The sequence below is a fragment of the Brachionichthys hirsutus genome, chromosome 17 (assembly GCF_040956055.1).
Source record: "Brachionichthys hirsutus isolate HB-005 chromosome 17, CSIRO-AGI_Bhir_v1, whole genome shotgun sequence".
Classification (NCBI taxonomy): Eukaryota; Metazoa; Chordata; class Actinopteri; order Lophiiformes; family Brachionichthyidae; genus Brachionichthys; species Brachionichthys hirsutus.
This window is the reverse complement of record NC_090913.1, coordinates 5,518,194-5,589,008: the sequence shown is the minus strand read 5'-3', so window position 1 is coordinate 5,589,008 and position 70,815 is coordinate 5,518,194. Positions and strand designations below refer to the sequence as shown.

Here is a 70,815-nt window from a genome sequence, read left to right as displayed (position 1 = left end):
TAAAAGCATATTTTGCAGAAGTAACCTTTCAGAAGTCAGGGATTCCCCTGACTTCGAATTATTTTTATTTTTATTCCTATTGCTATTCTTGATGACAGCATAGAAAAAAAATATTTTCTGACAACCTTTAAATTATTCACAGAAATTGTGTAAATTGACAAAATTAAATGGGGGGGGGGGGGGACTGAAAAGTCTGTAAACGGACCAAAATTCCAGAGAACTTTAAAACTGGATGACAAGTTTCAGTCCAGGAGGAGCTAGATTGAAACATTTACCAGCAGGTCACATATCCTACCTATAACCACCTGGTAAATGTAAGTCCATCTCACTCTCCTTTCAGTTTCCTTATTATTTAAATAATGATGATCTCAGCATTTGTTGGTATAAGAGACCCTTTTCACATTACATATTGTAAACAGAATTTACAGACTCTTAACATGGAAATATCTAAAGCTGAAAAAGCATATGCAAGTTCCAAAATCATTACCAATTGTGCTCACATGAACAAATCCACTGCTCCTTGTCAAATCATTGTGCTCATCATATCTATTCTTGCATGGGCCTTTCAGGAAGCATGGCAGGGGGCAGCAGCAGCAGCAGCAGCAGCAGTGGCGTCAGTGGGTGTGTGGGCAGTGGTAAAGAAGACAACGGTCCGATGATGTTGGACAACCCGGCAGCCTTCCCCCATGAAGAGAACCTCGGTTTGGAGATCATCAGAGAGGAGTCCAATGCACCGCTTCTCCCACCACGGCCTCCCCCACCAGACAGCCACCCGCCACCGCCGCCACTTCCCCACAGCTTCTCCCGACCACGCCGTATTCCCCAAGAGACCAGCGAGAGCTTCTTCCCCCTGCTGACCAACGAGCACACTGACGAGCACGCACATTCACCCAACCACAGAGACTCGCTGTACACCAGCATGCCAGTGCTGACGGACCTCCCTGATGGGCAGATGAACGGTTTAACAGATGGGGAGGAAGACAGCTCTGGTGAGCTTCAGCCATGTAAGAGTGCCACTGCACCCGAGCTCGACGATGTCTATTATAAGAGCATGCCAAACTTGGGCTCTAGGAATCACCTTCACGAGCTGCAGAGCTACTATCACATGGGCCGCGGTGGCAGCGATGGGTACGTGGTGTCTGGGAGCAAGGAGGAGTCCGATTCCTCGCCCGAGGAGCCTCCAATAGACCCTTCTCACCTGGTTACCAGTCTATAGAGCCAATCAAAAGACTTCTGTTCCTCCTCACTTGCTCTCACTCCCAACCATCCAACGAAAGCGTTCTGGGTTGCTGACTGACTGACCGAGCCTGCCTGTCACCCTGGACTGATCTGATGCACTGTATTTGCGACATTAACTATGACTTGTGGAAAACACAGTTCAGAAACTGCCGGTCAAATCAGAGCAGGGACTGGAAGCTTTGTTCCAAGTGGTGGAAGGGGCAGACTGGAAGGGTGGAAATGGTAACAGAAGCTTTCAACCTGGAAAGGAGAGGACGGGGAGGGATTCTGTAATTTCTCCAGACATGTTACTTTCATTTGGAATCTTGGATTAACCGACCCCCACCCCCTCCCACCCCGCGAGTTCCACAATATGGACCTCTATCAGCATATTGCGTCCACCATCACAACTACAGGGGGCGAGCTAACCCCTATCCCTGGATAAAGGAGCTGCCCTGTCTGTTCATCTGTATGTCTGTCTCAAAAAAACATGTACTGGGATATATTTCCACTCTCCAAATGGTACAACAGGATATTACGAATCTGGCGTTCTCAACATAAACTGGCCTTGAAATGGAGGATGTGTAATATATGGCCTCATTTTCCAGTCATCCCAAAAACTATTTTATTGGGCTATTGAACTGTACCTATGTCACACTGTTGTTTTCAATTCCCTTCCTGCTCTTGTCTGCTAAACTGGATTTTTGTCTGGGCTGGTGTAACATTCCTGGAAGTTGTAGTGACTGCAGCTACTGTGTATTTTACCGAAAACAATGAAGGAACAGACTGAATTCAAAAAAACAAAAAAGAATGGGTTCCATTTCTTCTCCTCTCTTCTGTTATCAAAGGATTATAAAGAAATCACCAACTGTTTCTATGTATTGTACAGAATACAGGTACAGATACAAATGTTGCATTTGACCAAGTCTTTTATTTTTGCATTTTAAGTTGCAAACCTTTTTTTTTTTTGTGCAATTGTTCTGAAATGTGATATGTTCTGGTCACGTGTAGATTACAGAAAGGATCAAGGATCAATATTTCATGTCACTCTTTCATCAATACAAAAACAGTTAAGCACTCCTTAATTATTATAATATACCTTATGCACACACTTCTTTCTGGTCCTATTAGCAACACCGTTGTCACTTACATTTTGCAGAGCAGTTGTTAATATATACTTTTCCACTGTGTAGATTTGAACCAAAAGGGGAATAAGAAAGAGGCAAAGCTATGAAGCTGTGAGACGGTTGCTTTTGAAGGGTCTCATCTTAATTCTTCTTGAATGAACATTTGTTCCTTTATACACAAAGACCTAAACAAAACAAAAAAAGTTGCAGATACCAGATATTCAGAAGAGTAGTTGCAGAAATGGTTTATAATATGAATATTCCACGAAACAACATTGCCTTGCTGTGTTATTGTACAGATAAAAGTGGGGGAGAATAATGAATTTATTATCAAAGTCAAGAAAGAGAGAATTTTCATTAGAAAATATGAAATGACACAGTTACACCTCATGTGAAGAATGAAGATGTGGAAACTACACTCACCGCCTAATGTGGAAAGCCAATGTTTACTTAGTTAGGAGAAAAATTTCAAATGTATGAAGTGTAGCTTGCATATGTATCCCACCAGCCCCCCCCCCCCCCCCCCCCCCATGTCCCCAAGAGAGAAATTATTTATTCATCTGTTTATTGGTTGAAAGACAGCAAAAGAAGAGGAAAGAAATCTGGAGGCCGGAGTAAATAAAGAGACACTGGGTTTGTTTTATGGTTGTTTTTTAAATTATTATGATCATGATTATTATTATTATTGCAATATTATGGCTAATTATTTATTCTTTTTGTATGGTTTCTAAGTTGAATGATCTCATAACTAATATTTGTTGTAACAGTGAAAGTTGTTTGCCAACAAATAAATTACTGACATAGCGTTTTGGTTTTCTGCCTCTTGAATGTTGTCGGTTATTGATCTTCAAATATTCAGTATTTAGCCAGACTGCAATTTGTGGAAACGTCAGTTTTCCTGCATAATGTTCGGAAAGTCTACCATTTTCTGGGAATCTGATAAAAACTAATATCTGCAGAACAGATTCAGCATAAGAAGCTAACAATTACTGTAGCCTGTTGGACACGGAGTATGTTGCAGTGCTCTCGTGTATCAAAGATAACATTTGATATTTTACAATTTCTTCATGTGTGACCCAGCTGAATTCAGACCCATACTCCCACCGGAACCTTTTGAGACAACACACATAAACCTAACCTTCGGAGGTGTGTCACGGAGGCTGGAGCAACAGGCTTTACCCTATTAGAAAGCACATAGAGGAAATCATTTTTTCGACTTGTAGATAGAATTATAACTAATTAGACATGCTAAATTGAAACTTGTCCTGAAACACCGTATGGAGCAGCGGTTCCTTCGGATTCATGGTGACTATTAATCTTGGTCAGGGACTTTATGAAATATGCAAACACTGCATTGCCAATAATGTTAACTTTCACTGTATTTTGCTTTTTGTGTACCGGCAACCTGAGAAAAAGATATTACTACTCCCAAACTTTATATGCTTACATTTTCAGACTTGACATATAAATGAATTAAGTTAGAAAAAGAGACAATCTAAAGCCATAGGATAATCTTAAATCCTGCACTTCTCAGATTGTTAATATCAGCAGTTGACCTACAAGGAAACTTTTTTTTTTGTTGCTGAGTCTACATATCAAGTTATTCATGAAATGACTGTATATTCTTCCCACAAGCGTTTGCCGAGTAGAGGTGTTTCATCTTTTCTCTTCTGCTTTGATCATGGATTTGATTCAGGGAAGGGAATAATCCTAATGGGAGATGGATGAGATGGGAGATTCCTACTCTTGCTAACAATTAGAAAGGGTAGGAATACTTTAAATGGAGGGGGCAAATAGGAACAATGTTTTGAAGGAGAAAAAAAGGAAAAAACAAAAAGAAACGTTTTCATTAATGCAATTCTCTATTTAACTCTCTTTAAAAGTAACTGGCACCACATAACACTGACACCCCCCCTCTGTTCTCACTTCCCTTCCTCTCCTCTTTTCTGCCACACACTAGTAGCAGGCTGATTAGACGAGCTTTGGTCTATGTGGGTCACATCTCTGCTGGGGCGTTCTGATCAGTTCGTCCTGCCTGGCTGTGTCATTTTCCTGCTCTCAGTTTTCTTCCTTCAAGGGAAGGAATCCAGGATGTCTTACAAGGTGACATGTCTCTCAGCCTCAGCTCACAGACCAAAGGCAGAGAACTGCAAGGATGACTAACAGTATAAATTAAAGGGAATCAATCTGTTGTATGTGATTAATTAATGACGATCGCAAGCTGAGGGAATCTAAATGTGGCAACTGTAGTGCAGGGAAGCAAAAACCTAAATGGAGCAAGATGCGCCGAACAGCTTCCTGGAAAGCCATTCATATCTTAAAATAGTTCTTCCTATGGTACTGAGAAATAAAAAGTATGCATGGGTATTTAAACCAAAAGAGCCAGGCCACAAAATACAATTAGAAGACATGATCATAGATAGTTAAAAAATATTCAACTGAGGCGTACTAATCTGGACTAAGTCCTGAGTGTATGGACCAGATTTTATTCATAGTCCACTGTTGCTGCTGCTGTTTGTTTCTGGGGGGGTGGAGGGCTGTCCATTTGTTTGTTTCCGGCCCAAGTTGCTAACAGTCAGACACCAAAAACCAGTAGAATAGCCTAGTGATATACTTTAAAATGCAATGTGCATGTCGAGTTCTAGTCCTCCAGTTTGTGAATTTGACTAGCATCTACCGACCGTTATACTTTCAGGCATAATAGTCATGCTGGTTTTCAACTCTTGCCAGTGTTTCCAGATTTATTTTGGAACTCACCCTTGTCTCTCGTTTCAGACACTTTACTTCCTGCCCCTTTGTGTTTCCCTCCTGCGTGATTACCTGCTCTGCCCTGATTGGCATCACCTGTCCCTCATTACCCTTCTTCCCTTGTGTATTTTGTGTGAGCGCTCCCCTTTATCTGGCAGTTTTTCCACTGAGTACATGTTACTAGATTTCCCTTGTGTTCTCTGGGATTGAGAGCTGATTTTTGTACCTTTGGACTCTGCTTTTGGCTGACCCCTTAGGACACCATTTCTTGTGTTTTTGGACTGACGTTTTGTGCACCAAACCTTGTTCTAAAATAAAGATATAGTGTTTTTAGGAGTCCTGTTTCTGAATCCTCTTTTTTCTGGCTCCGGTCTAATACCTCGTGCACTAAGCAATTAGAATGTTATTTTTTTCCTGTAACACATTTTAACATTTTAACACACTATAGATGCAATAGAGGCCTATTTTAAAACATTTTCTTTAATCTCTAGGGACTATTATTAACGGATTGTTAATATTTGTCTCCCACAACTTCTCTGCTGGATGTAACTGGGTACTCTGAGGATATAAGGCAGAGCAGGAGGGGTGGGGCATAGTAAGAGATGAGATTGGGCCTGTCTGGTCTCAATATAGAAAATGAACCAATGGTCTGTGCTTTACAGGTGGCCATTAGCCAAATAAAATATGATGAATAAAAAATGAAAAATTAGATCAGGTCCACCCCCATGGTGTCAGTCGAACAGTTTTCCAGATTGCCAGTGCATCGCTGCCTATAATCTTTTATGATGTTTATAACCTGGTTTGCAAGTGGAATTCAGTGTTGGAAAAAATTGTGAATGTTTGGCATTGCAACAACCCCATTGAGATACCAACATTGAATTCTGGTCTTATTACGGTAATCAAGACAACTATTACATTTAAGATGAGGATTTTATTAAATGCAAAAAATAAGATCATCCATATATAGTGTGGCATTATAGAATTTCCATCTCATTGCTTTCATTTCCACTGTTAAGCATCAGATGGCACAGGTGACATTTCTATACATTCTTATTTTAAATCACAGCCAGCTGATTAGATGGAATTGAGTGGAACACATGACTTTACACATTAGAATTGGTTGGCTTTCTTTTGAAGCTATTGCATTAAATTAGATTGAATCAAGTGATTCATTGATTCATTTTCTCAACCGCTTCATCTGAAATCCGGGTCATGGGATCTCACTGGAGTCTATCCCAGCAGTCTACAGGCGAGAGGCAGGGTACACCCTGAACACGTTCATCGCAGGCCCACCCATAGACAATCCTTCACGCGCACACACACATGCACCTGCATGTGTGCACGAATGTCCCGCCTGCGGTAAAATTTAACAATTCACCTAAGTTGCCCATTTTTGGTGGTGGGAGAACCCGGAGAGATCCCACGCAGACACGGGAAGAACATGCAAACTCCTCACTGAAAGGCTCCAAGTTATATTCGATTCTGTGATCTTCTTGCTATGAGGCAAACAGCGCTATCCACTGCGTCACCAAACTTAGTTGATTAGAAGGAAAAGACAATTAGTCTTAGTTGCACTCATTTCTAAAAACATATCAACGTGCACAGGGGTCCGTTCACTGACCTGTGGGTGTGTGTGTGTGTGTGCATCACAATTTTCTTTTCCAGCTGAGCCACTGGCTTTTTGAGGTCACATACAACTCCATGCATGTTTAATTGTCTTTGCTGTGCCATGGTCTTTCTGCTGTTTCTGCTGTGAGTCAGACTCTCTATGCCTTTTCACAGAGCCTCAGCAATGGAGATACTATTTTAAGAACACATTAGGAGCCAAGAAAACACTGACGTGGAGCCTATCACCAGCATGGGTGAGAGAGGGCTAGTCACTAGTGCAGTGGAGCTCACACTTTTTCAGCATGTGACTTACTAAAATGATCAAGTTAAAATGATGTGCCAACTACAAAAATGCATCACATATATTTATTTATTGTTATTTATTGATTTAATTATTACATTTAAGCATAAATGCATTGATAATTCTTTTAATAACAATGTATGTTGACGTACCTTGCATAACCGCATGGGCCCATATTGCAAAACAAAATCAACTATGTACTTTTTTGTCATTACCCGAGTTTACTCTGATGACTTGCACTGAATGGAATGAGCTAGGGATGCATAGTCCGGACAGGAGCTGCAGACAGCCAGCCTCAAACTGGGGCGGACTGGCCATATGTCTCTGTGGGAAGTAGAGAGTTGATTCATAGGAAAAAAATGCAAAGAGAGAGAGAAGCGAAAGAAAACTAATCAGATCAACCTTGATGATAAAGAAATGTAAATTCAATCTTCAGAAACGAATCTCTCTTTTTTTTCTCTCTCCACAAACTGCTCCACTGTACCGGAGTTACCACTGGTTATGGAAAGGGAATACAAATATTTATTTATGTTTCTCTGATATTGCTCAGGGGGCCGGGCCAAATGTGGAGGCGGACCATAGTTTGGGGACCACAGATCTAACATACAGGTCATACAGGTCATCACATGCCCGCTGTTTGGCCTCTGCCACCTCTACCTTTGCCTTGCGTCTCATCTCCCTGTACTCTTGTTTACTCTCTTCTGTCCTCGCAATGTCCCACTTCTTCTTAGTTAACCTCTTTCCCTGTATACACTTCTGCAATTCTTGGTTCCACCACCAGGTCTCCTTATCTCCTTTCCTTCCAGAAGACACACCCAGTACAGTCACACCTGTCTCCCCGATTACCCTAGCTGCTATATTCCAGTCTTCTGGAAGCCTCTCTTGCTCAACCAAAGCCTGTCTCACCTCTTCCCTGAAAGCCACACAGCATTATTCATTCTTCAGCCTCCACCACCTTGTCCTCTGCTCTGCCTGAGTCCTCTTCATCTTCTTCACCACTAGTCATCTCACACACCACCAGCTTATGTTGTCTGGCTACACTCTCTCCTACCATGATCTTACAGTCACCAACCTCTTTTAAACTGCTCCGTCCACACGAGATGTCGTCCACCTGTTGCCTCCCATTTTACTCCTTTTATCAGGCGGTGAATGTGAAAATAATTTTTTGATTCATTCAATTCAGACAACATAATATCAGCTCGAAATAAACCTGATGCAAATGATGGACAATAGGCATTGAACATGAATGGGCACAGGATGATCTTGCACACCAATGTTTGATGACAATATATAGCTTTTAGTCACAGACGTTTCTTTATTTTGAAGAACTCCAAACACAAACCAGCTTGTATTTCATGCACATATTCAGGAGTATTTCTGTTCTGAAGTTGGCGTGAACGTGAATCCACATACAGGCAGAGCTTGGCAATTTTTACTTCTTTCCATCCTGCTGTCTTGACCAAGTCAATATTTCCTACCATTATTCAATTTGTGTGGGTGTCAGCGTCACTGGGATCAGAAGAGCTAAACAGAAAACAGTGATCACACATTAAGACAATGGGCGATAAATGTGATTGGTCTTGTTCATTTGCTTTGTTCGTGGCCTCGTCTCCTCACTGCTGCTGGTGCGACAGGATGACAAATTCACCTCGGGATATTTGGATCACCAGGCTCTTTCAATATCATCATCAGAAATCATCGTGGGTATGTATCGATTGTATCTTCGTTTAAAGATTATTATTATATTTTAGATTATATTACATTCTGTGACGTTTGATGCAAGAAAGCAGCCATGTTATCATTGCTTTGTTGATAATGTGCTGTTGATAATTCATATAATGATAAACAAAAGGGTAAACCAGATAATTAATTACATGTATATTTTCATATGTTTTTCTTTCACCTTTTTTTTTTGTCGTGTCAATAATTATGTGGACAAAAAAAAAGCAGCTGTCTTCAGAGCCTGGATGTTAGGAAAGTGTTTATCTGACTGTCAAGTTACATACAGAGCACGCACCAAGCACAGTGCAAGCACCATGACACCATTATGGGTGAAGTGTGTGAGTTGAATATCATGTGCAAACATTTGTAAGCACTTATCTCAACCCTGCATATACGTGCATTATTTGCAATGATCACAGCTATTTGCACAATCGTCGGGTGAGTGTGGTTGGTAAAGCAGACTATTTGACAATAACCAAAAGGTGCTTTGTGTGAGATGGCACTGTGTAAATGTTAGACATCATTGAACATTCAATTTGATTAAAATTCTGCTAGCATGACTACCTGCTGTAATGGATGTGTCTGACTGAAAGACTGTTAATTACTTTCCACAGCACAAACACTTAATATAACACAGGTACGTGAGGCACACATTTCCATACACCCACCCATAGACACATACGCCCACAGTGTAAACCTCGCACTGGATAGAAAGTGTTCTGATTACAAAACCTTGCTATGAGTATGGTGTGCAAAAAATCAGCCATTGGCTACTTTGATTAGCTATTAGGTCCCTTTTATACACCTTTGCAAGTAACCAGATACTCCCACACACACACCCACTTCTTCAGTGAATAGGCGAACACACTTGAGGGCTAACTCAAATCTAAATTTTAAATGTAATTTAAAGAACCATTCAAACGTATAAGGCACAATGCACCTCACACTATTTACCAACACACTCTTAATATGAATGCCAGTCGCCTGGGGTGGGGGAGATGAGCCTGACTATATTATATTGTTATATTGTGTATGAGTTATAGTTATATTGTGTATGATTTGTGAATGTTTTTTGGGTTTTTGCTTTTGCTAAACTTGAAACGTTGACATTTGCCGATGTTAAACTCTCATAGGCAGCGAATGGAACTAAAGGATGGCTCCTTGCTCTAGCGTCTAAGGACTCTTCATTATGTATCTGCTGCCTCTTTTCAAATCACTGATGCAAGAAGTGCACTCTCATTTGGGGGGGTGGGGAGGTGGGCAGGTGGAGTGTGAAGGAATGAGGATCCTTGTCCTGTCATATTCAAACAAAGGTTTCCACAGCAACTGCATGCACTATTAGTCCCATCACTCTCATGAGCGTGCGCACACGCACACACACACACACACTCATTACCCTCAGATCTGTGAGGGTATCACAACCTTTGATTGAGGATTGCTTTGTACAAATTCTACTTCTGTATGCCGAGGGACAATATGAGAGCTTTTGATCTCTCATCTATTTGACTGAGAGGAGACTTTCAAGGATGGACAAAAAAGCTGATTCATTGAAAAACAAAGTTGCAAGAATTAAAGATGACTTTCTAGATTGTGAAAAGTCCACATTTCAAGGTCCTTATTCAAGTAATATATTTCAATTCATGTGAATTTTCTTAACTCATTCACTGTCTGGACCAGGCATGGGCAAACCCAGGCCCGGGGGCCATATGCGGCCCGTTGGTCTCTTTAATCCGGCCCGCCAAATTATCCAAATTATATTATTAAATAAAATTGTATTATAATTAAACCTCAGTCATTTGACCTTTTTCCTGTAATGCTACCTGTAAAAGGCCAAATCCTTAATGCAATAGCTTTCATGTGTCATTTATATTAGCTCACACAAATACTCCATCCATCTGTGCTTGGTCCGGCCCCTCTGCCAAATTTTAGAACCTATTGTGGCCTGCGAGTCAAAAAGTTTGCCCAGCCCTGGTCTGGACCGATCTACCACGCAAGCTCACCCAAGCATTACTATTGCAGCTGTGTCAAGGATTGTGGCTTACATTGATAAACCAACGGACAATGATATTGTATGTGACTGCGCAGACAGCTGCATCAATTTTGTGAGCATACCTATCTATTTCAACAGGTTTGGGACAAGGTCACCACATTACCTCCTTCCACCAAGTGGAGATTCAAGGCTGGCCTGCATGCACGGCCACCAACTAATCGTCCCGTTCCAAAAGCAGGAAGCTTGTTGGGTGAAGTTGATGGATGGGTGTTTGTGCCTATTCTGCTTGAGATGATGGAAAAAATGTAGAGGGATGGGATCACAATAAATGATTTGCACTTTAAACTCTTTTCATCAATATTTTCTTTTACATAATGCAAAATGAAAACCTGTCTGTGGATATTCTGTGTGAAGTGAGAAGATTACATGATGCTTTGTACCAAACTGCAGAACCTTTTGTTAACCTTTCTGGCCATACAACATAAATCTTTTTTAAAAATAACTTTGATCAACTGTGGTTGCTGTGGAGACTGCACCTCGTTAATGTCCTTCGAAAGAGGCACCAAAAGCAAAACAAAAAGCAAGGAACAGAGAACCAAATGAAAGGAGGATGCTTTCTATTTTTGGATTTTATGAGATGAAAATTGTTTTCATTCCCCCCCGAAGTCGTTGGAGCTCTGACGTTGCTAAACAATATTTATGTGTTCAGGTTTGTGTGTTTGTGCAAAAAGGATTTGCATATTGAAAAACAGACATTGTGGTTCTGTACAAAAAGTGACCTCTGAGCTGTCATGCAGTAGCATGATGTACAGTACTGTATGTCAGCAAAGATGTAACAAACCCAGTTTGTTCAAGGGAAATTATAATGATAGTTTACAAAGGCTCTTGTTTGGAAAATAAAACCTAACCTTTGCAAAACTTTCTCTTTGACGAGAGCCTCTTCTTCTTCTCCTCAAACAGGGGTATCATAAGTATGCTCAGAGCAGAGTGTCTACCGGATACAAAATCATCATAATCCAGTGCTGTGTTTGAACGTGTGTGTGAATTTGCATGTGTGAGTGCACGCATTCACTTGCACAATAAGTGGCATTCGCTGTGTGTTATTTCCCCTGACAAATCCCCCAGGTTGACAGTTTTATTACGCTCTCTCTCTCTCTCACTGATCCTTCCTTGCTCTTTTGTTCCTGATACACCTGCTCAATTTACCACCTCCCACACATATTTATTTATTTATTTATTTATTTATTTATTTATTTATTTATTGAAAGGATAAAACCTAAAATATGCATGAACAAACACACGTACACAAATTGGTAAACACTCACCGATCGAGTAACTGAAAACTTCCAATGAGAGCAGTGGTAGAGCCAGAGAAAGAGTGAAAGAGTAGGATTCAGAAAAAAATTAATCAAGCATTAAAACAGTCTTTGTCTCTTCTGTGTATTTCTTTACTACCCTGTTCTGCCTTGTCTCCTGCCCCCCCCCCGCTGTTCCCTTCTCATATCTTGTATTCTTTATTCCTCAGCATCCTATTTTCAGCGCTTCTCATTGCCTGTATTTTCGCTCATCTTCCCACGAGTCAAGTTAGACTACAAACTGTCTTCCATGACAGAGATGTTCTTTTCCCCCTCCAAGTCCTGCCAAATTTAGCACATTTTCCCTACATTTCTCAAGATAATCGGACACACATGAACACAAGATAGTCTCACTGCAGCCAGATGTCATCCATTTTGCATCTGCCACTGTGGCCTGCTATTTTAAAATACATATACGTGTCTGTATGCACCCACTCCATTGCACATTCTAGCTTGAGCATTCGCTTCGTTGGTTGCCAAACAATTAGATTTGCTCTCTGAGCACAGACGGTTTCCCTTGCCAGAACAGTTTGTCCCAGTTTCCCACTGAGGAATTCTTCAGTTTGGAAATGTGCGCATATCTACGGGCATGCACAGGCATTTAAATGCCTGTGTGTGTGTGTGTGTGTGTGGATGGATTTACTGTATGTTGAGGTGTTGCTGCATTTCTCTGTGTGTGACTGATGTCATGTTTTGTTTCTCCAGGGGATCAGGCCGAGACGGCACGAGGCATCGCTTACTTTTAGATTGCCAAAATGTCAGATTTACGAAACTTTGGAGCTGCTTGCTGTTTTCACTTTTAAGGGCATCTCCGAGACTTGGAATTATGAAAGTCATAAAGTCCATACAAATCACATCCTTACCACAACTCTGTATCTCATGCAGCCTCACTTTATTGTCTTGTTCTTTTCCTAACATATCATCCAAACTTTCCCCAAACTTAACTCATTGCAAGGTAGGGATGTCCCGACCAGGTTTTTTTTACACTCGAGTCTGAGTCCAAATCATTTGAGTTTGAACCAATACAGATACCCAGTCCCGATCCAATCCGATACCTCTATAATACATCAAATAAAACAAAGATGATTGAAGAAACTTTTTATTTTATTCATCTTATTTCAACATTTAACTCTTAAACAGAGCACTTTTGTGGCATAGCTTGAATATTTAAGTAATAAATAAAATACTTTTTTCACTTTGGGCTTTGCTTAGTGCAACAGGAAATATGAAATACGAATATTTCAAATAAAATTAACAGCACCTTAATCGCAAGGTTTTTGTCCACTTCAAAATACTTCCACACCGCAGACAAAACCGCGTGACGAGCTTCAAGTTGCTTCCGTGATCACGAGATCGGACACGGATGTCCCTAATTATAGGCCTGATTTGGTTTTGCTTCAACCAGACAGGACTGCTATGACAAACACCTCCATCCAGTATTGGATATTAATATGATCACACTTCTTCACATCAGTAAGACAGTAGTGAAAGTTACTTCCATTTATTTCCAACCTTTCTTTTTTTAAACCTATTAAATAAAAACCTTTTTTTAAAAGATCTGGTTGAATGACAGCCATAAATAACTCATGTCTCAATTCATACAATCCTGTCAGTGTGAAAATCCCCAAACTTCTGCCCATGTCAAGATCTTTCCCCACTAGAGCGGGCATCAATCTCTAGTAGCACCTCCTCAGAAAGCAGGTTCATGTTAAACAGGCTGCATGATTCAGTAAGTTGATATACATTTCTGACAAGTAAAGCAGCTTTTTGTCAGAGAATATGTTCGGTAAGTCCACATCATGTGCCAAGTGAACAAGAAAAATCTAACAGATGGTTCACGCGACAGAGCAAACGTGAGAGGGGTCAGAGTAACTACAGAAAAAAAAAGAAAAAGAGTGCTATAAATGGACTGTGATTCCTCCTCAGTGAAAGGATATTCTTAAAAATGTTAAGATAAATATGAGCACTTAGCGATCCTACATTTTTAAAATAAATGTATCACTTCACCTTCTATATAAAAACAATTCATAATGGGAACGATCAACATGTTTCGACTAATTAACTCTGGCTGCAAAAATACAGAAGACTCAATCATTCTGTCTTCAAAACACTTCAACAAATAAGTCTTCTGGGATTTCTGGCAGCACTAATTCCTGGCACTCGCGGATTGTTCTGGCTGATTTGTCACAGGGAATCTGCCCACTGAATGGCAGTGGGTCTGCAGGCTATTCTGAATGTCGGCCTTTACACCTATTTTTTTTTTTATCAAGTGTACTTCTGTCTGAATTAATTAATTTGATGCTAAGTGAAGGATATGTAAGAAGTATTAGAAAAACGTCTTCATATCATGGAGTTAGATCAGTACAAAGGGGACTTGGCTTGGGCACTGGAGGGTGGGCAGTTAAAGAAGAGCTCAGACCACAGTATGGTGTGTGGACTGGTAGTTGCAGAGGTGCCAGTTTGCCCCCTTGGTAAAACTGAGGCGCCCTTGAGCAAGGCACCAAACCCCTAACTGCTGCCAGGAAACTGTCACATGGCTGTCCACTGGTTGTAGTATTCATGTTTTTAGTATTTCCTGATGTATTTACATTCTTTATATTTCCTTTAAGTAAAAATAAATTAAGAATGTATACATTAAGAGGATAAAAAAAATAAAAACACAACCTGCTATTGTTAAAGGTATAAGCTGTTATTTGTGATTTAATTTTACTTCATTGCCCAAAATCTATAGGTTCACCATGAATATTAGTTTTTAAACACATACAGCTGAGTAAAGTTGACTGTGTGACTATAAGAAGATACTTGCATTGGGTTCATGTTATATTTCTTATGATTTGGTCTCAGCTGATTAGAAAAAATATTAATTTTGTTCGAATGATGCAATACTGACCCAAAAGAGGGATCGGTATTAGATTATATATATATATTTAATTGCATTTATAATATGCAAAAACAGTGATACCACAAGCTATTTAATAATCTATGAGACTGCTTCTACTGCATGGAAATGATACACAGAGATGTATACATATAATAGCTGTGATGGCCACCCTCCCTCTTGCATCTGAAATAACATATTTGGACTAAAATGTGAAGGAAAATTTTTATTTTGACCAAATTATTTGACTGAGTGATTGGTGGGAGGAACATAGGAACTTTGAGCCAAGGTTGTTTTACTGAATTCTATTATGTTTCTGTTTGGATCATAAAAAAGTGACTTAGTTTTAGCAATGGATTCTGCATAATGTGCATGACATAGTAGCTGTGTCTTGTAAAATAGCGTAGCAGATTTTTACTTTCACAGAAATGTCTGTATCTGTAGATGTTTTCCTTTATGTTTCCTGACAAATAGAAACAGTCTGGGTTTCTCATTGGCAAAAAAAACCCAAACCAAAAAAAACCCGTATTCTAATGATCAAAATATGAACAATACTATGGCAATCTTTGTAATGGTTTTCAACTTTTAGCAATCCAAGACAACCCCTTGTCTTCATTTACAGCTGCAGGCGCCTCCAACGTGCTCAAGTGACAGCGCTTGCAGAAGGAGATGCTTCATTAAAACTATCCTAAACTTTGTGAACATCCTAGCTACTTCATAAAGACACTCAACACAGAGTTTCCCGCACCTGTGATGTACTTTCCAAAACCCTGAAATAGTTAGAATAGCTGAAGAAGCTGGAAGTGAGAGAATGGAAATGAAACAAAGTGACACAAATACACATCCATATAACAGACCTAATCAAAACTCAACCGATATTGTGAGGCTATGTACCCCACTCAGCTATAATACTATACTCAATATTGTAGGTGTCTGAATGTAACCATAAAGATAAACTCTCCTATCTCGTGGAGCCATAGTCGTACTCAGCTGAACCCAGCTGGCAGAGCGTAGCAGTGTCATTGGCATATTATACACACACAAACTGATGTGCTTTCATACACACATGCCCACAGAACACACTGATAAATTGCTCATGCAGACCGGGGGATAGGAAAGATGCAAGATGCTTTTATTCATCTCCCACACTGCAGCAGAAAGAAATCACTACCGCTACCCAACATCCATGCACCTGACCTTCAGTGTTATTAAGGATCCTTCTTTATCCCTGACAGCCTCACAGCTCTTCCCTGAAAAAAGCAATTCATCCATTTTCCAATAACTTACCACCCTGGGCAATTATGTCTGGTTTTCTACCACCTCCCTACTTTTCAATAAAGTGCTCATAAATTGTGTGTTGGGGGGGGCAAAGATGTGAATCAAGGAAGTGATTTTCAAAAGATTGCTGTGTGTAAGGAAATGAGTGTGTGCGTGTGTGTGTGTGTGTGTGAGTGTAGGTGTGTGTGTGTGTGTGTGTGTCTAAGAGGGTGAAAGAGATGGTTGTGTCAAAAGATTTGTGAAGATAGTGACAGTGATATTAAAAAGCAGGAATTAAAAGAGTAAAGTGGATGTTTGGTGGCAGCTCAGGTGGGTGCCAGAATTGGCTTTACCGGTACATGGATATCCATTTATCCCTATGAACCCCTAAATGTTAAAGGTCCCATATTATGAAAAACTCACTTTTCCTATGTTTCTACACTATTATGGTGATTTTGGGTCCTTATCAACCCAAAAACAGCTAAATAAACCATGCAGTCAATCCATTGTAGTTTGGGTTCGGTCTGTCATCACCTCCTGGACGGCCATTGGATAAATGCTGGGCTTTTTCCCGACCATCGAACGCTCGGCTTCTGTATGATTGGATGATCTGTGAAATAAGCCACTCAGAGATCTTGAAGTATAAATCACCAGACCATTTTCTAAGTTTTTCATTCCGTTGTTCTGAACTGACCCGGAGACTTTACCGATCCCCAGCGACTTTGTCCTTGTTAAAAACGACTAGCGTGGTGTAACATTTATTATGTAGGCCAGAAAGAAATGAGCTTCCCTGCTTGAATGACCAGCAGCCGCCACTGGCGCACTCCAAACTAAAACAAAAGGGAAAGTGATGGTCTTGAAAAAGGTCAAAGGTCAACTACAGGTGGCAAAACTGATGTGCTCCTGAATGAACTAAGGCTTAAGCATCATAATGCAACATTCGCACATGCGTTTTCTGATTCTCTTTGGCAATGATGATCAACATTGCTCCTGCTCTATGGATTTATTAATTGTTTGTTATTCCCTGAAGGAATAGATTAGAACGAATGGTGAGAGACTGTAGGCGGATAATTCTAGCCTGGATTCAGCACCACGGTTCATTGTTTTTGATTTCAGCCACATTTGTCGCATGGGTTAGAAACTTACTACTACTACTACTGTACTTTCGGCTTGTCCGGGAGGGGTTCGCCAGAGCAAATCAATGTTCTCCACTTCACCCTCCCCAACACCAGCCACTCTCATGTCCTCCTTCACTACGTCCATGTATCGGTAAGCGAATTCAAGACGCTTAATCAGGCTCATGAGTTGTTCATGTTGATGTTCTTTGCTCATGACTTTGTATCACATTCTCTTCTGTCCCAAAAATCCTTGTTAACATTCATGATATGCATGATGATTAGAAAAAGTGGGTCTTTCAATTCATGAAGAGGCGCTGACAGTTGATAAAAAAAAATTTAATCAATACATAACTATGAAAACAGTTGATAAGAATAAGAAAACCCCACTGAACATTTTTAGTTGTTTTTAAAACTTTATTTTGTGGACTGCTTTGCACTGTATGTGACTGTGGATATATAAACACACATTAAGAGAACAGAGAAGAAGAAGACAGGATAATTACATGTTTAAAGTAATACACACTTCCTGTTTTATCTGCACACATAAAAACATCAATAGAAATGTTGTATTTGAAGAGGTCGACAGTGGCGATTATCATGACGCACAGGCACTTAAACCCACATTGTGAGCCAACATTATGGGAGACGGCCTTTTCTGTGACATTTTGAAAGGGTAAGAGAGCATCACTCACAAACCCGCACACAGGTAGCTTTGACCCCAAAGCATCAGGTGTCGCTACCCCCCCCCCCCCTCCCCCATGCCAACAAAAGTTCAATACACAGATTAGCACCAGGAACGAGGATTAGTTTACTCCCGCAGGGTTTGTACACCACACACTCGAATAACCCACCTGTCCCATCGCGCTCCGATGCCACCCAGGCACCCACACAACACACTAACACTTACGCGTGCACGTTATAGTTGCACACACAGATGTGTTTTAAGAGCCATTATTTGGTATATTTCCATAAAGACTGATTTTAGGGAATGATGATAGGAGAATTAATATATTTGCTCAAGGTCATATATCTGACCGACTACATTAAGCGTGAAGTAGACTCGGGCAAGTATTGCGGCATGGTCATGCTGGACCTCCAGAAGGCCTTTGACACGGTCAACCATTCAATCCTATTGAATAAACTAGGGGCGATTGGTTTTGATAGCACATCAACAAACTGGATGAAATCGTACCTTGAGGGACGAGAACAAATGGTAGACATAAACGGAACCTTGTCCTCGTCCCTCCCGGTAAGCTGCGGGGTTCCTCAAGGCAGCATTCTGGGGCCGTTACTGTTCCTCCTATACATTAACGACATGAATGCTGCCTGTAACTGCAAATTGTTCCTGTTTGCTGATGACTCAGCACTCCTGATTTCGGGAGAGGACAAAGTGCAGGTTGAGGAGGCTCTCAGCTCTGAGCTCACCAGAATCCGTACTTGGCTTACCGATAACAAACTGTCACTACATCTTGGTAAAACCGAATCGATTCTTTTTGGGTCTAAACACTCTCTGCGTGAGATAAATGTTAATGATTTCAAGGTCACAGTCGATAATACAGTCATCTCCAGCAAAGAAGAGATTACCTATTTGGGCTGTGTTCTTGACAAATACCTGTCTGGCGATAGTATGGCAACTAAGGTGATCAAAAAAGTCAATCAGAGAACAAGATTTTTGGGCAGAATGTCTGCTTTTGTCAACAAAAGTGCTCTCCGGACGCTTGCTGCAGCCCTCGTTCAGCCCCTCTTTGACTATGCTAGCACCTCCTGGTATTCAAACATCAAAATGTCCCTGAAAACCAGGCTCCAAACCTCCCAAAACAAACTGATTCGGCTACTCCTCAATCTGGGGCCCATGACCCACCTTCTTCCTGGACATTTTGCTAGCCTAAAATGGCTCAGGGTAGAAGACAGGGTTAAACAACTCAAAATGGGATTGGCATTTAAAATAGTCAATGCAGCTCTGCCCTCAGTCCCCTCAATCCCTGCATACCTGACGGAACACCTCCACAGATTTAGTGACACCCACAGCCACAACACTAGAGGGAGCTCAAACAACAACCTGATTACCCCCTCCTATAGGACTAACATGGGTAAATCATCTTTCTACAATACAGCCACCCAAGGGTGGAACGGATTGACTCCCGCCCTCAAAACATGCACCTCTTTGGCCTCCTTCAAAAAGGCCCTAAAAATACACCTTTCAGGGGCACAGAAACGGAGATAGTCATCACGACTCTCTCCGGGTCAAACCCCCCCTCCTTTTTTTTTGTCCACCTATGTTGCACGTATTAATTGCTTTAGTAATTTATTGTAATTTATGTAAGTTATTTATTGTCATCTCGCATCAGTGGTGTAATTTATTTTAGATTAATTGTTAGTTTGCACTGGCGGTGTAATAACATTTTATTTTTGTCTTTCTAATGTTACGTTGCATCAATTGCGTAATTTAATATTGGATTTATTTTTATTTGTATTGTTATTTGTATTGTTTTTTGTGGATGATTTATGTACGAAGGACTTTCAACGGAAACAAGCCCGCAAGGGCTTTTTTGAAATGCTCCTCTTAGACAGGATGTTTGACGTTATTTGTACTGTAATACATGCTACTGTTTGACTGTACTTGTACTGTAATACATGCTACTGTGTGACTGTACTTGTACTGTAATACATGCTACTGTGTGACTGTACTTGTACTGTAATACATGCTACTGTGTGACTGTACTTGTACTCTAACATTCTATCTAATAAATATATTCATCATCATCATCAGGTAGAGTAACATAAATTGAGTCTCCACTACACTGTATACTGGATCAACTCAAATTGACTCCACTCATCTTTATTGGCCTTCCATCAGTCAATCGTAAGTGTAATTCTGGGATACAATCATGTTTACAAGTACTGTACACAATAAAAGAACAAACAGCATCTACAGCAAACTGTTCAATCCTTGAGTCTCTGTGCCATCTCTCCTAACAAGGCCTCAGCCACCTTGCATTGACTGAGCTGGTTCATAATCCTTTCGAGGAATCAGATATGACAGAGGGTTGCTTGGTTTGACCAGATTGCTTCTTACCATTCAGTCAAAAACAGATCGATTACTATGATGCAAGGGCTGAACAGAGGGAACACTTAAACAAGGCCACTAGACTGCTTGCCTGTTTTACAGCAGAACATCATGTCAGTCTCTAAATCTCTGTTAGGAAGGGTTTTGCACCAGGAACCTCTCTATTTATATTTAGCATGGTGATCTAGATGCCTCAGAGAGATTAGTGGATGAGCTCCCCCCTGTGAGACTCATGTCAAAACATCAGGTTTGGCTGTTTTTATTCTCTCTGTCTCTCTGAGACAATGAGTTTGTGCCACACAACTCAGGAGCAGAATATAATGTTGTGCTACTGCCATCCAGTGGTTACTGTAGATGTTCATGTTCAATGTTTAAATACCTTTTTTGCTTAAATTAACTTTATTAGTATAATATATTTGATGCTGCTATTTAGGCCACATACAATATAAAAATATGCAAACTTTGGCATGGCCATCCAGGAAACCTGGGTGATGCATATAAATCCTTCTCACCTCTATATTATAGTGCTGCCTTGCACACTCCCTCTCTTTAGTTGAGCCATACTAGACACTGATTAGTCTTCATTCCAAAGATCATCCTTTTGCGTGCAAAATTTACCTACACTTCTAGTGATTGCGTGGTCGAGCCATGTCTCTCTCTCTGCTATGTCTAAGCAGTGTAATTCATTCATAATGGATTAGGTTAACCCATATTTAATCATTTATATGAGTGTACTTCTTTTACTGGCCTGCTGAATCATTAATTATAAGTTTTGGAGATGCAAAGTTCCTCTGCGATTTGCATGATACAGGAATGATGCAGCTTTTATTGTTATTGTCTTCACAGTACAAGTACAGTGCAACAACGATACAAGTTCGATGAGTGAGCAATAAATCTCGCCGCCACACAACTCTCTTCTTCGAGAAGGTGCAGAAAGGCAAGGTTGGTTGAACTGGTTTCTTTGTTCTGGACTTGAACATGAAAAAATGTTTGCAGTAATGATCAAATTACTTCTTAATTTTTAATTACCGGTACTTTATTTTGTGTCTATAGGGGGGAACATTTTAAGTCTAATGTCTTACTTATTCCATATATTATTCTGATATTGACCTCCTCGGCGAAGGGAATAAAAAAAAACAAAATAAAAACCTCCCACGCTCATTCATGTGCATCCTCCAGTCCAATAGGTGGCGGCAATACACGAATAAAGAAAAAAGAAGAAGAAGAAAAACACACGAAGAAGAGCAAGAGGAGGAAAAGCAATAGATATTTGGCGAGTGAAGTTACCTCGTTGATGCTAGCTAACATTGTCGTTCAAGAAATTAAAGCGGCATTTCGCCGAGTAAAGTATATCTCCTCCATAGCGTGCGTGGATCGGTAGATAGATTTACGCTTATTCTTTCTGGACTCAGCCTGCCGCTGACAGCAGGAACAAAGTGTCAGGTAAAGCTCAGTAGAATAGCGGCGAATTAAATCAGCTTGATGCGCTGCGGGTAAACGACGAGCTGAATGTTGGGCCATGATTGCATTTATCGATAACGGCAGCATCTACGCTGATTGAATTGATGCTGTTCAACGTGCCTGTGTACGTTTCTCAGTCGCCCAGGTCGACGTAAATCCAGTTTCCTTGAATGCGGTACAGTGTTTTGCTACGTAACGTGTTAGCATGATCGCAATCAGCAACGACAGACCTCCTTCGAACAACAACAACACCCCATTGTACACGTGTCTGTTGTTTTCGTTTTGTAACGCGACTGGTAAAGGTATGGCTAATGCTGCTGCTCATTCAGATTGATTATTAGCGTTCAAAGCAGGACAGCTAACCGGTAGCCCCCGTCCCTGAGAGCCTTTCTGCACACTAACAAGTGCTTATTGTTTCTAGAACATGTGTCTGTTATCAACCCGACACATTAATGCTTGGTCTCAGAGATGATGAAACTTATCTGTATACTTGGGTATTTGTTGGCAGTGGTTACATTGATTCGTATTCTTTCCCGTATTAGTATGTAAAAACTTTCCCTTTTCCAATCTCATAATGGCGCCATCTCTTGGAGTTAAAATAATAATAATTCAGCAAAGTACTAAATGTAGAATAATTTTTTTGGGTCCTCTTTGGTTGTTGCTTATTCTCATTTGTTGTTTTCATTTCGTGCCCAGTCAGCCAGGATGGATCCGGCTCTACTGAAGGACAGGGAGCTGTTTAAGAAAAGAGCTCTCTCCACTCCGGCTGTGGAGAAAAGACAGTCAAACTCAGATTCTGGATCACACAAGAAAAAGAAACCGAAACTCGACAAGGAGCATTCCTCGTCATCCAAACACAGTGCTGGTAAGTAAAGACTCAAGATGTTGGGAAATATTGAAATTGGATGGTTTAGATGTTTCTGGAACTGTTTACTGGTGATGCTAGTGGCTAATAAAGGAAGGCAAATTCCTTTATTATGTATTAAACATGAACATTGTTTAATATGTTTTTTAGCAGCCTTTTGTACTGCTACAAAAAAGTCCTGTGCCGATCATCACTGCACAAAAGTCATTGAAAGGGATGCACCAGTCAGAATTTCCATCTAGAAAAATAAGAATAATAAATATATGTAACAGAAAAGAGAGATAATTTGTCTTGGCTGGATTTTATTGAATTATGTTTTCATCATTGATAATATTCAGCCTATTTTCAAAAGATAACACAGGTAGAAAGGGCACTTTAAAGAATATTACATTCCTCTAATACATTATTTCACATTTAGAACATTTTTGTACAGTAAATAACACAATGTCACAGCCTGATCTTTGTGAACTAAGTACTTTGAGTATGCATTAAGGGATTCATTAGGACACTTCAATGTGACCACCATCTTAATCAACACACACAGACACAGCTGCTTGTCTGATGAGTCGAGACGGATGAACAACACTTGCTCTTTTCCTCCTGGAGATTGACTGGCACGGGAAGGTGGACACAACTGTGGCTCAGTCGGTAGAGCGGGTCGTCCAGTAACCGAAAGGTCAGCGGCTCCTGGCTCTGACTGGTCCTCGGGTGGAAGTGTCCTCGTTGTGAAGCACCACGAATGTGTAAAGAGCGCTATATATAAGTGAATACCATTTACACCCCGGCGTCGGCACAGAAGAGCATAGAAAGTGCAGCGGTTTTGAATGCAAGTGAAAATCAGCTTAGTTGTGTCATTTCTGAGCGCTGCAGTCTCTGCTCGGCTCTACCCTGGTGCATTTGGAGTGTGTTGTCCTGTTGGTGAACACAAAGAACTCTCTCACATTATTCAGTGACCATTTATTAGGCATTTTGTGGTAAGGCATATGAAATCATACATTGTGCTCAAAAATGGCATACACAATTACATCAATGTCCAATAATCAGTTGTCACTCATCATGAGATTGTGTTAGACTTATGAACATATTGTTTATTATAGTTCATGAAAAAGACAGGCAATCATTGGCTTTATCAAAATGTACACTGATAAGCCAAGCGAAGTCCTTCTTACTTGGGCTCCATTTTCGGTCGACATTTTACTTGGTAGTAAGCAGTACAGCTGTCGTCACACTAGAATACTTATTATCTGAACTTGGGTATGATGTCGGCGTGCAACATATCAACCAGAACACAAATATTTCAAGTACTGCTATTGTTGAACTAAGCTGCCGACGAGGCTGTTTTTGACGTATTTTGTTGGTCTGGTTGTTAGAATGATCACAGAAAAACTGCCGGATGGATCTTGATGGAAAAGAAATCTTAAAATGTGTCTTGGTCTAACTTGGATCCCATTAAATTTTGAGAGGGATCTGGATACCAAAACAAATTAGATTTTCCAATTTCCTTATAATGGAGGCTTTAAAAAAAATCATATACTTATAAAATATGCATTCAATTCCCTCACCAAGAATCACAGTCATAAAGAATAGAATAGCATTTTGTTGTCATTTCGCACGATGATGCAATGAAATTAAGTAAAGGGGTCCGATATAAATTATTCATGCAAAATGTGTTCTGGATCTCATCCAGAAGAATTAATGTGTATTTAAATTTTTTAAATGCACAACAATAATTCCTTTTTAATTTTCATGGATGGTGTATAAAGATACCAAGAACAATTTAGAACCTTTTTGTGATGATCCAGATTACCGTGTGGATAGTGTAAATCTAATCATGAGGGGAATGAGCTGCTTGGCGGAGGTCTGTGCTTTTCTAGTTCTTTCATTCTTCATGTGCATTGTGTGTGTAACTAAAAGGAAACACTAACTCACTATTGGGGCCAAATTGCCCCTTACATTTTTTTTTACAATGCTCTTTTACTTTATCATGTGTCTTCCATCTGCATCCTCTTAATTGTGAGAATTTTAACAGTTAGAGTCATTTTAAAAGTCATTTTCTCCCAGCATCCAAAGTCAGTGCTTCGGTATTGCCACTTCAGCGAAGAAATCCAGATTCATGGTATTCATTTGAATCCTTGCAGCCTTTAAACCACCTCAGTGTGGGATTCAGACTGTTTGCTAACGTTGGCCATCAGCTTGCTGCAGCTTTCCATCCCCTCTGCCTGCAGCTGCTGATGTGTCTTCCCTTTGGCACAGCACCCGCAGTCCAGTAGCTCATAAAGCACGGCCAAGGCTGCCAGAGACAGGACAGTGAGGATGAAGAGCAGAAGGATGACGAAGCAGGCCACGTTCCAGCCATCATGGAAAGGGTAGACATCCTGGCCCTGCAAGGAGACCAGGGAAAGAGGGACAGCCTCTGGGTGCCATGGGTGGCTACTGGGGTGTGGAAGGGCGGTGATATTGGCCATGATTTCTGATCTGAAGCAATAATAAATAAATAAAAAAAAAGACTGTTAATGCCACTGACATTACTTGATTTTGTCTGTCAGAAGATTGAGACAAAAGAAATACTGGTAGTTATGTGCTCGCCTCAAGAAGGCGGATGGCTAGTTTATGGGAGCAGAGGGAAGAACGCAGCGAGGGCGGTATTTTCTTCTGAGCTAACGCAGCCTGATTCCCTGCTCACCTTTTAAGCATCCTCCAGTCAACTTCACTTAAACTCATGTTGCCATGGCAACAACCTCTTTATCTAATTTGCTTTGCCTGATTTGCCCCCCCTACCCCGATCCTTTCATTTGTCAGAGTAATCACACGCTGCTCGCTCAACCTAAATGAGCCCCACCCCAGCCGGTCCCGTAAAGGCGCCATGGGGCCAGATAGTGCTCTCAGGCTACATAGCGACCGCCTCTCACTGCACGCACGCACGCACACACACACACACACACACACACACACACACCAAAGAAATGATTCACTCCTCATGCCCCTGGCTGGCTCCTCACAGCTGTCAGGATGGCATTGATTTTTGTCAAACATGTACTTGTGCACTTTGTCACGCACAAACATCAATACAAATCATACGGAGAAATAAAAACACACAGATTGAATCTCAAGCTTGGCAATCAAACCAGGAGAGTGCAGACACCGATCCATGTTACGGAATCCATTGTGCCTGGACTCAGGCTTGACCCTATTATTACATTTGCCACCGTAAGATCTTCGCTCAGTTATGTTATGGCATAAATTACACTTTTACATACATAGCAGAGTTGCTAGATTTGATTATGCAGTGCAGAAGGAATTGACTGCTGTATGAAAATGCGTGATTAATTCTAAAATAGCATATTCTTTGCTACACGAGTCCAAGAACAGCTTAGAGACCCAAAATAAGGTTACGGTAGTTGCTGCCAGACAGACACGTTATTTTTATGACGCTGTTCTGAAAAATCTGCAGACTCACGTGTATATTTAGCGCAGTCTTTGGAAGATGCACGTCACCCGATGCACTGTCCTCTTTTTGGTCCTCCCCCCTATCGCTCCCGTTTTTCCTCTCTGGCTCGTCGACCTGCTTTCCTCTTCAGGGCTCTCCTGCACCCTCTGTCGTCACACATGCACTTGCTCCCTCCCTCCGCCACTCCTTGCAGAAGAGCTTCATGTCTCCATTAAATGGAACAGGCCCCTCTCCGTCATTGGTGCTTTTCTTTTTTTTTTTTTTGCCCTGCCTCTGCACCATTCATTCATTCCTGCCCACAGTGTCGTTCACAGCAACAGCCGCTCCCACCCACACCATGAATCATTCATGATTAACGGTTTTCAGCACGAGTAAAAAAATAAATAAAAAAATGTTTTTATGGGGATGTGAACAGAGAATAGGCTGGTATTGACATACAAACTGCAACCATTGTTGATTTGCATTTAATGTGTTGACTACATGAGAAATGTAGAATAATGCGCGAGGTCATGTCTGTCCTTGCGCATCAGTAGTATCAGCTGTTATAATGAATAATGTGATGTTTACACCTTTGGCCTTCTGCACATTCTCTTTTTCCCCAGAGTCTAGTAATGGCAACATTAACATCAAGGCAAGCTCCGGGTACAAGTTCGGCTGCTTGGCCAAAATCGTAAACTACATGAAGGTAAGCCCTCTGTATTCTTTGAATAAAAAAAAAAACATTCTACAACAATAGGGTAACTGTACTTATGTTTTAAATATTTGCTTCTAAAAAAGACCTGGTTTATGGAAGGTGTAGTTTACTCCCATTGACATGATTCCTCTTCTTTTATTTATTTTCAGGGCTTTAGTCAAAGAGGCCGATAACCGATGTTTGGAGCCGATATTCCTTTGTAGTAAAAGTGAAAATACTGGCTGCTTACGTTTCTAGAATCGAGATCTTCATATAGAGATATATGCTCTCCAGAGTTTCTTCACTTGTAAAACATTTTCTCCTCTCCACCGTGTGAATGAGCACTGTCCAGTGTCTGAGCACAGCTTTCACTGCATGTAACCAATCAGATGGTGCTGTAGGTGGGGCAATGCTGGAGACAGTAGCGACTACGGACGGAGAGGTGCGGCTGAATCAGAGCCAAAATAACCCAGTTTTAAATTTGCTCTCTTATCGGCCATCAGAAAATGCTGAATATCGATCGATCGCTAATTTTGACAGCAACAGCCATACAGATTGTTATTTTCTCTGGCTTTCTGTTATACATGCAGTTTTTAAAACTGTAAAACACCAACTGGGATGCAAGGAATTAAATCACTGGAGAAATTGGGAGCCTTGTTGACTTTTCATTCTGCTTATTTGTCTTTAACTCTCAGACAAGGCATCAGAACGGAGACACACACTTTCTGGCCCTCGAGGAGATTCTGGATGAGACCAAACTACTCGACATCAGCATGAAACAGAAACAGTGGCTGATGAATGAGGTGTGTCTACGTTTCTCAAGTCATTCGCTGTCTTTATATATTATCACCAGGACGACCTGTGTCCTTGCACGCCACTTCACTGACCTGAATCCATCCAGAGTTTTCTCTCTTTGGATTTTCTGAAATTCTCTCTTTGCTTTCAAATTGCCATCAATCAAACACATCTTCATCTGTAGCCTTTCAACTTTCTTTAACAGAACCCGACCACGTCTCAGTTCTCAGACACACTATTTGACATCTGAACCAGTACAGTATAAGCTTGGAATGCTTCTGTGATGAATAGTGCATCCAATCACCATCAAAGGTGAACATTAAGTCCTTGATGGGGACAAACTGCAGTTAAATCAAGCCTTTGACTGAGGAAATCAGCTACTTCCCCACTGTCCTAGTGGCCTAGCTCAGAAGTTGGATGTGGCCGTCCTGCGTTAAACATGATCTGCACATCGGGTCCATTAGATTTATTGCCAAATTCTCTGAATTGACCTTGAAGGTAGCTACAGGTAGCAAAATGTACCTTCAGTTCATGGCAGCAGAGCTGTGACGTGTTGTATTTAAACTATTTGCATGTGAATAGGACCGAAGACTTCACTTTCTGTCACTCAGGCGTTGGTCAACAATCCAAAAATTGACGTCCGCGATGGTTCGTATGGCTTCAAGCCCAAATTCAACCTGAAGGACAAGAAAGCCTTGCTGAGGCTTCTGGACAAGCATGACCAGCTGGGCCTCGGGGGAGTTCTGCTGGACGACGTTGAGGAAGGGCTCCCAAACTCTGCCAAAGCCATCAAAGTAAGATGCAAATAATTATGCTGAAGCTTTCGTATGTTTACACTAAAGCCTGATGTTATAGTTTGCGTCAGCACCTAATGGCTGACGCAGTTTAATGGAGATAAAGCTATGGTGAATGAACAATATTACCAGAGGCATTCTGTGCGTCCTCAGGCTTTGGGAGATCAGATCATCTTCGTGACAAGACCAGATAAGAAGAAGATCCTATTCTACAATGACAAGCATTGCCAGTTTACTGTAGATGAAGGTAAGTGCAAGTCGGTATTGTCTGTCTCATTAGAAACCTACAAATCGAATGTTAACTTTTCACCCTTAAACAGATAAAGATTACAAAGCCTGACTTTAACAGTTTTATAGTGCCTTATCACACAACTGTATTGCCATCTGTCATCCATCCTGGAGGCGGAGACAGGATTACATGAGTCAAATCACTTCTATGCCAATTTGAAGAGTGTAGGAAACGTCCACAGAACTCTTGTGTGCTGTGCTTAGCATCACGTTTGGAAACATGACAACTCGCCGTTAAATGTTGTTGAGGATTTCATGAGATTTCGGAGGAATACTGAATTTGCGTCTTTGCAGGTTGTCGTGTAAATTAAGATCAATACTATCATCCCTTCCTGGCTGTGACTTACATTCGGTTTGCTGACGTGCTCCGACCCTGATAAACAATTCAAATATGAGGTCTGAAGGACTCATCTTGCGCAGAACACATTAACAGTATACTTTATAGTAATGGGACATGATCCCCCCCCCCATTCCATCAATTAAGCTTTTTAAATGATAAACAAGCTTGCAGCTTGACAATGAAAATACTTTTATACCAGTTACAGATGTTTCAAAACATGTTTTTTTTACCACAAGTTATTGATGTTGAAGTTAACTATAAAAATCAATCCTGAAACCAGACGGAGGACGGGTCGCTGTGTTAATTCAACAATACGCTGACTGGTCAATGTCCCTTATTCAGCAGTCCAGTCCAGTCTGAGAGACAAAGTATTTCATAGAGAAACCTGTGTTCATATTCAATCACCTTTATTCCTTTGACTGAAACCAAACACAATGTATGTTTTAGACAATCGGATTAAAAACAGGAGGGTCAGTAAGATTATAAATCTCTGATTCACATGGCTCATTTTTTATTAACCCATCCATCCGTCTTGCTCAGGGGTCAGGTCATGGTGGCATCAGGCTCGCCTCCTTTTGGAAAAAGGAGTTGCCTAGGAGACGTCCCGACGAGATGTCGATGCACAAGAATCATGCCCATTTGTAGAGGAAGCGGGTTCTGTTGCTTTATTCGGCCCGCGATTTACAGCCACGTGTGAAGCTGCATGAGAGTCAGAGGTCGACACGCAAGCTTGCATCCTGAAGTTTAGTTCATGCTACCTATAGAGCAGGAGGGTAATCAATTTTAAATCAAAAATTGGCATTCCTGTAAATCTACACAATAACACTTGCCCAAAAAGCCGGTAACACATCTTTCTCAGCCGAAAGGATAAAGGACTTAATTTTGACTGTAACACAGTTTAGAATGAATCCATGTTCTCATCGCTTCAACCCTGCTGGTGGGGGAAAAACAGATCAATGAACATCTCCAGTTTCACGCGCTTCCACTGCCCTGACGGCACACTTGTGATTTTTCATATGAGGGAGCTGAGTGAATCTTTTCCCACAAGCCTTGCAGCTGAAGGGCTTCTCCCCCGTGTGGATTCGCATGTGCTGCCTCAGGTTCTCGTTGAATCGAAACGCCTTGCTGCAGACCGCGCACGTGAACGGCTTCTCCCCCGTGTGGACTCTCATGTGCAACACGACGTGGGACCTAAACGTGAACGTCTTTTCGCAAACCGAGCAGCTGAAACATTTCTGTTCTGAATGGAGCCTCATGTGATCCGTTAAGGTTTTCTTCCGGAGGTACTGTTTTCCACAAACGGAGCAGCCGAATGGCTTCTCTCCCGCTTGGACTTCACCGTTTGTCTTTCTGTTGAAGGCCTTTTGAAAGCCAGCTGGGTTGTTCCCGGATTTATATCCAGGATCCATCTCGTTAGGCGAGGGGTACAGACCCGCGTGAAGTGGACTCGCCTCCCACTGACCACGACAATCCACATTCCGCTCAGAGGAGTTTGATATCTGGTTAACAGGGCCCGGCTGTGGATCAAACCTCCTGGCTAACAATGGCCGTCCATCAGGTTCTCTATTCACGTCTTTGGCGTGTTGAAGCGGTGAAGACTGGGGCCTCTCCTCATCGTCTCCTTCGCTCTTCACAGCGACAGCGGTGAACGTGAAGTCCGTGATCCGAGCCTCCTCCAGCGCCCCTCCCGTCTGCTGCTCCCTCGTGTGGCCGGTTCGGAGCTCCTCCTGCTCCGCTTTGATGTGCGGCAGCTCCGGAGGCGGAGGGTCGCCCCGGTTCGCGTTGGGGTTCCTCTCCTGCGGCTCAAGGGGAGCCTTGTTTTCCCCAACCAGCAGCAGCTGGACGTTTGTTGGGTCGAAGCGGGCTTGAGATGTGAGAACAGCGTCCAGTTTCTCCTCGTATCCCGCGATGGTTCTTTCGAACAGCTCGAATATCTCTTCGGCAGCCGCAGTCAGTCGCTGCTGTACAAACGCTCTCAGCATGCGGACGTCGGCCATTTCGACTAATTATAGATTATATCGACCCCCTATAGACTTGTTAAAAACGCGGTCTACTCACTCGGACGTAAGCCGTGTTGCTAGAGAAAACGGCCGTCGCTTTCCAGCTAACAAGCTGTTATGCTAGTTGAGAATTACATGATGGCGCCGCTACGACCCGCCCCACAGGCCTCTGATTGGCTGTGTGATGTTTTTTTTTCTCTCCACATAACCAGTCATCGCCCACCCATCAAAATCACACCAACCGAGTAATGGCCAATCAGAGGCAGAGTAGGGTTGTTCAATTCACTGAAGGAGGATTCGACAAAGCTTCGGGATGCCCATAACATGGCTATTAAAACATTTATAAATGACGGTAAACCTTAATTTTTAAAGTATTTTGAGAATGTAACGTTTTTTGTAGTCATGCTGGTTGCATCACGTACCCGTTTCTTTGTTGGCTCCAGAAAGATAAATGAAAATTAACTTTGTTAATTTCATCCAGCCCTGTGTTTAGTGTGATTTGTATCAGATCATGCGTGATCAAAATGATAAATTGTCTCTGGCTGTTTGATCAGTATGCTTCTATATCACACTCTTGTCTTACAATTGCAGAATTCCAGAAATTATGGCGGAGCGTACCAGTTGATGCAATGGATGAAGAGAAGATAGAGGAATACTTGAAGAGACAAGGCATCTCCTCCATGCAAGAAATGGGACCAAAGAAAGGGGTTAGTGTCTCCTGCTTTCCCATCCGCTTGATTTTCATTTTATAAACACAACGTACTTTGTGAATTAACTATCGCTCCGCTCCCTGCAGTTACCTGTTCAGAAGAGGAAGAGGCAAGGTGGGCAAAGGAAGAGGCATTTCAAGACCCACAACAACCATTTGGCAGGGGTCTTGAAGGACTACTCGGACGGGGTTCCTAAGAAATGAAATACTTTTCCCCACTCTGGTGCAAGCTTTTCTTTTTTCCACAGCAAGAAATTGTGCTTTATTCTTCCTTCTTTGCACTCCCCAGTGATAACCCTGTTACATGGAATAAATGAGAACTGTGTTATGGAATCCTGTTTTTTTTTTTTTACTGATCGAGTGAAGGACTTTTGAGGAAGAGAGTAGAGACCGTAAAGGAGACATGAATGCCACTACAACCCTGCAGTTAAAATGAATATGGATCTTTGTTTTCTTTACAGCATACTGTCATGGTTGTTTAAACACAAAACCTTGTGATCTTCTGACAATAAAAGGCAATTACAGGATACTGGTGGCTGCTTGATTTGCAGTTGTAATTCTATAATTGAATTGGAATTTTACATCCCAACGCTAGGGGATGCAAGCAATTAAATTTAATTAAAATGGATTAAAGGTTCTATTACCGTACTGCCATCAGCCGGGTGACAAAATTGTAATTCGTCATCATAAATTAGTACTAAAGGGTATGAAAATAAAGGGACAAAGCACATTTTCATATTAAATGTAAAAAAACCACATTTCTGATCAGTTGTGCACCCGGAGACAACCATAAATTAATTGGTGGTTAAGTTGCGTCTGATTTGTTCTCCTGTCACCAATCAAATCATCTTCAGCCCAAGGATTTACTAAAACTCAGAGAAACATGAGACACACCGGCTGGTCAGAGGAAGGAAGTTAGCACCAGCTAGCCACTCTGTTTTGAATGCCTACTCATAATGAAGTGTGATTATTCATTGCTGCACACTTGACCAAAGCAGACGACTGTAATTCAACTCCACATTTAGCAATTGGTAGGACTGAGAGACCACTACCATTAGAGATTAGCATACTGTATGTTTAATATTGGAATATAACAGAAGACCAAGACAGCAAGATAAAGATGAAATGCTTGACCAGCTGTTTTGGTTTAAATAGAAAATATACAACAGCAAGTTAGAAAAACCATTAATGATATAATATACTTGTATATATACACAATCATGCTTCTTTCCAACAAGATCGGCTTATACATTGGTTTGCTTGCCGTACACGATAGTACTTGGTCAGATTTTAACTTGCACTGTGGCCTCCTTTAACAGTTTTCTTCAAATGGTGGTAGTTTGGCAAAATCTTCATCAGAAAGTCAAGCTGAAGAGTCTGAGGCTGTAAAGATGATAAAGGAAAGCTGTTATTATGCCCAGGAGATAAGGTGTGTGTTTTTTCTTTTTTTTTGCAGTGACTGGCTGGTTTCCTAAAGGATGGGAAATTACAGCAACCTTAAGAATAAGAATGATCAGAGAGCATAAATATTATCTATATTCTGTTCATCACAATTCTAGTGTGTCAGTTCTTGAAATAAATAAATAAAAATAATAAACCCATAACTTTTAAATGGGCATAGTCCATACATGCAGTATATACAAATAGTGAAAGAACTACCACCCAACAAGTTTAGCTAAAGCTGATCCCAGCATGTGTATCCCTATCAATACCTGCGGTCTCTCTGTCTGAACACGCCTCATACATCCAGAGCCATAAATGACTGTATTTTCAGGTATGACTTCACAGGTGTTGACTTGGCAGAAGGCTCCAATGATGCAGCCGCTGGTGAGGATTATATTCCTACCGACATCAGCTAGACAACAGAACAGACGGTAAATGTGACGCAGTGAATGACTTTGTTTATCTCTCTATGTAAATGAAAAAATGTAAATAAAATTACAAACATCCTACCTTTAGATTCAATCACATTGTTGTCTCCAATTTTAAGGGCTTGTGATACTGTCAGTTGTCAGATAAGGCAACATTTATTTTGAAAGGGTGTCTCCCTCTCTAACCCTAACCCTCCTAAGTCTGTCTCTCCAAGTCACTCTCCCTTCTTCCTTCTCCCTCTCTCGCTGCAAATGAAAAAAGTCTGGTCAAGTAATTCAGGTAAGTCAAAAAGGATACCGCAGCCAACTTCAAACACGTTGTTCAAGCCAATGGTCATCGTCTTTGGTTCGACCTCAGAATCTGGTGTAATGTTTTCTGGGTAACTGTTGGGTAAAACAAGCAAAATATTACGTGCATGTATGACAAAGAAAATTAGCTTACAACCTGCAGCCGCTGATTCAGAAGTTAAAGTGGAAGTTAATTCTAATTGAATTTATAATACTAAGCAGCTGATCTGCCTTTCTTTCAGATATATTGCCCCCCATTTTTACATTTCTGAAACCTGCTTTTTGAAAATCCAATTTTCCCACACCTAGATTACTTAGTCATTTTTAAAGAGTTTCACATTTAAGAGACATTTATTCTCCTTGTGAAAATTCAATAAATCCAGACAGATCATCCCAGAGAGGATTAATATCCCTTAAAACATTCCACATTTCTGAGGGATGTTTTACGAGGGGTAATGAATGCTTTATCGCTCACAATTGTAATCCGAGTTTCCGTTTATCTTTCTCCCGAACTGCATAATCAGAAAGTCGTTTCAACCGTGTCGCTTTCAGGGAAGAAATACGTGGAAGACTGAAATTACCCATTGATGATGAGAGCTTGCTCCTCGATCAAATTGCCTTCTCCAATTACGATGGGTCCTGCTTCTGCAATGATACGAGCCTTCGGGTGGACGACTGTCCGAGCACCTGAACAGAATTTTAATAGGTGACATTAACGGACAGATTGTCAGATGCAGTCAGGATTATTCACATTTCACTAGGTCATCTGATGACCTAGCATAAGTACCACCGAAGGATGCACTATTTTAATATGTGAGAAGGGAGTTAAAAGACCGAATGTATGAATGCAATAATGAAATATTAAGCATGAATTTCATAACTTTTCTTGATAATTTCTGATGATGTTTATAATGTTTTATTGCTTTTAGATTATCATTGTTATCACTTTGGTGGCAGCTAATGGGGACCCTTTTAAACAATAAACGGAAAAGCAAGACGCTGAACCGATTTAAAGTAGATCCATCTAAATTCCGTGATGAAGCTGTTGGGGGGGATTCTAGATATTTAACTCGTTAACTTCTTTCAAACGACGCAAAGCAAAACGAACTTACCGATGGTGACATCTCCTCTAATTTCACTTTCAACGCAGACGACAGCTCCAGTGGCTATTTTCACACTGTAAGCAGCAAAAACAAAAAGAGGCATATCGTAGCCATGAGTGGAACATGTTGGCTGACTTTTGCTAACTAGCATATTGGCATTAGCCGTCTAAACTAGCTCCATGGTTAGTTTATTATTATGAACACTCGGTTACAATTTGTGTTTTTCAATTAACTCGTAGCATCAAGGTTAAACCTTATAAACGAAGGCGACAGAAACATTACCTTTTCTGAGTGTTTTGTTTATCTGCCATTGTTACACAGGCCGAGTCAAGCTCGGTAATCGATTAGCAGTCCTAAATGTCAAAGCATGTGCGCATGCGTGCATGCGTCAAGTAAGTCCCACGCAACCCCCATAGCTCGTGATTCTAATGTGACGATTTTCTGCTACAAGTTTGCAATCAGGAATGTTCTTTTGTAGAACATCATAGGTTTTATTCACCAACCGAATTAAAGACGATGGAGTTGTGATTTGTCTCTTTAGAACTTCATTATACTTTCTGACAAACGAGCACATCTGCGCAGAGACGCGTTTCGCAAATGATGGTCAAAGTGGAAAAAGTCACTATTTTCTATAGCAACCGTGTGTTGACATAAAACAACGATATTTGGTGCCGCCGTAATGCAAATGAAGTCAGCCTATGACCGTGTCAAAATGTGTGTACAGTATTGGGTTCCATTCAGGATGCTCCTTCTCACGTCGGGTAGAGATAACCATGCACTAACTTTGTCCCTCATTGCTTCCCATACACGGTCCAAAACAAGGAAGGATTGAAGTCGGGGAATGCGATGACAGAGAAAACTCGGAAGGGAAAGTCAAAGGCTGCGCCTTCAGTCGCGGCAGGGACGAAGGCAACGCAGGAAGAGAAGACTCATCCGGACTCCTTTGATATGTTTTCCCTTCCAGTAATCGCGTTAGTCGCCGCGGTCTGCGTGGTGCCACTGACGGCATCATCTGCGCGTAGGTAGAATGAACAATAATGACGAGTGAAAACAAAGCTGCAGGATGTGGGATAAGCTCAAGCTAGCTCGGGGTTCCATTCCCGAACGCAGGTTCGCATCTCTTTCACGCCACAGTGTGCTCAAATCGCCCAGCGGCGTTCCACGCTGGCTTTCAAATACCCAACTGAAGACTCGCCACGTTGATGTGGAAATATTTGACTTCTCGGTCGTGAAATATTTAGCTCGAGGCTAACTGTTGCTAATAATAATAATAATAATAATAATAATGCATTGCTTTTATATACAGTAGCGCTTTTCCGGTACACAACATACACCGACTAAATGGTGATCAGACACGAATGAGGTCCAGTCGTGTGAGCCTCCTCCGCGGGGGGGGGGGGGGGGGGGGGTTGGTTGGTTGGTTTAGAGATGCATTCTTTCAGCATGTGACCAGCTTCAGCTTCAGCTTTCTCACATGCTTCCTTATTCCGGGCAGCAGTTTATTCGGCTGCTCTGTTTGTAGCTCACTGCTGCGCTGGTGCTGCTTTGCTGTGCTTTACAGTAACACAAACAGCAGCTTTGAGGTGAGTCACAGAAGGTTAACTGTGCAGCGAGACTCCTAAAACAACACGGTATGTTTTTCTTTTCTTTTCTTTCTGGGATGTTGCATTATGTGTATTAGCTGGTATAAGTCTGGTATAAGTCGTTTCTGACACATGCTTGAATGATCAGTGGCTTCAAAGTGGGGTGTGGTCATTCATGTCAGACCGGGCATTTTTCCTTAATATCTTTAGCAAACTAATTCCTTCATTGGCTAATTTTGACAGATCTTCACCAATGTGTCTGTGACTATCTCTTAACCCAGCTGACTTCACCTATTATAAGAACACAGTCCTGAAAATGGATGAGGCGTTTCTGGCGGTCAACAACGAGTTGGACACCGAAGTGGTCGTGTCCTGGGTGTCTGAGCGCTGCTACCAGGTGGGTACGCGTATCAAATGTCCTCCTCGCAGTTCTTGTTTCTGAACCGCGGTGACTGTCTCATCCCGCGTCCTAGTGTTTGTACCAGCGACTCGGGGTGGTTGGTGCCGGGTCCGGTCCTGGGCAGCCCGGTTCAGTTGACTTTGTCGTGTCGACGCAACATGAAATTACACTCCAGCTCAACAGTTCTCCTCTCGACCTGGAACTCTGCATGTAAGTCACAGAATATGGATATGTGTCACAACAGTGCTGGAAATACATCAAATCATAAACAGTAGGTAGAATTTTCTTCTGATTGCAGAACTCCGTCATGGACACAATAATACAGCTGAGCCAATAATTAACTATAAAAACATTCATGAAACATTTGAAGATCTTTGCTGATCTTTGGTGTTGTGGCACATCTTCTCCTGCACTCTCGGCTTTTCCCGTCAGGGGTCGCCACATCAAATCAACGTTCTCCGCTTCACCCTGTCCTTTGCATCGTCCTGCCCAACACCATAATAATACTAAACCAATTATCTGATGAGTGGAATGCATTTTATTTTTCTGTCATCCATCTTCTCCTGGGTCGACCTCTAGGCCTGTTCCCTGGCAGTTCCATCCTCAGCATCCTCCTACCGATATAATCCCTGTCTCTCCTCTGGACATGTTGCAGCACACGTTGCATAGAATATTCTTTTCCTGACTGAATTTAGCTTGTCTATACGGTTGAGACAAATATACTAAAAAGTGGGGTTTAGAATTGAACATGTTGTTCTACATAATTCACATGTGCATGACGTGGAACAGAATAGCTTGCTGAATTGATCAAATTGTGTGATGTGTGTAACAGTTAATGTGTCTAAAAGTTATGTAAATCAGTATTACTGGTCTGCTGTCTGCTTAGTAATGATGTATAGGTTTTGTTATTTCTACACCCACCGGACCCATGAGAGCAGTGCAGACTGAGAGACCTGCGAAAGCATCCAAACCAACCACTAAAACTCACAAACCGTCAACTTTGTGAATATTAGGAGCCAAATCCACCGTTGTTCCGTGCTGATCCTGCTACTTGAATCATCATTTGTCAAAGCTTCTGATCCGCTGGTCGATCCTGTGCATCACAACTGCGTAACATGCTGCATTTAATTTGCAGGGTTCCATTCCATTTTGGGGAGCATGGGAACTACTCTCTGTGGGTGAAAAATCTAGATGGCGCCTCAAGGGTCAATTGCTCCTTAATGACTCTTGCAGACCCTGTAAACAGCAACATACGTGAGTCTCACTAAAATAAATTCATAGATGTGAATGACATGAATGTGTGTGTGTGTGTGTGAGGAAATTCTTCATTTTAAAATGTGCCGCTCTCTTCAAACAGCGATCTTGGTTGCTTTCCTTATCTTTGCTGGCCTGGCCTTGGTGTCTGCCATTGGAAAAACAATATTAGGGTAAAAAAAAGTATTTATTTTTTTTCTAATGAGTTTCATGCAAATGTACACAGTTGTAATTTTATTTTATGCACAGGTGATTTTAGCTTTAAATATATTTTATTATTAAGAGCCTGTTTATTGTAGGATTGCTCCTAAACTCTTTGATTCTTCCTTGTCCCAGGCTTGACATGGTGAAGGCTGGTCTCCAGCGGATGGGTAGACCGATGGAGACAGAGAGGCTCATCAACTCTGTGAGGACATTATTTGACAATATGGGATTATAACTATCATTTTACAAAGTACTGACTTGGTGTTCATTTTGCCTCAAACATCAAGTAGTTTTTAACCTAAGCATTAAAAAAAAGTATCTATGGGCAGAAGTGTTTATGATTCTAGTTTAGTAATGTTATTAACTTGCATCCCTCAGGAACTGGGCTCTCCTAGCAGGAGAGGAGCCCCAGTTACTGACAACACTCCCCCCCCACCACCCAGCCCAAGCAAGAGGCTGCGGTCGCTCGATACTTTCAGAGGGTAGGTACTAGGTAGGCCCCCCTACTTTTAAATTGTTGCTTTCACTGTAATATACAGTCATTTCTGAATACTTACTGATCATATCCCACAGATCTACTGACTTAGTTTGAGAGCATTTTTTTAAGGGGCGTGTCCTTCTAAAGTGAGCCATTGAGTTGTTTTTATGTTATTTAACATTGATCCATAAACAGACACAATTATGTCTGTGTAACTTGGCTTTTGCATAGGCTGCGCAATAATAATGCATTTTCTCTTTGTTTTTTCAGCATCTCCTTGGTCATTATGGTGTTTGTGAACTATGGAGGTGGGCGATACTGGTTCTTCAAACATGAAAGTTGGAATGGTGAGCCTGACCTGGTTCTACTTTCAGATTTTTACTGTTCACTATGTAAGAAAAAAAGGTATGTATTCACATGTGCTGTGTTTCTGCTCCTCTCCTTACAGGTCTTACTGTTGCAGATCTAGTTTTCCCTTGGTAAGCTCAGTGTAAAATCTCTTCCATTCTGTATGTAAATCCTGCACTGCTTGGACCCCCCCCATATATACAGTATACTTGCATATTGATGTAAATATCCAGCATCCACATTATCTTTATGTTTTAATAATCACACCCTGTGCATACATATACTGATTGAATACCGGAAGCATAGACCAATTTAAGTTAAAATACACATTTGAATGTACGTTTTTGTGCTCATGTCATGTAAAAAAGTGTTGGCTAATCCCATGAACAAGCTAAAAGTTTGTTAAAAGTGTTTGAGCGTTTTTCATGGCATTTGGATTTCAGTTTGTTTCTAAAATGAATATAGAATAAAACAAACCAAAAATAATGAATAATAATAATAAAGGTTCTCAATGTTTTACCTGACTTATCTTTCCGGTGCATTTGCTCACACGTTGTGTTTGCCTTCTCCCCCAGGTTTGTGTTCATTATGGGGACAGCTATTGCCCTGTCGACTAACTCCCTGCTGCGTGCAGGCGTCACTCGCTGCTCCCTGTTCAGGAAAGTTGTGTGGAGGAGTCTACAGCTGTTCATCATTGGTATCCTAATCATCAACCCAAACTACTGCCAGGGGCCATGTCGGTGCAAAACACACTTCTTTGATATTGATTATAATATCTAAGATCAATTCCCAAATTAGCATATCATGTTCCTTTATACTGAATGCACGTGATCTCACACTTCTCCTCGTCCACTTCACAGTATCTTGGAGTAGCTTGCGGATTCCGGGGGTGCTGCAGCGTCTGGCTTGGTCATACTTTGTTGTAGCCTGTTTGGATCTTCTGGTGGCAAAAGCTCGCCTTGACATCGATACAACGGTCAGCCAACAGTATCGTAGGCTCATTCTTGTCATTTTATTAAGTGTTTAGTGTAGGTCAGCACTTGTAAGACAAGCGATTGATAACTGTCTGTGTTTTCCAGGATGCTTGGTGGCTTCCTGCTGTCGACATATTTCTGTATTGGCAAGCCTGGCTCTCTGTGCTGGCCCTCGAGACCGTATGGCTCTGCCTCACGTTCCTTCTTCCCCTTCCAGATTGCCCGACGTGAGTCCAAACAGGTCATGTCTTTTTGCACACATATTAAATATTGACATTCTGAACAAACAAAATCGTTTTGTCCATTTCCAAAAGGTATTTGTGACATTGTTTTGTTTTTGTTTGTGTTTTGTGTGAAGGGCAATGAGAACCCAGTCTCAGAATCACACTATTCTTTAACAGTGTTTATTGCTAAATCTTTGTCCCCCATAATTTCTTTTGTTCCGAGCATATATTGAAAATTAAGTTCTAGTTTTTCTACATAGACCATCTGCAATAAGTAGTTGTGTTTAGCTATTTGTAATTTGTTTTGAAATATGATTTTTTATTCATATTTCTTTGGTCAGAAAGGATGGTAGTTATTTTGTACGGAGCATATTTGTTTTGTTTCAACCAACTTGCATATAATTTAACAATAATAATTAATTTAGCCTTTTATAATGTATTGATATTTCTACAGTTATTTGTACATTATTTTTTAAAGATAATATTAAGATAATGTTGAAGGTCCGTGGCTTCTGCCTGAAAGCAATGGAGGTTCATCAAAGGACTTGAGGATGTAAATTGCTCTGTCAACTTATTTGTTGCAGTGTGACTGGTTTTTAACAAAATATTTTTACAATAAATGGATGCATTAAGCAACTGCAAAAAATAACCTGTACCAACATTCATAGAATAATTGCTAAAAGATCAAATCCCATCCATACTTTCATGATCCTGATACTGTGTATCGTACATTGATTGATAACACTGCAGTCGCCCCACTCTTCTGAACAGAGGCTATCTGGGTCCAGGTGGGATCGGGGACATGGGCCGGTACGCTAACTGCACTGGTGGAGCAGCTGGTTTTATTGATCGATGGCTGCTTGGGGAAAAGCACATTTATCAAATGCCTTCATCACGGGTGAGTGTCCAGCAAAACAGCGCAAACATGCCAGCTGTGCTCATCTCATTGGATGTTGTAAAGCCAAACATACATACTGAGATTTGAGCGTAAACGTTTTCCAAATGAAGTATAATTTCCTTTTGTTTCCATTTGAATTCAGGTGATTTATGCAAGTCACGTGCCTTATGATCCAGAAGGTGTTCTCGGCAGCATCAACTCTATCCTCATGGCTTTTCTCGGATTGCAGGTTTTTAATTGTATTTGCATCTGTCCTGTAGTGCATTTTTTATTCGTATTGTGATTTTTGACTTGATAACAATACAGTTCTTACAATCCAATAGCATTTTTATGTTTATTTCTTTGTATATTTTTTATGTCCCAGGCAGGGAAAATAATCTTACACTACAGAGATCTCCACAGAAGTATAATATCAAGGTTTCTCATATGGGGCCTCTGGTTGGTAAGCACATTAACTCTTATCCCATTTATCTGTTTATTCTTATTTTTAAACCTCCTGTTATCCTTAAATTTTACTAACACATTTTATCGTCTGGATCAATGTTGGCCCGGGGATATTTCCCTCCAGAAAATTATTTCGGGAAAATTGTGTCAAGGACTTTGCTTATTTGTTGAATGCATAAATAGGCCAAACTTTAGAATTAGTTAATTACCAGAATGTATTTATTTTGAAAAGAAAAACAATATCAAAACTTATCATGTAGAAGTCTCAAAGGCCAAATCAAATATGATACACTGTGCTTTAAAGGGTTTAATTAATTAAGTATAATTTCTAGTCACGGACTTTATAAACTGTCATGGCGCCATTAAACATCCACGAAATGACTGAACAGACTGATGAACAGCAACGAAGCGACTATGTGAGGCGCCATCTTAATCTGAAGATGGAGACACGCTGGTCTGGAAGAGAGAAAGATTAATCTGTATAAATGAAGTAGGAAGTAAAGGAAACAATGTTGCAGGAGAATCATGGAGCCCGTTTGATCTACACTACGGTGGAAACAAAGTAACTAGATGAACTGAGCTACTGCAGAACATTATAGATACATTCATAGGTGTGTGTAGTAGGACACACACATCATCATGATAATTTTATGCTTAATCAATTGTACCCATCAAATCAGGAAAAGGCGTGAAATATGTAGTAAAAACTGCTATTTTCTGAATGATAAACATTGAACGGGGTCGAATTGGCCCCAAAGATAACAGGAGGGATAAGAATATTAAATGTTGGTAATTTTTACTACACACATCAACTAAATTTTCTTGTAACACAAAGGGAGTCATATCAGCAGTTCTGACCAAGTGTTCCACCGACCAGGGCTTCATTCCTGTCAACAAGAACCTATGGTAAAAGTTGGCTTTTTTCTTTTTCAGTTTCACAACAATATTTGCTTGGCTTGCGTTTTTCGTAGCTTTTTATCTCCCTAACGTTTAGCGCAAGCTGCTGTTAATAATCGGCGTTGAGTTACAGGTTTAGTGTTTTTGCATGGAAGCAACTGTGAGTAGTTAAGTAGATTAGAGAGAATTGAAATACACGCCCAAAAGGATACTGATGATAAACATTTGCAGCACGAGGCCTTAATAATGCTGCATGAACACTTCCATTTCACCTCTAGGTCTCTGTCCTATGTAACAACACTGGCCTGCTTTGCCAATGTGCTGCTGGCTCTGATCTACTATGTGGTGGACGTGAAGAAGTGGTGGTCTGGAGCACCTTTCTACTACACTGGTAAGAATGGCAAAGTATTGAGAGATACGGTACAAGCTCAAGATTAGTAAACTAATTTCACAACAACCTTTTCCACTCTGAGCTTTGTGATTTATTTTTCATTGAGTTTGATATGAATATAGAGGTCGAGTCTGGTCTTGGCCACGGTTACTAAACTGCTTCTATCATGGTCTTTTAGGAGTAAAGGGAAGTTTTATTTTTCTTATTTTAAATGTGCTTTTAGAGTTGGGCAGTTACTTTGAAAATCTCGAAATTTGTGGCCTCTGCTTAACCCTTTCCTGTGTGGTGGATTCCAGGTATGAACTCCATCCTTGTGTACGTGGGCCATGAAGTGTTGGAGGAGTACTTCCCATTCCGTTGGAAAATGACCAACAGCCAATCCCACGCTGAGCACCTCACCCAAAACCTTGTGGCTACTTCCTGTTGGGTCCTCATCTCCTATGTGCTTTACAGAAAGAAAGTCTTCTGGAAAATTTAGTGGTGGGGTCAGACAGCCATGGCAAAGGATATTGTTTACATGCTGGAGTTATTATAATTTTTGAAATGTAAAAAAAATATATGGTTGGGCAGCATGTTGGCGTGGTGGGTAGTACTTTTGCCTCAAGGTTCTTGGTTCAACTCCTTTTTTCTGTGGAATTTGCACATTCTCCCCATGTCTGCGTGGGTTCTGCTGTCTCCTCCAACCTCCAAAAACTTCAAATGGTCTGTAGGTATGAATGTGGTGGTCTGTCTGTGTGTGCCGACGAACTGTTAACTCATCCGAGGTGTACCCAGCCTCTTGGACTCCAGAAGATCCGTGATCCGTATGTCTGATATGCGGCTGAAGGCAAGAAGATTAGGGTTGTCTCGTCAATGTGTTTTTATTTTGGGTTTTTTTTGAGCAAATAAGTGTCATGTTCGGTTGCCATGGTGGCGCAGTGTATAGCGCTGTTGCCTCACAGCAAGGGGGTTCCAGGTTTCTGTGTGGGTTTGCATGTTCTCCCCGTGACTCCACCAGACCAGTGACCCGCAAGGTGGATACGCGGATGGATGGAAGTTTCTTCTTCCAAACAGTGCATCTTTTTCTGCTGCATGTGTTTTCGATTCCACTCGCTATTTCATAGAACAAATTTCTAAAGACTTTCCAAAGATCTTAAAGGTATTTGTTACAAACCTGCTCTTTTTATCTTAATAGATACTCTGTTTTTTTCATGTATAATAGGTTCTGGTTTTCATTCCTCATTTACCATGTCGAGGCAGTTGTGTTTAAACAAGCGTTTAACTTCCCCTTAGGGGGATCCCTGCAGATCTTGCGCTTTGCTGCATTATTCATAAAAACGGAAGTGTTTTTTATGAACAGAGTAAACTCTTTTCATAAAGAAAGTTCACAAAGCCAAGAATGCTTTGTGATCTTCCTCTTTACTGCAGTGGAGGATGGAATTGATATTTAAACAAGGGAGCTGACATGTAAATGTTTTAAAATGGGAGGCAAAGCCCTGGTGATGCATACTATTGATTTATTTGTGTAGATTTAATCATTTATTATTGAGTGTTTGTTGAATAATTTTTCCTTTGCAATTGTCTTCTCCCTCCAACCTTGCTTCCTGGTGCTGAGGGGAATTTAGAGTGTGCGCATAAAGTATGATTTATGGATGGAAGGATGAATTTTGGAAGACTCTTGTTTCAGAAAACGGCTCACAGAAGGAGGGCATGAAGCATTGACACTAATTGGAGGTTGCATTTTGGTAAAATTCATTGTGTGATTTTTGTCACAACTGTCTTTTGTTATACATGTGCTTTTTATTTTTATTTTATTTTGAAGTTCGCTTTATTCAAGTGACACTATTCTGATAATTGGGTATTTTGACATTTAATTTGTCTCCTCACTGAACTATTTTGCCATCACAAAATGCAATAAATAAATGCTGTAATAGATTTTGAGAACAGTCATTGTTATTCTAGTCCAATTTACCTTAATTACACGATACTTTATATATTCATTTAAATTTACGATTGCATAATAAAACCATATTCCAACATGTCGTTTCTCTTGTACTGATCTGCCTTAGATCCTTTTAATCTTCATGTTTCCATCTCGGCGGACAGAGGCACAGTGCAGTACTTTATTGCTCAATAAGGTGTGGGAATCGAGCTCAGCGATAGTGTCTTGGGAGGGTGGAAAAAAGCAACCTGTCGTTTTCTCCAACATCTCGCGATATCATCGGCTCATCTCAACTCGTGTCTATTGTGAGAGTTTTTCCGTTCGCGCGCGACTTTGTAAGTTTCCCACGCCTGTTGTTTTGGCGTCCGCCCCCCCCCCCTCCTCTACCCCCCCTTTATCCCGTCATTCCCCACACCCACTCCACTCTTCCTCCGCCACCGCCACTGCTTCCTTCCCGTCTGGCTCGCATGCTGTGCCGCTGCCTTCGCTGAGGGCTTGCTGCTGCTGCTGGAAGGAGGGATCTCGCGATTGTTGAACTTACTTATTTGGAAGATGGCGCCCGTTGTTACGGGGTGAGTGGCCAAATTCAAAGTGTAGCGCTACTGAAAATGAAAGTTTTGTTCCGTTGCGATGGACTTTCTTGTGCAAGTTTTTTTTTTTGGGGGGGGGGGGGGGCTCTCGTCTGGCGTATGTGGGTGTTTGCTGTTGCCTTGTCCCTCAGTCATCTTAGCCCGCCCGGGTGCTAACTTGACGTGCGGCTTGACGCGGGGTCCGTAGCGCCGGAGTGCTCGTCGTTCCAGCCCTCATTTTCATTTTCTCTGCCATTTGTTGATTTGTCGGTCAAAAATGATCCTGTCTCATAATACCTGGGAAGGTTTAGAACAGTTTTCACTCTGAACTAACGCCGGCGTTTCGGTTTTGTTAGAATTGCAGCAAAGTTGCAATGAAGTAAACTAAAACTACTACTAAACTGATGCAGTTCGGTATATCAGTTCCTTAAAGTAGAAGAATACTTTTGATATTATATTATATATTTAAATCAATTAACGTAAAGTATCATGCACTTTTTTTCCCCCTCATTAAAAAGTATCTGTGACACATCAGTAAAGTATTTTGTGCTCATAACACTGTAACAATCTTTATTACAATGTTGTATACATGCAAAGCCTTTTTTAGCGCGTAACACAACAGGATTGCGTCAGTGCTCCCTGCATTACTTTTTTTTTCTCCAACCACTTGCTTTCTGCTCCATCGCCTCAGCACGGAATAATGCACGAACAACTTGCACCCTGTTGTTTGTGTTTTCTTGCAGGAAGTTCGATGAGCGGCCTCAGCCTCAGCGCTTGACAAGGTAGAGAGAGAGAGACCACTTTGCTGTGCGAACAGCTGACAGCCTTTGAGTGAGAGAAGGAAGCTAAATCCAAAAGCAACCTGTCGTTTAAAGTCGATGCTGGAACGATGTGCAGCACTGTGGCGTGGTCAGTATGTTAACGCGTGTGTCCTCAACATTCCAGGGAGGCTATGAGGAGTTACTTGAAAGGGAAGGACGATCAAACGGTGCTTATACTCCATGCAAAGGTTGCGCAGAAGTCATACGGCAATGAGAAAAGGTTTGTGGAACTATTCAGTGCTTTAAAAGTTCATGTGTCTAATGAGAAATCAAAGCAAAAGTAATTATGACCTCTCTTTGTTAGGTTTTTCTGCCCTCCACCGTGTGTGTATCTGATGGGCAGTGGCTGGCAGAAGAAACTGGAGACGATGGAGAAGGAGGGCTGCACAGAGCAGGAGGCTCAGCCGTGTGCCTTTATCGGAATCGGCAACAGTGAGCAGGAGATGCAACAACTCAATTTGGAGGGAAAGGTGGGGAATTCATCTCATGCATCGCAAAGTAACCACAGCATGAAATGCGCTTCTGCTTTGCTTTTTTTTACGGTCTGAGCATATCATCCGTTCGTCCCTGAGAAACCCCGTCCACCGTGTAGACACTGTAACCGGCGTTCTTACTCGTTCTCGTGTGTTTGTATTGCACCGTGGCAATAAAAAAAAAAAAAAAAGGACATAAGACCAAAGTGATTTTTTTTTTTGTGACCCGCACAAAAATCCCCCAACCTGTCTTCTCACTGCCCTTTAGCACTTCTGCGCAGCGAAGACACTGTATATCAGCGACTCAGACAAAAGGAAGCACTTCATGCTGACTGTGAAGATGTTGTACGGGAACAGCGCCAGCATAGGACTCTTCCTCAGCAAGAGGATCAAGGTTATCTCCAAGCCCTCCAAGAAGAAGCAATCCTTGAAAAATGCAGATTGTGAGTCACGCACACGAACACCAAGGGACTATTCCATTCCACAAAAAGCTTATTTAATAAGTTTGCTTTAAGTAACAGACATTTGCTCATTTGCATAAATACATAAATTGTTTCTGTCTTCGTCTCTCTCTCCAGTGTGCATAGCTTCAGGGACTAAGGTGGCGTTGTTTAATCGTCTGCGTTCCCAGACAGTGAGTACCAGGTATCTTCATGTGGAGGGGGGGAACTTTCTTGCCAGCTCCCAACAGTGGGGGGCCTTCTACATCCACCTCTGTAAGTCGCATGCACTTCTATGCTCATTTGTTCTTACCATTAAAACCACACATGTCTGAATGTGTGTCAAATTTTGTGTTCATTTCATTTAGTGGATGATGACGAGTCTGAAGGGGAGGAGTTTGCTGTGAGAGATGGCTACATCCATTATGGCCATACAGTTAAACTGGTCTGTTCTGTTACTGGCATGGCCCTGCCAAGACTGGTATGCTTGAATCTGTGTCAGCTCCTTTTAGCTCGATCGGTCCGACTCAAAAATAGACCCATCCGAGTCGAAATTATTATTCAGTTAGGTCTACCTATATTTGGACACTGACAAGTTTTTAATTATGTCCCTTATATACAGTAGTTATATAATGGACATAGTGCAGATTCCCAGCTTCCATTTATCCACATTCATATTGGATGAAGGGTCTGGAGTTGCAGCTCCCTAATGTGTGCCACCCTATTTTAAAAGGGACCAAAAGTAATTGGACAATTGACTCAAAGGTCATTTCATGGGCAGTTGTGGGCAATTCCTTTTAAATGGTTACGGTACCTATTAAGCATATGCTTATTAAGCCTGGAGGTCAAAGGAGCTCACTGTGCAGGTGAAACACGCCACCATTAAGATGTGAAAACAGAAAGGACAAAAACATCCACAGAATTGCTGCAATATTAGGAATGGCGAAATCTACAGTTTAATACATCCTGAGAAAGAAAGAAAGCCTTAGTGAACAAAAATACCTGGATGTACACAGGAGACAATGGAGTGGTGGATGATTTCAGAATCATTTCCATGTTGAAGAGAAACCCCTTCACAATAGCTGGCCAAGTTAAAACAGTCTTCAGGAGGTAGACTAGTCATTGCCCAAGTCTGCCATGAAGAAAATACTGCAAGAGAGTGAATGCAGAGAAAGACTGGATTAGACTTTGCTAAAAAGAAAATCTAAAAATAAAAGCCAGCACAGTTCTGGAAGAAAATTCTTTGGTCAGATAAAACCAAGATAAACCAAAATGATAGCAAGTTAAAAAAAAAAAATATGGTGAAGCTGCGGTACGGCTCATAATCATCTTTCAAAGCCAGGTGCACCTCCATCCGGCATATGGCGTGTTTAACAGTAGCTTTTGTCTTGTAAGGAGACAGATGGTCTTTGACTAGTGCTCGCGCTGCCCCGCCTGTCCGCCATGTCTGCGAGCCAAGCTCTAAGTGGTGAAGAGGAGTGATCTCTGTGAAATGCAATCCACTGAATGTGCAGTCTTTCAGAGATGAAGATTCTCATCCTGACGAGTAGCCGATGGGATCGTCGCATTATCCTCGTCACGATCCCCAAGCATAGGAAGTAAAAGGTGGATCTTATATAAAAGGGCCCAACAGTTTAACTCGGATGACTAAAATAATTCTCCTCACATCCCACCTGGATCGGCCATGTGGGTTTGAGTCTGACGGAAGCAGCAACATTGTGAACCACCTTGTGTCAGAAGAAAGAGAGAATGATGATCCACTAATAATTAAGATTGTGGATGTTCAAATGTGTTGTTGTGTTCATTTGCATCAGTTCTCGTCTGTATTTATTATGGATATGCTTGCTTCAATTCCTTAGGTCATCCGCAAAGTAGATAAGCAGGCTACGTTGCTGGATGCAGACGACCCGGTGTCCCAGCTTCACAAGTGTTGCTTCTACCTGAAAGATACAGACAGGATGTATCTCTGTCTGTCGCAGGAAAGGATCATCCAGTTCCAGGTGGGGGGAACCACACGGTTATCTTAATTCAGCTGCTTGTATCCTAGATCTTGTAAAAATAAATCTCATCTTTTGTACTGGGGGAGTTTGGTGCTGATCCAGCCGTCCAAAGTTACCTGGCGGGGGGGGGGGGGGGTACACCTCCTAGCTGAACCAGTGGTGTCTTGTTTACGCCGTGTTTTTCCTTTCAGGTATAAATGTTTGTTGTTGTTGTTTTTATGCAGGCCCCACCATTTTCCAAAGAGACTAACAAGCAGATTATTAATGATGGGGCTTCTTGGACAATCATCAGCACTGACAAGGCAGAATACACCTTTTACGAGGGTATGGGTCCTGTCCACTCGCCTGTCACACCTGTGCCTGTGGTGGAAACTCTGCAGGTATGTGGCGCACAGTCCTTTTCTGTTGTCAAAGTGCTTGCTCTGCATTGTTTAGCCCATAAACATGACAGGCTCTGGTATGTTTGTCTGTCTCTCCACTGTTGTTTTATGAAAAGAGCGTTATCTTACCCAAATGGGCGTTTGTGTCAGAGGGATATGGATATGAAGTTTGCTTCTAGTGACCTCATGAATAAATAAAAAAAAAACATTTTTTTCCCCCTGTCTTTGTGAAGCTAAATGGTGGAGGAGACGTGGCAATGCTGGAGCTGACTGGACAAAACTTCACCCCGAACCTCAGAGTGTGGTTTGGGGATGTGGAGGCGGACACCATGTACAGGTGAGATGTGTATATCCGTATGAACGCACGTGGACATCGTGACTTTTCTCATCCCTCTGCCCACTTAGGTGTGGAGAGAGTGTCCTCTGCGTGGTGCCAGACATCTCTGTCTTCAGGGAGGGCTGGCGTTGGGTGCGGCAGCCGGTGCAGGTTCCCGTCACCCTGGTTCGCAATGATGGAATTATTTACTCCACCGCGCTTACCTTCACCTACACCCCTGAGCCGGGGCCTCGACCCCACTGCAGCGCCACCGGGACCATTCTGCGGTCGCACAGCACCTGCTCGTCATCGTCTCTGGGGGGACTTGTAGACAGCCACGGTGTTTACAATGGTACTGACTCAGGCGTGTCTGTGCCATCATAGGCGTGCTTTGTCTTTGTGTGTGTGTGTGTGTGTGTGTGTTGATTGTTGTTTGTATTTGTGCGTTGTATGATTCGGTGAGGAAATGTGTGTACTTTTGACTCAGAAAGCCTTCAGCAGAGACCAACCGATCATGAAGAATTCTGAAGAGAGTTGGTGGGGAAATGCTGGGAGGGTGACTAAATCATCTCTTAGCGCCCTCTTGTGTTTTCTGGTGGAAAAAGTCTCCCTGAACGGACCTTTGGGATTCAGGACTAAACAAGGACCGGATCTGCCTTTTTGTAGAAGAACTTTGTTGTTCTTTCATGCCTTTGATTTTGGAAGCAATTTTCTCTATACTAACGTCATGTTTGTATGAAAAGGCTGTTGATTTATCTACTGCGTGGAAGGGAAAATGTGTCAGTAATTTTTTACAAACCAAGGAATACTGTTGTATTATTTTGTTCATATTATATTTTATGAGCTTTTGCCAAGGTATATTTTAATTTTTTTGTAATTTTTTTTGTAAGATTCTGCATAGCAAATTCATTTTTCTTACCAAATATAATTTGTTATGTGGCTGAGTTTGAGTGGTCGAGGTGCAAATGGATTTTTGTCTCTATTAATAGTTTCTTTCTCGAGCTTTCGTCTGTGTTTTTAACCTAGATTTCCACATTTATAATCACCTGTCATTACTGCAGGCTCCACTATCCTGTATTTCAATTGTGGAAATGTTAAATTTCCCAACCCCAATGTCATGTATTCTGGGAAATGTAGGCCTCCTGTCTTCTAGTCCAGGAGCGCACGTCTCCATGCAGTCAGTGTCTCTGTAACCATAGCTACACAGTGCTTCTGTGTATTTTACGGAATCTTTTAAAAAGTTTCAGGATGATGTTTACATGAATTACAGCTAATGCCATGTTCAGAGTGAGAGAAAATGCAAGAGAACTAATTCAGAAAAATCTCCTGTGGTTTGTGGATTTATATTTCTGCATTGTTCATCCTCTACTTACAAAATGTAGCACCGATTTGCCTTGTATGGTGGTAAGGGATGGCATTATGCCATTTGAGTTATGTTGCCCTAAAAACTACTACAGAGAAGTATCTGAACTTTGCAAAATACTTCAAAGATTGATCTTGCCTTTGACTGCAAATCTTTAAATCACATCGATCGCTGACCTCATTTCCAATTTGACAAGTGACATCTGCTTGTACCATGGTATTCCATCTGAACAGTATTTTTTTTTTTTTTTTTACCTATTCTCAAACTAATACATGATCAGTTTGATTTAGGTAAACATATCACTTTGGTCAAAACAGCGTGCTCAAGACACACTTCTTGTATGCCAACATTTTTCTGCAGTGATGGAGGAATGAAGTCATAAAATATACCGCCTTGGGCGGGCTCCACAGGGTAGAGGTCAAAACTGCCCCCACTATTTTTAAACTGGCAACAGAACTGCTGGAAGGACATCTGACACTCTGTTGCCGTGTAAGTGCTTGCATTCGTAACACCCTAACTTTACCTTAAAGCTGTAAAAACCAGAGTAAATCATTCGATTTATTTGTTGGGAGTTGCGCGTCGCTGGAGCTTTGACCAAACGCATGCGCATCGAGGTCACGGATCAAGTCTGCAGACAACTGGAATGCGTGATCTCCATGTGCTGGGTTGGGCATTGGGCGAGGAAACATAAGAACGTGTTGGGGGGGGTTGTTGGCAGAGAGAGAGAAGTCCGAGGAAGAGCGTCTCCACGGGAGAAGCAGAAGCGAGGAGGGCGCACAGACTCCAGCTGGACGAGGCAGAAGTGCGCGTCGAGAACGCAGCTGTCTGCAAGCGGAGCATTTAAAAGGTGTTTTCACGCGCCCTCAAATGCTGCCAGATTTGTATTTATGGTTAATAGCAATGGATTTCATTCATGACGGAGCAGCTCCCTTCATTCGGACTTTTTCCTGTTCCAGTATGGATTCATAGCTCTCTGCCAACTTCTGGAGTATTTTTACGCACGTCGCTCGTATTTGAATGACTTTGGGGGAGGGAAAAAAAAAAATAATACTTCAAACTGTATTGACGTTTTGGAACGTTTTGTGCGCTTTCATTTACATCCTTTCCAATCTCTGGAAAGAATTGCTAGATTTTTTTTTTTTGGCTGCACCATTAATAGCAACAGATCGGCTGACACCGGCGCCTCCTAAACGGCGGGAGGGGGGGGGGGGTGATTACCCCGCGTGTTTCTTCTCCATCGAATTTGAAGAGTTTTCGACAACACTGATCTCCCATCGGAAATGTCCCCCCGGTCTTCTCTGATGTTTTTGGTCCTCCGTGCTGCGCTCCTTGTGGCCGCCGCGGACCTCCAGGCTTCACCTGGTGAGGGCGGAGCTTCCGAGCCAACAGGTATTCGTTGAATTGGGAATCTCAAAATCAGCTTTCACACATGATGCGCGTCACATAGACGCCAATACGTATCGAATGTTATTGACTCTGGCGTCATAGATAATTCCTGTCCTGTGTATGTCTGCAAAGTTGTTTTCCAAACGAATCAATGAATGTTTTTTTTTATGATGGTTTTAATGTAAATTATTCTCATTTGGTTTTCTAATAAAACATCTACTCTACTTTGGGCGAAGTAGGCCTAGATAGAAACGTTCAAAAGTAAAAAAGTGTTTTGTATTATAATTGACAGAATCCCCTATAAGCCATCCTGATGCTCATTTATGAATGTTGCTTCTTACATGTCGTCAAAAAGAGACTCCTCTCCTCATCCGCACTAAAATAATTTCATTGTGAGGCCACGTTTTCTTTAACAATGTACCAAGATGCTTAAAGCTGTACAACTTCAACAAGTTTTATTATGTATTTATTTTGACAGAGGATTGCAAAATTGTTCTAATGCTCCAGAGGATTTCAATGTCTTCAGTTCACCTGTCCTGTGGAAAGATCATAATATTGTCCTTCAAGGACACCAGTAATACACTGGTGTTAACTCACAAACACGCGCCTCTATCCAGAAGGCCTCTGCAGGCATGTCTGATATTTGATATCCCACCCAACTGAGAAGTTTCCTCACTGTTTAACTACAGGTTTCATCAACAAGCAAGAGCCACATCGCCTCTCTTCTACGCTTACATCTCCTGTCAGTGTGAAGTGAGATGATATGTTCTGAAAGGTGTCATATTTCAGGTTACTGAATATTCATTTGAAAAAAAAGGAGGTCATATATTTTCCAGTAATTATCCTGAAAAGAAAGAGCGGCTTTTGTCTATACATAATCAGATAAACAATGAATTATATTAACATTTTTAATTCAGTACGTTCATTTGATTATTTTTTATTTTGCAACAGCATCCTTCTGTGGTCCTGTTCCGACTTTTATTAGATGTATTTATCTCAGTTAAAAAAAATACTGTTGGTTTTTGAAATTCATGCCAATATTTTTATTTTAAAAAAAAATCTTGATTTTATCTCATCTTTATTTTACCAGAATGTAAAATCTCTTCTATATTTGAGTCCTGGCCAAGACTTGTAGCAATTATATAAAAAAATATACAACTCAGTAAACATAGAAGAATTTTAAATCAATGCATGAAAGTAAAATACATTTGCATTTGACCAAAGTATACTCGCATCATTTTAGCCAGACATCTGTCCCTCCAAATCATTTAAAATTGCCTGAGACAACTTTGTGAGACAACTCTATCTATTTGAGTGTTTATTGTTCTTTATCATTATATGAATTGTGTGTCTCTCTCTGTGTGTGTGTGTGTGTGTGTGGTGAGGGGGAGTTACTGGAACTTGTTTTTAAAGAGGGTTTTAGAACTTTGACCTATAATCCCTTCATCATCAAACTCTAGAGTCACTAGGACAAAATTGGGCTCTGACTCAGTGTAGCATTTACAGAAAACCACGTCATCTGTCACGCATTTGTCTTTGTATGGAACATACTACACAATTGAAAGCCTAATTCCAACAGCTGTTTCCATAGCCTCTTCTCAAATTCAGTAAAAGGAATTATTATTGTTCATATGGTACACAGATGTTTATGTAAATATTGTAATGTAATTGTAATTTTTAAAGATAAGCAATCTAATAAATAATAAATAATTGCGGGCCCTAACTTTATTGTTATTAAAAGCAGATTAAAATTATCTGAGGCTCAGCAGCATAAATTTGATCTTTGCATGTGTGTTAACAAGAACAGTGAACAGTGACTTATAGGTGAACGACTGGAAGTTGCTCCATGGATAGATTCAGGGAAATAATAATTGCTATGTCATTTCCTTCCTAAACAATGTAGACCCCTGTATGGCGGTGTCTCCACCATGTACGAGCGAGGCGGACCGCTACAGCCTAGAGGCCCTGCGGAGCATCCATCAGATGATGGACGATGACCAAGATGGTGGGATTGAGGTGGAGGAGAGTGTAGAGGTATACAATTAATTCTTTGTGAAATGTTTACCTGATTTCCTATGTTCTGTAAATCCTTGGGCAAGTACGTTATTGGATGCGAAAGACGGAGCAGGGAAAGCAAACGCAGGTTCCCTTACACTGATTTTCTCCAACTGTCACAGAACAAACTTTAAAAGATGCTTGCCTCAGTGATGAAACACAATCGGCAAAACAACATATTTCAAGCGTATCTAGTTATATGGGGCAATAGTAATAAATCCAGAGTTCTAGAATGCATATGACATCTAAAATGTAGTTCTGCGACACAGTACCCCGGGCCTCGGGTTGCATTTGCCTTTACATTCCTTTAGTCATCATATGAAGCCCCAGTTTATTGCCAAGGACACTTTCCAAGACAGCACTAAACACACACACAGAAACACTCTCACAGTCACCGAAGTTTGCTGTGCACACTTCTGCTTACATTCAAAATATGATCAGTCTCTAAAGAGCCAATCAATCTTTTCTTAGACTGAAATCCGAGTACATGCCATGCCAAAACACCTACCAGATTTATGTTGGACAGCTATGTGACAAGTTTGTGCTCAGCTCATGCTATGTGCTGCTTTTTTTTTTTTTATACTAACTTCTTTTTGAATCCATCCTTTCCTTGCAGTTCATCATTGAAGACATGAAACAACAACAGACCAACAAACACAGCAACCTGCACAGAGAGGATCAGCACATCACAGTTGAGGAGCTGTGGAGAGGCTGGAAATCATCTGAAGGTGTGTATATATGTGTGTGTGTGTGTGTGTGTGCTTATATCAAAAGATTTTAAAGTCCACTTCATCTTCTTTCCTTTTCTCACTTGTCAGTACATAATTGGACTCAGGATTCCGTGCTCCGCTGGCTGAAGGAGTTTGTCGAGTTGCCTCAGTATGAGAAAAATTTTAAAGATTTTAAGGTCAACGGAAACACACTCCCAAGGTAAGCAGCTCCAGTGATGATACCCGAAGACAACTAGACAAACTCTCTTGTGTGCCGTTGCACATCTCACTTTGTGGAAATGAGTTAGTTGTTGTGAAGCGTTGTAGCAACACACTGAACAACCGATGACATCTGTCTGCAGGATTGCAGCTAATGAGCCTTCATTTCTGAGTGTCCATCTGAGGGTTCAGGACCAGAGAGACAAGCAGAAGCTCAACATCAAAGCTCTGGATGTCGTTCTGTTTGGACCGCCTACACGTAAGAACAAGATACAAAACTTGAGTCATAGATTCCTGTGATCAGACAAAACCTAATAAACTAATGAATGAATATAATCTCGTTACAAATGTAAACTCGTTTAAAAGGGGGGGGGGGGGGGGGGGACTGCTCTGTGGTCTGATAGTTCAGCAGCCAATAATTCTGTATGTTTTTCCAGACAACAACACAGCTAACAGGCTGCTCGGGTTATGAGGAGCAATGGGGCTCTGGGCAGTTTAATGACCCAGTCAGGATGCTTCCTATTGCTCCTCGGTAAAAGCTAACAAGGACTTGGCATCACTGTTTGCAACTCGTCTCGGGTTGCCAGCATAAATAGGGTGGTGAATTGGTCAGGAATGAGAGTAAGACACAATTTCCTCTCTCAACATTTTTGCTCCATTGTGTACTGGTAGTTTAACTGTCTGCACTAACATGTATACAGTAGCAGAACATACGGTTATCTACTGCGAAGCGGCATCAGAATCTTTACCATCTCAGAATCACCAAGACTCATCCAATAATTCTAAATCAAAAGCATTTCAATGCTCCTTCTTAACAGAAACAATGACCTGGAGTACACACAAATCATCTGCGTGGGTATCTTTGACCTGGTTTAATGAAGGACAGGGGCAACATGTCAGTGTGCCCATGCACATGAGACTTTATCTACCCACATGGAGACACTATTAATTTAACTCTAACAGACAAACTGGTGGCGATGAGTAGGTAGAAAATCTGGCATAACTCTACAACCCTCGGCCGAAAGTAAGATATGAGTAACTGTTTCTACTCATTAACTATGTGGATTATTATTTTTTCCATTATTGTATTTAGTATAGTCTATGTTCATCTATTGTTGCTTTTGTTTATTTGCTTTGGATGCCATCAATGGTTATAAACGAGACAATATATAGTATACTTTAATCTCAGTGTATAGAAACAAATGTCCGTCCATCCATTCACTGTTAGATATAAAACCGTTGGTCAAGTCCCTGTCCAATAATATACCTCCATTTTAGTGAAGACAACAATCATAACAGGTGCTATATCATAAAAATAGGAGGAATCCACTGAATGAATGTCATCTTTCTGAACTGTGACGATTAAAAAACAAAGATTCACAAGTTTGTGATGAATGACAGGATATTTCTTCATTTGTTTGTTTGTTCTTTCCAAATAACTTTGAAGATGATTCAGAGGCGTGTAAGCATAAAATGCTCTGTTCTTTTATCCTTCTACTACAAATCTTGTCTTTCTCTCTTGAGTTGCCGCCTTTAGTTAACATATCATAGATAACATCCATCTCCTTTGAAGGGTATGTTTGGATCCTAAATGACCCTTTGACCTTCCATACCACCACAGGTCCCCCACATAACTATTTGAAGGACCTACTGCTAATTGTATCAGTGGTGATGGGAGTGGGAGGCTGCTGGTTTGCCCAGGCCCAGAACAAAACCAGTAAAGTCCATATAGCCAAGATGATGAAAGACTTGGAAAGTCTGCAGGGGGCTGAACAGAGCCTCATTGATCTGCAAGAGCAGTGAGTATTCAGTGTCTCTCACTAACGGTCTTTTCTGTACTTGATCGTGCTAAAATATTACAATGTCTCAGACTGGAGCGAGCCCAGGAAGAAAAACGTAATGTTGCAGAGGAGAAACAGAATCTCGAGGATAAAATGAGAGATGAGATCATGGGGGCACAGGAGGAGGCGAACCGTCTGCACAGACTGAGGCAGGGGGCTGTCAGTGAGCTCAGCCGCCTTCGCTATGCAGAAGAGGAGTTGGAGCAGGTGTGTAAAGTAGAGGATGCAACTGCGAAACTTCCGAAGCACTTTTGCAATTCAGACATTGATTTTTGAATTTTGCAAGATTTAAGGAAAGTGATTAGTAACAAAGTCTAGAAAGATTTTACTTCAAAAAAAAAATTCTCCACACACATTGACTGATGCTGTGCCCTCAGGTCTTGGGAGCGCTGAAGCAGGCGGAAAAGGATATGTATGCTAGCTGGACAGTCTCAGAGGCCCTCCAGCAATGGCTACAGCTAACACACGAGGTGGAGGTCCAGTACTACAATGTCAAGAAGCAGAGTGCTGTACTGCAGCTCGCCTGTGCCAAAGAAGAGGTAATCTACGAAAGAGGAAGGCAAAGCGACAGAACCGTATCGATATTTAGTTGATTGCACTAAATACACAAGTAACTGCAAAAAAAAAAAAACATGCTTACAATATACAAGCTTATGAATGTGACACATTTATAATCGAATGGTCTATGCTGATGCTTCCTTTCAGGCAGAGAGGATAAAGAAGAAGAGAAGTTCTGTGCTCGGGACGCTCCATGTTGCTCACAGCTCATCATTAGACCAAGTTGACCACAAGATCCTGGAGGCAAAGTGAGCCGCAGCATTAATTGTGCAGCTTGCACCTGTCATTTATAGCACATGTCATAAAGGTGTTTGCATCTCCCAAAGGAATGCCTTGTCTGAGGTAACAGCCTGCCTACGGGAGCGGCTTCATCGCTGGCAGCAAATCGAACGCCTCTGTGGCTTCCCCGTAATTAGAAATCCAGGCCTGGCGAAACTTACTGCTCAGCTCTACTCAGAATCTCTTGGGTTGCCCCGATTGCCCCAGCCATCTTGCTCATGTCATAGTTCAGTCCATGGATCTCGAGAGGATTTGCTAGAAGAATCTCCAGCCGTACCTCAGATGCCAGGTCGGTAACAGGAATGACTGGTGTTTGATCTGCATTCATTTGATCCTCATTTTGTTCAATCAGTGGCCATTCAGGGTCAAACCTGGTGAGGGGCATGGCCACGGCATTCTGTTTATGTTTAACCACTGAATCATTTAGTGACTCTTCATGTTTCAAGTGGAAAGAAGTCTTGCGTTTCTCCACTTATCATATATTAATTAGATCTATCAGTCAATACATGCTGCAAGTGTATTTAATGTTATTGGTGAGTCAAATGATCAAGCTTCAGTTCAGTACTGCAGTGCTATGGTCATTGTAGACAGAGTCACTTTCACACTTAACTTAGATTTTTTTTTAGCTTGATGTGGAACAAAATTGCAGGTGTAAAACCTCTCCTCAACCACGAACAGGATAAAACAGCAGTGGTCTTGGTCTGTATCAAAATAAAATAAACTTGCATTCATTGACAACAAACAAGAAAAGAAGCAAAACAGAATAAAGTCGCTGAACATGAGCCAGGCAAGCCAAATGGAAAATCAAGCGACAAGACATTGTGTAGTGAAGTAGTCAGATAAGGATTGGAGAGCAGGGTGCCGAAAGGTAATGAAATTGCAGAAGTAGGTAAAGAAGTAAGTCGGACAATTTCCCTTCCTACGATGATATGGAAACCATTCTGGGTAATCAAATATCAAGTAGGGGAAGACTCAACCCGTGTGTGTGATGATGATGATGTGTATATGTAGGTCATGTAAAGTTATTTGTTGCTCTTATAAAATTACATGTGAATCTACAACTAATTGGAATAAATGAATACAATTTAGCCAAAACCCAAACCTCAGTTTTTCTTTTTCACTTCCTTTGGTTCCAGTTCCATCCATGACACGTTCTCCTCGAACGAAGGGATCCACGATATGTCGAACTCGTCATCCTGGCATCATCGCTCAGCCACAGACTTGCATGATCTCACCGGACCCTGACCTCCTTATCCCCATTCGTGCCCCATACCGGCGCTTTGACGAGGAAGAAGGGCGCTTCTTGAAAACGCTAAAGAAGCAGTATGTATTCAGTTTGTTCTCCCACCTTAAATGACTATGATTCATAAATATCTGTGACATTTATCTTGGGATTCTGTCCTTCCTCATCCATCCCTGTACCATGTTCCCTTTTTCATTCTTACAGAGACTCCGGAGAGAAGTTTTCAGATTCAGAATATAAGACATTCCCTCCTCACAGCAAACTATTCCCCTGTTCCGCTGTCGACATATCCTCTTCAAAGTTATGCCATGATGATGCTGAGCTGCTTTCAGACAGCTCCATGACAACGATTTTGTTTAAAGATGCAGAAACTGTTGTTGAATCTCCTGTTCGCAAAAGTTATGTCCAAGAGCTTGAAGCTTCTACAGATGTTTCTTTCAGGAAGATACCAAAACACAAAATGTCAGATTTGGAATCCCCCTCTACGAAGATATCCAAAGAAGAGTCTCTCATTGAGGCTACATCCAGGAAGATATCCAAGGAGAAAAGTGAAATTCCCGTGAATCTCACAATCAGGAAAGGGCTATCCAATGAGATGGATGCAGAATGTCCTGCTTGGAAAGTGGAACGAGATAAAATAGGGGACTTTATGGACTCTGCTTCTAGAAATGTATACAGGGAAAGAAGTGATTTACCTCTGGATGCAAGGAAACCTTTTTGGGATGAAATAGAAAAACCAACAGATGTATCATCCAGAAAGTTATCAGCAGACATGATGGGAGTCTCAATAGACAGTGCCACAAGAACGACGATACGAGATGATGCCGATCGTCCATATGATTCAGTATCAAAAAGAATTTCAAGAGATTCAATGGGAGTATCTCTTGACACAAGTTCTAGAAAGCTCCCATGGAATAAAGGAGACGGCCAGCTTGATTCGCCTATGAGGGCCTTAACAACAGATCAAATGGTTGGGAGCACGATAACAGCAGCAAGGAAGCCATCTAGAGATGAGCTGGATCATTGTTCAGATAATGCATCGATGAGGATGGTACCCACAGAGAAATCTGAAGCCTTTCTGGATTACCCGTCCTCTACAGAGAAGCAAGATTTTGGTTTACAACCATCGACGAGTAGAAAGATACTTAAGGATGAACTTGAGATGTCCTCTGGCTCTTTAAAAAGAAGAACACCAAGAATGCCAAGAGATGACCATGAGATGGATAATCCAACAGGAAAAATATCTTGGACGAGAGCTGATCCTTCAATGGAAGTCCCTGCACAGTCATTGTCTAGGGAGGATTTGAGGGCCTCTGATTCAAGTTTGTTTTTTAATCAAAGTGGACAGCCAGACCTTATGATAACCTCCCTTGGCCCGTGGAAGTCATCGTCGGACCTTTTCCCTATTGACCCTTTGAGTAAGCTTGTTTATGATGGAATCCTTGAGAAGTCCTGCAACGCCATGGCAGCAAGTTTGACCGGTATCTCTGCTTCAGCACCAAACTTTCCCCCGGGCAGACTGCTGGAAGAAGTGGAGCCACCAAGGGCCACGCTACCTTCTCCTGCATCATCTTGTGAGGGGCACAAGGATAAAGAAAAGAGCAAAAAATCATTAAGGCTCAAAAATCTGTTTAAAAAGAAAAATGAGTCAAGTCCAGAGAAGCCTCACAGTGGTCTCCAGAAACTCTGACAATGAGTGTGTTATTTTTATTTGCTTAACCTTTAATTTAATCAAAAAAAGGGGATATTTGCCTCATTGCTGGTGTCTTTTAGTGAAAATACAAAGTTTATGAAAAGATAATCTTTAAGTGCCAAGTTCACGTTGTGTCCCACATAAAAGACATTTGTTTTTTTAGCATATTGATGAATTCATTTTCTGATTTCAATATATGCGGGACTGACATAATTACAATACATGTGTGATATTGAATGTCTGTAAATATGTCATGATATAAAGAACATTTTAACACGTAAGTCAGTTGCATATGAAGATGAACAGTTTGACTCAGAGGAAATTTATTTTAAGTCTTACATCGACGTGGTTGATGATATGTATTTTTGGATGTAGATTTTTTTTTAATCAATTATTTTATGATTTTAACTTAAATATATATTCTATGCAAAGGAGGCAATGCTTGAATTAAAATTTTCATGAATTATGTAATGATTTCACATTATGGTCATTGTGAATCCAGTATTGATTAATTTAAAAAACTGATCCACAGGAGCAGGATCAGTTTTCAAAAGTGTTTTGCTTTGATTTTACAAAACTGTTTATATTATATATATATTAATATATATATTAATGCACATTTCTTAGCTTGAATTATTGGTGTGTATTGACAATTAACATTTGTTTTATTTTTTGCAGGCAATGAAGTCTGTATTTCATGTTATTTATCAGAAATGACATACTGTAGTTTAGTCAGGAAGATGAATGCAATGATGTGTAAATCCATATTGCACTGTATTTTATTACTATTTATTTAACCTTTATTTAACCAGGTAAGTTAATTGAGAACTAATTCTCATTTTCAATAACAACCTGGAACTAAGTTGCATGATTTTGGTGCAATTTATGCAATGGAATAGAAGATATTTTATGTTTAGCTCATCAAAGTCTTTGATAAATCCTAATTGTGCCACACTTTATAAACTAGTTGATAAGCACATGTTTACTGTTTTACATCACCTCTTTTTTGAACAACCCTCAATAGAAGTTTCAAATCTATCCATCTCATTAACTTGGTATCAGAGAAGTCAGCTTCATTTTTGTGAGTTTTTGATATATTGCTTTCACTTTACATGGCAGTCTTGACTTGCATTAATTCATGCAGCAACGAATGTTTACCATCAGAAATGTTCCCGAGCCTATGCAGTCATATCTTCAAGAATCTTGTCAATTGTATTCCTTTGACCCTCAGGTCATATTTTTTCAATGTTTAAAAAAATAAAAGAATTAACAGATCTTGTTTTTTTGCGTTTCCCATCAAAAAGTAATTTTGAAGGTTTGGAAGCCAATGCAGAGAAGCTAGAAGAGGAGAAATATGGTCTCTTTTTCTTGTTCCAGTATGTAAACAAGCAGTGGCATTTTGGAGGGTCTTTATACTTTACATATTAGTACAATCTGATAAACAGTTACAACTGTCAAACCTGGAATTGACAAAAAAGATAGATAAATTATTTCCGTGTCCATGCAGTTCATCAGCATATATATTTGTATCGCACTGGTGCCAGAAGTGAAAATTCCAAACTGAATGCACTTCCAACAACTGAAATTTAAGTCAGCATAATGAAACATCTTAATGTTGAATGTTTAAGTAAAAAAAAAGCAATAACATTGTGTCAAATTTATATCAGTAAGTTTATTTGCTGGGCTCCAATAAACTAATCTATGACTAGATCATGTTACAGTGATTTACTACCATCCTAATAATGTTATTGAATTATATCTAAGGCAACTCAGTTGTGTCAAAATTGCTGAGATATCCGGATTGAAGAAATAGGAAGAATATTTTATAATGTGGTACAAAAAATAAAAAGCGTCAACTCATGCTGACAGTGACACTGGTACTGACATACAGTATATGCAGCTTGTTTCAACCCTTGTAAATTGTAACTGTGACACGAGAATGAGAAAGTGTTTGCAACTAAAACAGAAAAAAAAGCAGATTTAGAGGGTCAAGACATGCAAATACCTTGTCGTATAATCATATAATAAAATGCAACCATAACTTCCAACATACAAATGATCATCATCCATTATTAGTTGATTGCCTTTGTTTACTTTACTTGATTATTATTAAATTTCATATCCTCTACTTCCAAAAAGTGTTGATTGCCGAGTAGGTGACGAAATCAGAACCCTCAGCATTCTGGTTCCTTTGTTTCTGTGTTGCCGGATTGATTTGCAGTGGAGCATAACACAAGTCTTCATCCTAAGATTTGACACAAGTGTGTTTCTTTAGAAAAAAAAAGTCATGACGTAGTGATTCAGTTTCATGATGCATTATATTTCATTGAGATACCTGCTTGAGAGTTGTTTGACGTCCGGCTTCAGGCTTTTGTTGATTGACTTTCTGAGGTTCTTCAACTGCAGAAACATATACAGAATGCATGATACACCGAAGCTCACACAGTAGGTTCAAAGAGAAGACATCTATACTCATAGATTTTAATGATTAATTAGCATTAATATTTTATTAAATGTCAAAGGTTGAGGGATTCACCTGCTTTATGGCAGCGGTGATAAACAACAAGAGAGGAGAGAGAGGAGAAAAGAGCAACGGTTGGACAGAGAGTGCCCAGCAGCATCCAGCAGACCCTACAGTCCTCTGGAGTCCCGGGCTCATGATGCTCGCTGGAGTCTAGACCAAAAACAAACGTGTGGATTAGCTTAATGAAACTTTGAAGCTTGTGTATTTATCGTTCTGCTGAACGCAGCTTCAAAAGTATGTGAACATACATGTGATAAAAGTTCTACAACACCAGGAACCAGATACAGTACCTCCATGAATAAATATGCAATTACATCCAAGGAGCTTACAGGCCTAAGGTTGTGTGGATCTACAAATATCTTGTGTTGTTATTATGATTTGTTCTGACCCAGCCATGTAAAAAGACTGATCTAGTATATTTTCTCATTTGATGAATGCCTCTGGTTATTTCTATGTTCTCATAACGTAGGAAGGCAAAACGTACAAATACTGGATGCATGTTTAAGGTCATACAACGTGTTTTGCAAAGAGTTTTAAAAATGACATTTTGTTGATTCGCTCAATCTTCTCATACAGTATATGCATTGTAGTAGACAAATAATAAAAAAAAGTCACAATTGCTCATCCCTTTAGATTTGTAATATTAGTGTCCTGTGTCTGAGCACATTTTGAAATGCTTATTTTCATTACATTTACCAAAATCACTGTCATATATATGAGTCACATAGGTGATTTTACACCAGAATACTTACTGACTGAGATCTTTGTTGTGATATTCCCATACGTTCGCTCATATCTGAGTGTCGCAATTGTGTTTTGCGCCACGATTTTCTTTTCAAATCCGCAGTAGAAGATTCCCTCATCGGAATCAGTGATGTTTATGATCAGCAGGTCAATAGAATTAGAGGACCGGTTTCTTACGAGTTCGAAACGAGGTAAAATCCACATTGAGTAGTCACGAGTATTGATAGCAGTCGTAGATGAGTCCCCCATGTTATCGGGATAAGTTTTAAGTACAAGAGAAGGCTGGTTTTCGTGAGAGCAGTTCCTGCACCACACTATGTAGTATCCAGGCGGCAACTGGCAGTCACAGTAGAGCGTAATGTTGTCTCCTTGTCTGACTGTTACCTCCAACGGTAATCCAGATGTCAGGCCATTACTGTTAGAAACAAATCCTGGAACACAAAAGGCAGTATCGGCATGAGTAGGCAAAGACTGAAATTAAATCCTCATTTTGTATAATGAAACAAAGAATTACCAAAGAGAATGACCAGAATTATCAAGCCTTCCATGTTGGATGATACCGAGCATTTAAAAGACTATGAAACCAGTCTTAACAGTTCTTGCCCTGCATAGACTTTTTCTTTTAAAGGAAGTAAGGGTGGTGCCCTTGCAAGTCAAATGGAACATTTTCTCTTGCGTGGTTATTTGGTTTGTGATAGGATATGAAACTCTCTTCCTGTGTGAACTTAAGTCAAAAAAAAAAAAAAAAAATGTTTTACCCAAAATTAGTTACTTTCTCAGTTGTGCCGGACATTCACAGGAACAACAAAAGCAACAGGCAAAGTACATTTTTCGGCAACATCAAAATACCAATTTTCTCTTGCGCATAAACACACTTCATTACAATTAACAATATATTGAATCTTTTGCATACGTGTTTTCCTTTCCATGTTTTCTAGGTCAAGCTCCTGCCACAGCTTGACAGTCTGAAACTTTGTAGAGCTCTGTGAATATCACTCACGCATGGTGGTCCCCCCCCCCCCATAATTCTAAACAAGTATACAAAATAATGGTCTATAATTTATCTGTTATTGACTTCATTTTTTTTTTTTTATTCACCTTCGAGATGCACTAATGTCTTTGGAAGGACAAAAATATGATTTTGTTTTACGTTTGCGTTCTACATGGACAAACTGATTCGAAACATTTTGATAATTTGAAAACCGCTATTAAAATTGAGTGTTTTAGAGTGTAGTATAAAGGTATGATTGTAATGTTGATGTAAGTCAGCAAAGAAATGCTGATTTTGTGGGGTTTTAAGCAAACCGTAGCACAGAACAGTTTTGTGTATACAATAAATTTTCTCATGTTCTGAGAAAATGGAATGGAAAATTTGCAAGTACATCAGTTGCAACCACTAATATGTTTTTACAAGAAAGCCCTGGCTTATGTTGTTCATCAGCATAATTCATGCTTTAATGAATATTCTGCATGTGCAAGAAAACATTTTCCTACTGTCATACCTCAATCCCTGTACAAAATATGACTTTTGATTGACTGCACTCTTGATCCACAGCCTCGCAAATGTATTGCATTGCTTATAATACATTTGTAACTTGTGACCTACATTAGTGGCTTTAATTCAAATACTTTTTCTGACCAAACACCGAAGCCGCAAAAGAAACTGGAGCACACGGATGAAACTTCTGGCAGCCCTCCAGATGCCTTTAATGAGACTCTGCGCTAACGTAAGGGATAACCGGGTAGAGTGTTTGTATTCACAAAGTGTTTTGAACCTAAAAAAAGCTATTTCATTTTCATTGTTGATGCATCTGAAAACTAAAGCTGAAAAAATTCAAGGCCATTGACTTGGCAGAATACATTTGGTTATACCTGGTCTCCCTGCAATAAAGCATTGTATTTTGTAGAGGAAAATAAAATAATCTGTTCTGTCTGCCGTCGAAAGTATATTGTCAGAAACTGCTGGGAACATGGAACCAAAATACAAATATATATATTTTTAAGCACTTTTTGATTAAAATTCATCATTTTTTAATTGCAGTTGTTTAGAAGGTTGGTGTCTTAAAATATTTTTGTAAGGTTGAAATAATATGCCGATGTATAAATGACACCCCCCGATTTTCACTGCAATGTCATGCAGAGTACACTTTGAAAATATGAGACATGAACTTGGTTTCTCAGAGCGTGGTGTGATGACAATGTGTGAGACAGCGTGTTGCCTGGAGATTTATTAGATGATGATTAATACTGTATAAACTGGCCAGAATTTTCTAAAACTCATATTCAGGAAAGGTTGAAAGCAAAGCTTTGTAAAACTCATGTTTCTCATTGTCTGCATTTGTTGGCTGTGTTTCTGAATGTGTATTCAAAACACAATCATGTTTTTTTAATGTACATTGTTGCAGATGCCGTCAAGAGGATTTTCAGCTTTCAGCCCAAGCCTCTGTTTGTGCCCAATGAGACGGGGCTTCGCAAACCACAAATGTTTCCATTCTCTTGACAAACCGCGACTGCTTTGTCACCCACTGCAGCCCTGTGTTAGTATAGCCATACACGTTTACATTTGCTTCTGCATTTAAAATTACAAAGGCAACTCTAATCAGGCCTCTAGGGCAATATGAACATTCAAACACTGGTTTGAGACATTTAAATTGCTTGACAACAGAGTGGCTGTTGTGCCAGAATGATGCTTTTGGCTTAATTATCATGAATGTAATTGTTTTATTTGACCTTTATTTAAGAAGGGTGGTCTTGAAATGGCAATTATTTTATGTGCCAGCATTCATATGAAAATGATAAGGAAGAAAGTCAAAATAAATTTCACCCATTTGAACTGCTCATTAAAAATGCAAATACAACCAAGAAATTGTCAATTTCAGTAATTAGAAAAAGTCTATAAAGTTGTGTCTAAAAAAATTTGAAGACATGCCAGTGATCTATTTTTCTTTTGCATTCCCCTTGAAGAAAATGAAACCACCCTCAAGAGAGCTCTTTTACATCACAAACATGCGTTTGCACAGACAAGAATAGAGAGAACATGTCAGTGGTCAGGGATACATACATTTTAGTACATGCATAGCAACCCGTAATCTACAAGAACATGATTTTATTATGCTCACATAATGACAATAAAGTATCTTGAATTATGAATCTTAAATCTTGAATGGATGGATGGATGGACATGCATAGCAACACTTTGAAACCTGCCCCCATTTTTTTGGAGCAGCTTATCCTCCTTGTGGGTCACGGGTCTCCTGGAGCCTATCCCAGCTGACTACGAGCAAGGTGTGATACACCCCGGATGAGATGCCAGCTCATTGCAGGGCCACACATAGACAGCCCAACCACTCACACACACACACACACACACCTACGAAAAATTTGGAGTGATCAATTCACCAAAATTGCATGTTTTCGTAGGTGGGAGGAAGCCGGAGAATCCAAACAAGACTCGTGGAGAACATACAAACACAGAAAGGACACTTCTCGCTGCGAGGCAACAGCACCACCCATTGCGCCACCATGCCGCCTAACTTCATACAACAATCCAAGTGTAATTTGTTCATTACACAGGCTGGAATGTGAGGGTAAAATAACCAACCAATGATGTGTCATTGAGAAAGCATTATTAATACCTTTATGTATGGAGCATAATGGTCATGATAAGTCTGCAAACATTGTAAAAAAAAATAAAATAATCACTGGACAATTACATTTTACATACCAGTTTGTATGAACAAGAATTAATTTCCTTTCTCTGAGTTGCTTAATGTGGATATATGTGTGTGTGGAGGAGAGCGAACTGTGTACGTGTGTGTGTGTGTGTACTCTCCTGTGTATAGAAAGCCTCAACGGCTGATTTGAACCCCAGTGACCTACTCTGCACAAATGCAGCTGCTTTGCAGTTACAGTATGTTCCTTTCGACTTTGTTGCATTTCCAAACAGTGCCAGTGGATGGCGATGTGTCTCTTTGTAGAGGCACTTGGAGACAAACTGCCCGTTTAGTAAAACTTTTTTTTTTTTTTAAAGATGCTTTATTGCACCTCAATTTAGCACTGTGCCGTGTTAACCGTGACTCTATAGCCATTTTGTGCACATAGTAACTGCAGCTGAATACTGAAAATGTGTTTGGTGTGAAAAGTTGCATGACAAAGGATTCTAAATTATTCTTACAAACGTGTTAATGTAAACATTTTCCTCTTTAAGTAGTTTAGCTAGTGACCCGTTAACTATAAAGAAACATGTTTATTAAGAAGTGACACTCAAGACAGAAAGAATACATTGTGAGTAGAAAATTAAATTCCTGCTATAAACGTGCGTGTAAACATGTTTCAAGTCGATACAAGCTTTCGACATCCAGTCTCTATTGATAATTTCAGAGGCATTCAAGGGTTCTGAATGGAATCCAAAATAATGAAAACTCATTAGAGCATAATCAACATCACAAGCCTTGGCCTTAGTAGTGACCCCAGGTGTGAAATCTGTTTATGTGCCAGAAATGTTCACATATTCATAGAAGAAGAAAAATTCTGCCAGCAATAGTTTAGTTCTTGAATAAGACAGACCAATGAATCAGACACGAGGAGAACGTACAAAAACGCTAGTGATGTGCGGATCGATACTGAAATATCAATATTTCCGATACCAGAGTTTTACACTCTAAAATTGATTCAAAAATCAAAATATCAATACTTTCAATACTTAGGTCATTTCAGGCAATGTACCGGTACATGTATGTCGGGAACACAATGGAAATTAGTTCAACTATTGGCATCTTGTACCAAATTGGTTCGAGCTACTTCTTCTTCTTCCGCCTGGGTAAGTGCGTACTGCGGCACGCGTCTCAACTCGGAGCCACGCGTGGACCTACTTTATCTCCACAAACAGCCAAGACGCAACTTGTAGTATTTGTGTAAAAACAGGAGTTGTAGCAACACAACACAACGCACATTGTTAAACGCCTCAAACAATACCACAACCCAGAACACAAGGCGTTTCAGGTGAGCCGGTCTACCGAGGGGGGGGCTGGTGCGCTGTCATAAATGCATGACTAAATCTATATGCTTTCCTCTCCAATACGCCTGAACAGACCTTACAGTGGAGGCTGAGGAGTGTGATCCCCCTATAGTTGGAACACAACCCCCCGGCCCCCCTTCTTAAAAAGAGGGACCACCAAGCCGGTCTGCCAATCCAAAGGGGCTGCCCCCGATGTCCATGCAATCTCACCCACCCTGCCACCCCCCCACCTTCTGTGGCCCTGCCACCGAGGAGCTATAATATAGGAAATCAGAAGGAGGAAAATCTACAAGTGTGGATAAATATAATGTGAATAGAATATTACCTCACATGCAAACATTTCTGCCTTTAAAAGGGACAAAGACGACCAAGATTAAAATAATTTTTAGAGTGCTGCATCTTAATGTCAGTCAACATTCTGCATTGCAACATAGAAAAGATAAAGAAATAAGTGTTGGTGTGTGTCCTTGTCTGTCTCGTTGAAAGTAAATGGGGAACAAATGAAAAAGTAGACTGACATTTATAAATACCTTTCTTAATGGCCATGCTCTGTATTTCTGACGTCTCTTCCTTTTTCTGCTGCAATTATAAGCAGACTGCATTGCTCTGTTGAGGCAAAGCCACTATATCTATTGTGTTAGCCACTGTGCTGATTATAACACTGTTTTATTGATCCAAGGTTAGTACATAACAGGGATAATTTGGTCCCATTACTCAATACTTTATGTAATTTAATTCAAGAAGGGGAGAGGCAGTATACACCCTGGAGAAGCTGCCAGTTCATCTCAGTGCCACATAGAAAGAGACTCACGCTAACACTCAACAGACAATCTGGAGTGACCAATTGGTGGAGGGAGGAAGCTAGAGAACCAAGCGGCACAGGGAGAACAAGCAAATTCTGCACAGAAAGGCCCCAGGTGGAATTGAACCAAGGACCTTCTTGTTGTGAGACACAAGTGCTACCTGTGCTGCCCATTATTCCTTCATTCATTCATCTTCCTAACGGCTTTGCCCGTTCCCGGGTCGCGGGGAGGGGCTGGAGCCTAAGCCAATAGTTAACGGGCGAGAGGCGGGGTACACCCTGGACAAGCTGCCAGTTCATCGCAGGGCCACACACAGACAGACAATCATTTACACACACGCT

General features: G+C 40.9%; 7 protein-coding genes across 7 annotated transcripts in view; 5 read left to right on the top strand and 2 right to left on the bottom strand.

The window, feature by feature from the left end:
- Nucleotides 1–1,216, top strand: part of adgrl3.1 (adhesion G protein-coupled receptor L3.1) — a 51,845-nt gene extending 50,629 nt beyond the window's left edge. The window contains exon 18 of the mRNA XM_068751182.1: nt 570–1,216. Coding sequence (XP_068607283.1) covers nt 570–1,216 — 647 coding nt within the window. The remainder of the gene's footprint in view (nt 1–569) is intronic.
- Nucleotides 1,217–21,676: 20,460 nt separating this feature from the next.
- gtf2e2 (general transcription factor IIE, polypeptide 2, beta) lies at nt 21,677–32,095 on the top strand. The gene is made up of 8 exons (XM_068751223.1): nt 21,677–21,832; nt 22,547–22,715; nt 26,766–26,848; nt 27,532–27,639; nt 28,243–28,425; nt 28,579–28,672; nt 31,645–31,760; nt 31,850–32,095. The coding sequence occupies exons 2-8, from the start codon at nt 22,556–22,558 to the stop codon at nt 31,964–31,966; spliced, it is 861 nt and encodes a 286-aa protein (XP_068607324.1). The 5' UTR covers nt 21,677–21,832; nt 22,547–22,555; the 3' UTR covers nt 31,967–32,095.
- smim18 (small integral membrane protein 18) lies at nt 24,857–25,180 on the bottom strand. The gene has a single exon (XM_068751429.1). It carries the CDS (start codon nt 25,178–25,180, stop codon nt 24,857–24,859), a length of 324 nt encoding a protein of 107 aa, XP_068607530.1.
- A 721-nt stretch (nt 32,096–32,816) lies between the features above and the next one.
- Nucleotides 32,817–35,364, bottom strand: LOC137906816 (dynactin subunit 6-like). Its single transcript, XM_068751106.1, has 7 exons — nt 35,307–35,364; nt 35,034–35,098; nt 34,503–34,608; nt 33,932–34,017; nt 33,716–33,763; nt 33,475–33,617; nt 32,817–33,145 (listed from the first exon to the last, which is right to left on the bottom strand). Exons 1-7 carry the CDS (start codon nt 35,333–35,335, stop codon nt 33,053–33,055), a joined length of 570 nt encoding a protein of 189 aa, XP_068607207.1. The 5' UTR covers nt 35,336–35,364; the 3' UTR covers nt 32,817–33,052.
- Nucleotides 35,365–35,807: 443 nt separating this feature from the next.
- On the top strand, nt 35,808–45,077 carry hgsnat (heparan-alpha-glucosaminide N-acetyltransferase; the record flags this gene model as incomplete). The annotated part of the gene is made up of 18 exons (XM_068751001.1): nt 35,808–36,042; nt 36,889–37,004; nt 37,081–37,217; nt 38,143–38,261; nt 38,365–38,434; nt 38,598–38,667; nt 38,844–38,947; nt 39,214–39,290; nt 39,392–39,422; nt 39,867–40,027; nt 40,152–40,267; nt 40,371–40,492; nt 41,261–41,387; nt 41,530–41,616; nt 41,752–41,829; nt 42,667–42,737; nt 43,007–43,119; nt 43,416–45,077. Coding segments are annotated over 18 exons (2,016 nt in total), but the record flags the coding sequence as incomplete, so codon positions are not given.
- Nucleotides 45,078–45,499: 422 nt separating this feature from the next.
- Nucleotides 45,500–50,423, top strand: LOC137906589 (recombining binding protein suppressor of hairless-like). The gene is made up of 11 exons (XM_068750876.1): nt 45,500–45,612; nt 46,353–46,391; nt 46,555–46,650; nt 46,735–46,900; nt 47,172–47,346; nt 47,482–47,619; nt 47,712–47,824; nt 49,203–49,343; nt 49,568–49,723; nt 49,957–50,060; nt 50,129–50,423. Exons 1-11 carry the CDS (start codon nt 45,593–45,595, stop codon nt 50,421–50,423), a joined length of 1,443 nt encoding a protein of 480 aa, XP_068606977.1. The 5' UTR covers nt 45,500–45,592.
- A 4,270-nt stretch (nt 50,424–54,693) lies between these two features.
- LOC137906469 (stromal interaction molecule 2-like) lies at nt 54,694–61,440 on the top strand. Its single transcript, XM_068750740.1, has 11 exons — nt 54,694–54,822; nt 55,460–55,571; nt 55,662–55,773; nt 55,916–56,031; nt 57,394–57,571; nt 57,643–57,820; nt 57,991–58,152; nt 58,319–58,419; nt 58,498–58,739; nt 59,587–59,773; nt 59,898–61,440. Exons 1-11 carry the CDS (start codon nt 54,700–54,702, stop codon nt 61,381–61,383), a joined length of 2,997 nt encoding a protein of 998 aa, XP_068606841.1. The 5' UTR covers nt 54,694–54,699; the 3' UTR covers nt 61,384–61,440.
- The last annotated feature ends 9,375 nt before the right edge of the window (nt 61,441–70,815 follow it).

Coding starts and splice junctions, on each gene's coding strand:
- gtf2e2 (XM_068751223.1), top strand. CDS start 22,556: ATGGATCCGGCTCTACTGAAGGACAGGGAGCTGTTTAAGAAAAGAGCT. Junction 26,849..27,531: donor AAATCGTAAACTACATGAAG/GTAAGCCCTCTG, acceptor TTTAACTCTCAG/ACAAGGCATCAGAACGGAGA. Junction 28,673..31,644: donor CCAGTTTACTGTAGATGAAG/GTAAGTGCAAGT, acceptor TTACAATTGCAG/AATTCCAGAAATTATGGCGG.
- smim18 (XM_068751429.1), bottom strand. CDS start 25,180: ATGGCCAATATCACCGCCCTTCCACACCCCAGTAGCCACCCATGGCAC.
- LOC137906816 (XM_068751106.1), bottom strand. CDS start 35,335: ATGGCAGATAAACAAAACACTCAGAAAAG. Junction 34,018..34,502: donor CAAGCTCTCATCATCAATGG/GTAATTTCAGTC, acceptor TTTACCCAACAG/TTACCCAGAAAACATTACAC. Junction 33,146..33,474: donor TTCAGACAGAGAGACCGCAG/GTATTGATAGGG, acceptor TCATCTTTACAG/CCTCAGACTCTTCAGCTTGA.
- LOC137906589 (XM_068750876.1), top strand. CDS start 45,593: ATGGCGCCCGTTGTTACGGG. Junction 46,651..46,734: donor TCATACGGCAATGAGAAAAG/GTTTGTGGAACT, acceptor TCTCTTTGTTAG/GTTTTTCTGCCCTCCACCGT. Junction 49,724..49,956: donor CTGTGGTGGAAACTCTGCAG/GTATGTGGCGCA, acceptor GTCTTTGTGAAG/CTAAATGGTGGAGGAGACGT.
- LOC137906469 (XM_068750740.1), top strand. CDS start 54,700: ATGGCGGTGTCTCCACCATGTACGAGCGAGGCGGACCGCTACAGCCTA. Junction 54,823..55,459: donor AGGTGGAGGAGAGTGTAGAG/GTATACAATTAA, acceptor CTTTCCTTGCAG/TTCATCATTGAAGACATGAA. Junction 55,572..55,661: donor AGGCTGGAAATCATCTGAAG/GTGTGTATATAT, acceptor CTCACTTGTCAG/TACATAATTGGACTCAGGAT.